Here is a 59,396-nt window from a genome sequence, read left to right on the forward strand (position 1 = left end):
AGTTACATTGGGGCAGTCCTGATATGTGGTCAGCTGTGGAATCAATGTAATGATGACTGCATGAGTGTTACACCAATTTCACTAAAGCAGTGCACAAATCCTGTGTGGAGAAGGCCTTAGGCATGTTTGAAATGCCCACCCTGGCTAGATGATTTAAATGCTTTAAACACAAGAACGGCAAAAGAAGATGAATCAATTTTCAGCACTTAATGTTTGGATTAATTGCAATTATAATTCATTGAAATAATTGGGATAATTATTAGTGACTCACTAAAATACTCTTGCAATTTCTGAATGCTGCTGAACAGTGAGGAGCAAATTGTTTACTGCCATAACTCCACTGAAGTCAGTGCTGTTTTGTGAGCAGAGAATTTGCCCCTGAACTCAATGAAGCTCTGAATACCATGAATCAAACCAGGCCTGTTTATTCACAGGTTAATCAGTGCTAAAGTTGTGTTGGTTGGAGTAATTTTTAAAATCAGGTTTTGTTTTTTTGTGTAGCAGAGAGGGGGTCATGTTTTCACTCCTATCTCACATACATCCTGCTGGGGACTATTTACATAGTTATATGCAATAGAGAAAAAAATAGCATTGTTCCTGTTTCCAAACTAATGCAAATCCTGTGGGGTTTATTTTTCAGATTTCTTTTTCCCAAGGGCGAATCCATGGATGGTGGCTCTGAGTGTGATTCTCCCAGTTTTCTTTGTTTGTTTCATTGGCCTCACTCTTTATCTATTTAAAATGAAAGGTAAGCATCATTGCAAATATTAGTGAAATTAACAAGAAATTTTCTTCTAATGAATGAAAAAAGGGAAGAATTAAATTTTATACTAGGCCAAGCAGGGGAAGCACCGACCTGCACTGCGCTCCCCCCAGCAGCACAGGGAAGGAAACATTACTAAGGTTCCCATTTGCTCCAGGAGGCAGTGATCTGCACCAGCCCTTTACAGGCACAGAATATTTCTCCCCCCAGAACTGCCTCATTTAAGCTAAATGGAGCATTTGGGGAAGGGGTGGAGGGAAGATTGATCCAAAACCTTCTCCACTCCTCACTCTTTTCTGACCATTTCCCACCCAGCTGTGCAGTTATTCCGTCCTCAGTCCCCATGGACTGTGGGAATTAGTTAATGTCTTTTTCCCTCCTCTGAGAAGTAAATATTTTGTACAGAGTTGAGTCCCCATAACGATTGTTGTGATTTTATTTTGGGAGCAGTTATCTGTGATTTCATTTAATGTTGAAAAGAAATTGGAATGAGACAAAGCCTGGCAAATTTCATCGCAATAGGTAATATTAAAAAAATATACACAGTAGAAAAGAGGGGTCTGAATAGACATGAGCTCTGAGCCTGAACCTGTGTTCTGACAATGATGAGAAACAATAAGTCAGAGATTAAGGGTATGTCTACACTACAGGATTATTCCGATTTTACAGAAACTGGTATTTGGATACAGATTGTATAAAGTCAAGTGCACGCAGCCACACTAAGCACATTAATTCAGGTGTGCATCCATGTACCGAGCCTAGTGTCGATTTCCAGAGCATTGCACTGTGGGTAGCTATCCTGTAGCTATCCCATAGTTCCCACAGTCTCCCCCACCCATTGGAATTCTGGGTTGAGATCCCAATGCATGATGAGGCAAAAACAGTGTCGTGGGTGATTCAGGGTAAATGTCGTCACTCGATCTTTCCTCTGTGAAAGCAATGGCAGACAATCATTTCGCACCCTTTTCCCTGGATTGCCCTTGCAGACGCCATAGCACAGCAACCATGGAGCCTGTTTAGCCTTTTTTTCACTCTTACCGTATGTGTACTGGATGCTGCTGACAAACGCGGTACTGCAGTGCTACACAGCAGCATTCACTTGCCTTTACAAGTTAGCAGAGACGGGTACCAGTCCTATTGTACCGTCTGCTGCTGTCATGGGTGCTCCTGGCTGGCCTCGGTGAGGTCTGCCAGGGGCACATGGACAAAAATGGGAATGACTCCTGAGGTCATTCCCTTCTTTACATTTTGTCTAAAGGTAGAGACAGTCCTGCCTAGAATATCAGGCAAGCCTACTAAAGAACCAGAGAGGCAAACAGCCATTCCGGGTCAGAGCCCCAGACATCCCCCAGAAATGATGAGCTGTGTGCAATTCTAGGGGGTGCCCCTGCAACAACCCCATCTGTTGCTTCCCTCCTCCCCCACCCCTCCTGGGCTACCATGGCAGTTATCCCCCCATTTGTGTGATGAAGTAATAAAGAATGCATGAATAAGAAACACTGACTTTATTGAAATAAAATGCGGGGAAGGCAGCCTCCAGCTGCTATGATATTCCAGGCATGACTGAATCTCCAGGAGACAAAGCTTAAAGAAGGGAATGACCGGGAGTCATTTCCATTTTTCCCAAGCCCCTGGCTCACCTCACGGAGGCCAGCCAGGAGCACTCACGGGACAACGATGACAGATACCAGTCCTATTGTACCATCTGCCATCAGGAAGGGAAGGCAATGGGATGCTGCTGTGTAACGCTGCAGCACCACGTCTGCCAGCAGCATCCAGTAGACATACAGTGACATTGAAAAAGGCGAGAAACGATTTTTTTTCCCCTTTTCTTTCACGGGAGGGATGACGACATATACCCTGAACCACCGGCGACAATGTTTTTGACCCTTCAGGCATTGGGAGCTCAGCCAAGAATGCAAATGGTTTTCGGAGACTGCGGGGACTGTGGGATAGCTTGAGTCCTCAGTCCCCCCTCCCTCCCTCCGTGTGCGTCCATTTGATTCTTAGGCTTTCCATTACACTTGTCACGCAGCACTGTGTTGAGTCCCTGCTGTGGCCTCTGTCTATCATAGCCTTGGAGATTTTTTCAAATGCTTTGGCATTTCGTCTTTTGGAACGGAGCTCTGATAGAACAGATTCATCTCTCCATACAGAGATCAACTTCAATATCTCCCGTACGCAGTGATGAGCTGCCAAAATATTAACAACAGGTTCCCTCCTCCTCACCTCACGAGGGGGGTCGTGCCCCCCAGGGGGTCGTGCCCCATCCAACCCCCCATGTTCTTTGATACACACCCCCGGGACCCATGACCCATCCCCCCCCTTCCCTGGCCCCTGACTGCCCCTTGCCGCCCCATCCAACCCCTCCTCTTATTTCTGATGGCCCCCCGGGACCCCTGCCCCATCCAACCACCCCTTCTCTGTCCCTGACTGCCCCCACCACCTCATCCAACCCCTGCTCCTTCCTGACTGCCCCCCGGGACCCTTGCCCCCATTCAATCCCCCTGTTCCCTGCCCTCTGACTGCCCCCTGACCCCTATCCACCCCCCCACACAACCCACCGAACACCTGCTCCTTACCCCCTTACCACACTGTTTGGGGCCAGGACCAGGTCTGCTCCACTGGGACCACGACCGGTGCCATGGGGCCCAACTCCCCGGGCTGGAGCCGCTCGGCCAGCACTGGGACTAGCGCCGCGGAGCCCAACTCTCCGGGCTGGGCCGGAGCCGCTTGGCCGGCACCGGGATCGGCACCGTGGGGCTCCGAGCTGGGCCGGGTCAGAGCCACTCGGCCGGGACCAGCCCAAGCCGGGGGTGCGTGGCCGGGACTGGGCTGGGGCGCTCGGCCGGGGCCAGGTGGAGCCGGACTGGGCCGCATGCGCCGTCCCCCCCGCCCGGCTTACCTGCCTGCTGCTTGTTTCAGGCATGGGAAGCAGGGGAGGGGGAGGAGAAGGAGGGCGGAGTGTTCAGGGGAGAGGGGGAGGTGAGCTGGGGCCGGGTGGACAGCTGCCCGAGCCTTTGTTAAATTTAAAAGCTTTTTAGAATCGGTTGTTCTGGAACAACCGGTTCTAAAAAGGCTTCTAAATTTAACAACCGGTTCCTGCGAACCGGCTGGAGCTCACCACTGCCCGTACGGTCCATGCTGGAACTCTTTTTTGATTCTGGGACTGCATGGTCACCCGTGCTGATCGGAGCTCCACACTGGGCAAACAGGAAATGAAATTCAAAAGTTCGCGGGGCTTTTCCTGTCTACCTGGCCAGTGTATCCGAGTTCAGATTTCTGTCCAGAGCAGTCACAATGGTGCACTGTGGGATAGCTCCCGGAGGCCAATACCGTCAAATTGCGGCCACACTAACCCTAATCTGAAATGGCAATACCAATTTCAGCGCTACTCCTTTCATCGAGGAGGATTATGGATATCGGTATTAAGAGCCCTTTATATCGATATAAAGGGCTGTGTTGTGTGGACGGGTGCAGGGTTCATTTGGTTTAACGCTGTTAAATTCGATATAAAGTCGTAGTGTAGACCAGGCCAGAGAAGGGAAAACTTTTTTCTCCTGGTGTTGAGAATATGAAACCCATCAAAGGCTCATGAATTGTATAATCACTGTGCAACTTTCGCGAAATGCAGACAACTGTATAACCGAAGGCAAAAATGCTCCTAATAAGAATTTATATTTATTTCTGTTTGTTTTTGATGGAACAGGATATAGAAATCTGTAAATATCATGCTCTCTCCTCCAACAAGTAAAACTTTTGTACAAATTTGTCTCCTCATAAGGGTATTTCTTTGTTTATTTATGAAATTTTTTGGGTGGAGTATTTTAACCAGAAAAAGATGAAAGCCCAGTTACTGCATCAGTTAGATCTTTGTCATTGACTTCAATGAGTGTAGGATCAAGCACTGAATGCACAAGTCCTATTGCTAAAACAATCATGCTGATAATTTGAGGGCCAGAAATTCCAGTCTGCACCCCCAGAGCTCCAAGCAAAGCCAATGGGAGTGTGAGAGATAATGCAAGGAATTGGGCTCTAATGGCTAGATTTTTAAAGGTATATGGTCAGCTAACTCTCACTGAAATCAGTGGGAGTTAGGGTCTGATCTTTCAAGACATTTAGGAGCCTAATTCTATAAGGAATTCAAAACTTCCAGAATTGTAAATAGTCAGTTACAGTTGGACACCTAACACTTGTGTCGCCACATGGTTAATAAAACATGAATGAAATGTTTGGTATTTAGGGGCCAGGCATTCATATCATGAAAACACTCCTTTAACTGAAAATATTCTTAAATAACTTGTATTTACATCTGTTTGCTTTATTTCGTTTCTATAGGGAAACATCTTGGAGAAATCAGTAAGTTCAATTTTTCTCCACATAGAACCTTTTCCATTAAGTTGTTTGCTGTTTTCTTATTTATGATGATCACGATTATTAAAGAGATCTCAATTTGAAAATCACATGAAATATCAGTGATAATGTATTGATAATGATTCAGTATGTGGGTTAGAAGAAAGCAGAAAGAAAATGTTCTTTGAAATGTATCTTCTCTGAGGGTGAAATCCACATGGTGCTGGAGGCACCATGACATGGGGGACCAGGAGGACTTTGTGCCCTCAAATGTCCTCTTGCCTCATCAGACAAGTAAATAATTTGGTCCAACGTGGATCTTGTGTGTAATTATATCTGAGGAGGAGTCGTTTATTTTTTCATTTAGTGTTAAAAGGAAATTGGGATGAGATTAAGTCTGATAAATTTCACTCCAAAAGGTAATATGAAAAGTTATACAGAGAAAAATGCTCCTAATAATAATTTATATTTATTTCTGCTTTTAGGGAAACGTGATACAGAAATCGGTAAGTGCCCTTTTCTCCAACAAGGAAAACTTTGTACAAATTTGTCTCCTCGTGTTTTATTTTTTAAATGAGAAAAACAGGAATGCCCTGATGCTGCACCACTACCATCAATTAGAGCTGTGCCTTTGATTTCAACGAGTGGAGGATCCAACACTAAATGCACAAGTCACATCACTAGCAGAATAATGTTGATAATTTTAGGGCCCAATATTACATTCCGTGCACACCTAACGCTCCCAGAAAAGTGAATGGGAACATGTAATCTGCAAGTAACCGGGAATGGGCTCTAAGGGCAGCTTTTTAAAGGTATTTGGACACTAATGCCAATTGAAATCAATGGGACTTAGAAACCTCAATACCTTTTAAAAATCTGGCCGTAATTCCCTAGGGAATTGAAAACTTTCAGAACTAAGTCCATGCAGATAATCAGTTATTTTTTGATGCTTTACTCTAGGGTAGACACAAAATGAGCCCAAACGTCTACACCCCAATTTTACAGGCCCCCACTCCATGTCTTGTGAGCCTAGTTAGCTGACATGGGTCAATTGGGGGTATTCAGTTACTGTGTAGCCACACCCTATAGGACATTGCAGGTGCTCCGCGCCCTGCTTATGGGTTGGAAAGAGACTCTTCTCCCCAGACCTCAGTTGTTTCCCTGCCAATAGCCTGGATCAATGGGTTTGTGAATGGGGGCTGTACAACTTCAATGGAATGAAGGGGAGAGTCTCATCTAGTTCTTCAAAATGTGTCCCTGCTTCTAAATCACTTTGCTCTTGCCTGGATTCATCTTAAACCAGCTGCTCTTCATCCCAGAGCCCTGGTGTTGCTGTATTTCTAAATCCTTGAAAATAGTCAGTTACTGTTGGACACTTAACTCTAGTGTGGACACATGGTTAGTAAAACATGAATGAAATGTTTGGTATTTAGGGGCCAGGTGTTCATATCATGAAAACACTCCTTTAAATCTCCATGAACTGAAAATATTCTTAAATAACTTGTATTTACATCTGTTTGCTTTATTTCCTTTCTTTAGGGAAACATCTTGGAGAAATCAGTAAGTTCAATTTTTCTCCACATAGAACCTTTTCCATTAAGTTGATTGCTGTTCTATTATTTATGATGATTATTATTAAAGAGAGATCAATTTGAAAATCACATGAAATATCAGTGATCATGTATTGATAAGTATTCAGTATGTGGGTAAGAGGAAATTAGAAAGAAAATGTTCTTTACAATGTATCTTCTCTGAGGGTGAAATCCACATGGTGCTGGAGGCACCATGACATGGGGGACGAGGAGGACTCTGTGCCCTCAAATGTCCTCTTGCCTCATCTGATGAGTAAATAATTTGGTCCAACATGGATCTTGTGTGTAATTATGTTTGAGGAGGAGGAGTTCATTTTTTCATTTAATTTTAAAAGGAAATTGGGATGAAATTAAGCCTGATAAATTCCCCACTGCCCACCCCCCTCCAGGTAATATGAAAAGTTATACACAATGTCCAACTTTCACAAAACTCAGACAACCGTATATCCAAGAGAAAAATGTTCCTAATCATAATTTATATTATTTCTGCTGGTTTTTTTAGGGAAACGTGATACAGAAATCGGTAAGTGTTGTGCTCTTTTCTCCAACAAGGAAAACTTCATACAAATTTGTCTCCTCATGTTTTATTTTTTTAAATGAGAAAAACATGAAAGCCCTGATGCTGCACCACTACCATCAATTAGAGCTGTGCCTTGGATTTCAATGCGTGTAGGATCCAACACTAACAGAATAATGTTGATAATTTTAGGGCCCAATATTACATTCCGTGCACACCGAACGCTCCCAGCAAAGTGAATGGGAACATGTAATCTGCAAGAAAGTGGGATGGGGCTCTAAGGGCAGCTTTTTAAAGGTATTTGGACACTGAATGCCCATTGAAATCAATGGGAGTTAGGAACCTAAATACCTTTAAAAAACTGGCCCTAATTCCCTAAGGAATTCAAAACTTTCAGAACTAAGTCCATGCAGATAATCAATTATTTTTTGATACTTTACTCTAGTGTAGGCACAAAATGAGCCCAAACGTCTACACCCCAATTTTACAGGCCCCCAGCCCATTTCTTGTGAGCCTAGTTAGCTGACATGGGTCAATTGGGGGAATTCAGTTGCTGTGTAGTCACATCCTATGGGACTTTGTAGGTGCTCCGTGCCCTGCCCATGTTTGTCAGAGGGTGGAGATGGATGGCAGGAGAGAGATCACTTGATCGTTACCTGTTAGGTTCACTCCCTCTGGGGCACCTGGCATTGGCCACTGTTGGTAGACAGGATACTGAGCTAGATGGACCTTTGGTCTGACCCAGTACGGCCGTTTTTATGTGCTTATGTTGGAAAGAGACTCTTCTCCCCAGATCTCAGATGTTTCCCTGCCCATATCCTGAATCAATGGGTTTGTGAGGGATAGGCAAGGCTGCATGATGCGGGGCTGGGGTTGATTCCATCCTTGAAGAGATGCACTTAATTAGCATTTGTTTCTGATTCTATGTTACCTAGATAATCTTCAAAGAGAACTTAGTAAGTGTTTCTATTTCTCGAATGCAGCCTTTTCCGTGGTGTTGAAACTATCTCTGAATCTATCGATCTCTCACCCTTCTGCCAGGTGGAGTCGGCAGCACATGGGCTGGGTTCAATGTCAAGAGTTCCTCTTAGCAATACAAACCAGAAAAAACTTGAGACCCCGCTCAATAATCTGGGAAAATGTAATTCCTGGATCTCTTTAAGGCTTATAGTGGCACAGCTGTACCACTGCAGCTGCCCTGCAATCGGGTCTCCCATGTGGCCACTCTGTGCCGACCTCCCACCAGCGTAATTAAACCGTCCCCAATGAGCGGCAATAGCTACGTCACTGTCCACACTGGTGCTTTTGTCAGTGAAACTAATGTTGGTCAGGGACGTACTTTTTTCACACCCTGACTGACAAAAGTTTTACTTACAAAAGTGCTGATGTAGACACAGGACAAGAGACAAAATGTCCCACTCACCTGCCCTGAGTCTGGGTGTAACAAAAGGAAAATTGTATTACAAGGCAAAAGGACCCAGCATTGTTCTGGGAAAACACCACGGCCATGATTCGAAAGCCTGTAACCCTGAGCGAACACCCACCCCACAGGACATTGGGCAATGTCCTTTGTCTCAGTTTCCCACCTTGCTGTGTGAAAATCCGATGAGTGAACAACCTGTAACACACCACTGCCCTCTCCCGCCACTGCAGCCCACTCACAGTTGGTTGCTCTTAATCAGGCAAGTTCAGAGGTGCCCTCACATGGCTTCACCTCCCACCCCTGAAAAGCACGTGTGTGGGGGGGAGGGGGGCATTGAGCAAGGCTCCACGTCTACAACTGGCCTGCTGCTGGTGCTGCTATCACTGTCACCACTGCCATAGATGCAGATAGCCCCGGAGCACCCACAGAGAAAATTAGCGGGTGCTCTGCACCCAGGGCCGGCTCCAGAGCCCAGCGCGCCAAGCGTGCGCGTGGGTCGGCATTTTACCGGGAGGGCGGCAGGCGGCTCCGGTGGACCTTCCGCAGTCATGCCTGCAAGAGGTCCCCCGCAGCCGCGGGACCGGGGACCGGCAGCGCGACCCGCGTGGCGTGCCGCCTTGCTTGGGGCGGCGGAATTCGTAGAGCCGCCCCTGTCTGCACCTAAAGCCAAGCTCCCCCCTCCCCCCAGCGCATTTCACCTACTGGCAGCCTCGCTGGCCAACTCTTCCCCCTCCCTCCCAATGCCTCCTGCCTGCTGCAAAACAGCTGTTTCAAGGCACTCAGGATGCTCTGGGAAGGAGGGGGAGAAGCAGAGATGTGGCACACCTCGGGGAGCAGGTGAGGAAGAGGCAAGGTGGGGCCTGGGACTTGGGGTAGGGGGTGGAATGAGGTGGGTCGGGGCAGAACAGTGGTGGGGATTTGGGGAAGGGGGTGGAATTGGAGGGCGGAGCAGGGATGGGAAGAGGTGGGGTAGGGGTGGAGACTCTCCATGGGGTCCAATCAGCTCGGGCTTTAAACACGGGGGAGGGAGGAGGGTCAAATGGTCCCTAGGGCTCTCACAGGGGAATTCATAGCGTCAGGCAGGAACACCTGTCCCCACCCCCTCTGATTTTCACTGGGTTTTGGCATCTCTATCCCCTGCTTAGCCAGGGAGCTTTAATTTAGGGTGTCACTGTGACATACCCAGGGTACAATCCAGACTAAGGGGTGGCTGTCTCACCCCCGCCCTGCAACCTGGGTGCCCCATACAATGCTCTGCCTCTGTAGCCTCCTACCTGGACATCTCACAAACAGCCTCCCCTGGGGCTGGATTCTTTAATTGATTTGCAGATTAAAACCAAGGCCTTAAACTGGCCTCAGAAGGGGACTGAGAGCCAGTGAAGGGACTGGAACATGGGCCTGATGTGTCACTGTGGCCTAAGCCCTGGAGAAGGCCGGCAGCTGCATTAGGTACCAGCTGGAGCCTTCACACTCAGCTGTGGATTCAGTGATCTGCAGTAACCCAGCCTGGCAGCGGCAGAGGCAGGGATCACTGTGGCCAGACCCTTGCCCACAGGAAGATGCAGAGTTTCCTAGTGAGCTGAGCTGTTTAGACACTGATGCTACCTGGTCACCTAGGCCTAGTGAAAGGTCACATAGGACCCGAGTCTTTGCACCTTGACTTTGGTGAATGGGGCTGTAGAAATTCAATGGAATGAAGGGAGGAGTCTCATCTAGTTCTTCAAAATGTGTCCCTGCTTCTGAATCACTTTGCTCTTGCCTGGGTTCAGCTTAAACAAGCTGCTCTTCATCCCAGAGCCCTGGTGTTGCTGCATTTGCTCAGCTGAGTTCTCATCCCTCTCTCTGTGTTTGGTTTCAGACTGGAGAAGAAACATCGTCTGCCCAGGTAACTACTGCTCCTATTGCATCGATATCCAAAGCTCCCCTGCCCTGAGATTTCCCATCTCTTTTTCTCATGCAGTTAACATTTTTCACTAGCTCTTTGGGGCAGGGACGGCTCTGGACTAAGGTGAAAAGACACAAAGGTTTGTGTGGCCAACAGTGTGATTTTGGGTGTCTGAGTTCGTTTGTGCACACTAGCAGCTCAGGGGATTCTCAGCGAGATGCTGTTAGAGGCCCTGATGGGGCTGGAGGCTCAGGGAGCAGGGCCGGCTCTAGGTTTTTTGCCACCCCAAGCAAAAAAAATTTTGGCTGCCCCCCACCCCAGCTCTGGGCTCTCCCCCGCCTAACCAGTGCCCCCCCCCTGCCGCCCCAGCCCTGGGCTGCCCCCCCAAACGTGACCACCTCGTTCACCACAGCAATCCCTGTTTACACTTGCAGTGGGGATCAAACCCTTTCTCCTATTTTTATTTCACTTCAGTATAAATCTCGCCCCCGCAAAACCCCATCTTTAGTGCTCCAAATGCACATGGAAGGCATAGGCACTAACCCTCAAACCTTGTACCTGGAAAGGGATGGGGATCTAGTAAAGAGGGTTCAGGCAGAGGATCGGCTGTGGGGGCACTTGGGAGCTCTACACTGGCAGAGAAGTGGGGTGTGATGTATTCGTGGAGGAGGAAAGGGTGTATCAGGAGGGTTGCAGAAGAAGAGGGGAAGTGGGGAGGTGCGGGAGGAGAGGGTTGGGGGAGGGTACAAGCAGGGCCGGTGCAACCATTTAGGCGACCTAGGCAGTCGCCTAGGGTGCTAAGATTTGGGGGGGGGGGATTTTCTTTGGGAGTGACCGCTGGGGCCGGCTCGTCAGCCGCCCCAGTCGCGCCAGCATTTAGGTGGAGGAGCTGGGGCAGGGAGCGTGGGAAGGCCGCCTGCAGCAAGTGTGGGGTGCACGCAGAGGAACTCCTCACCTGAGCTCACCCCTGCCCTGCCTCCTCCTCAAGCACGCCGTGGCTGCCACTTCTCCGTCTCCCAGGCTTGCGGCGCCTAAGCTGATTGGCGCCGCAAGCCTGGGAGGCGGGAGAAGTGAAGCAGCGACGGCGTGCTTGGGGTGCTCGTGCATGGAGCAGGGGTGAGCTGGGGTGGGGTGCCTCAGGGCGGAGGGTGAGGGATGGGGAGCTGCCGCAGGGGGGGCGCTTCAGGGCGGAGGGGGGGAGCTGCCACGGAGAGGGGGCTCAGGGCAGGGGCTCAGGGATGGGGAAGGCCGCAAGGTGGAAGTTTCGCCTAGGGTGTGAAACATCCTTGCACTGGCCCTGCCGCCAGAGTCCTGGGTGGCGGGTCAGTCAGCACTGCTGGGTTGGGTGAGGGAAACTATCCCTCAATTCTGTTTTTCTGAATTATTCTCAATTCAGTCCTGCTCCCATCCCTTTCAAAATTCCCCTTCATGCCTCAGGCCTCCCATTGAATTCTGGGGGAGACTGGCCAGCGACATGAATGGCAGCCGGACCAGGTCTTTGGTAGCAGGCTGGCAATGTGACTTCAGAGTGTCAGAAGGGAAAGGCTTATTTATTATTAATAATTATAAAAGTGATAGAAATTCTGCTAAGGAAAAAAGAGTCTGTTAAAATTGTAGCCGCTGACAGAGAAATGCTCACACGTGTATTTGGGGATTGTTTACTTTATGCTGAAATCTAGAACATATCTTTTCCCCAGTGTAACATTTTATACACATAAGGAGTCACTCAGTCACTCCCAGAAGACTGGACATTTTCAGACTGTCGGGTTTGGTTTGGGCCCCCCCGTGCCACCCCATCCCCCTTGGCGTGATGGTGCGTGTGAGGTCATGCTGCCTGGGGGATGCCATTTTTCAGAGATGGAGGGGGTGGAGTGATGTCCCCCATCCAGCACTGGACAAAATCACATCCATTTTAGACCTGGTGCTGGACAGTGGACAAACCTCTCAAACAGAGGCCTCTCTATTTTAATCCCAGACGAGTGCCTCCCTCTCTACAACACTAATTTCTGTTAATGTGCTTGTTCAGATGAGCTCTCATCTCTGATTCTGTGTTTCCAGGGCTGGGAAGTTCTGCGCCACCTGTACAAGAAGGTAACTGAAGTTCAGATTCTATCAATGTGCCAGTCTCAGTGGCTGTTAGAACGTTTTGCTTCTTTCCCCTGACTGTGGCCGTGGGAGGGGAGTTGGTTGCTCAGGGCAGAGCTCACAAGCATCCTGCATTTCACAGCACGGAAGGGGAGGGAGTTTGTGTAGCCATGGCCTGATGTACAGCAGTAAATCCAGACACTATTGTGTCTACTCCTCCTGCCCCTCCTCTGCCTTCATGTGCAGCGTGACCTGAAGAGCTTTCTGGGCACATTGCCCAGCCTGGCTGCACAGCCACTAACGTGTGCCAGCCCCTAGCACAGGGCCAAAGACACAGCTCCTTCTCCCGCAGCTCCCCCGGGCTGTCCCTGCTCACAGCCCCCTCCCTGCCTGAGGCCATGGGGGCCAGAGCCACGGGCTGTGGAACAGGAGCAAACTGAATTCTGGGTCTGTTAAATGCCCAGTAACTGAGGATTAACAATTCAGAGGTTGGAAACCGAGGAAATGACGTGCAAATGCTAAAATTCAGAGACCAGAGAGAGAAACACAGAGATTTCAAATGACAAAACAGGGAGGTGAGGAAATAAAATATGCCCAGTGACAAGAACCCTGGTGCTAGAGCCCAGGGAGAGCCCAGGGGGAAAGTCATGAGAGTGCAAAGAGGGAGACACATTGGGATTCGGAAGGGCCCAGAGGACTGAGGGATGGGGCAGCGTTTGGAAGGGTCTGGAGGGCCGGCAGTGCCTGGCAGGAACAGGACAGTGGGGAGAGCAGCAGGCTGTCAGCTGAATGGGGCTGGTGCAGAGGCTGTAGAAGTGGGGGAAGGTGGAAGGGCCTGGAGGTTTGGTGATGGTGGCTGCTTGGAGGGAACAGGCAGGTGAGTTGCTGTTTTCACACTCATAGCAAATTCTCTGTAACCTTTCACATCCTTCTGCCCTGGGCCTCCCCTGCCCCATCTCCTCCTCATCCAATATGATTTTCTCTCCCCTCTGGGATCCCTTCCTATCATGTCTCCATTCACCTCTCTGCTTGCTCTCCCTCCTTCCCCTCCCGCTCCTTCTCCCCCAACACTCCCCTTGCTCTCACGTAGGCTGAGGGCGCAGGGATGGGCAGCATCTGTTCTCCTCTCCCAGCGATGCTCTTTCTCATCTGGGAATAGGGGGTTTAAGATGGGAAACGGCAGGGAGAGGTGAGGCGGGTCAGTGAGCACTGAGCAGAGGGAGCTCAGTTTTTCACCACTATGTTGCCCCCCATCCCCCTGACATGTGGGGCTCTAGTCCCCTCCCTGGAGAGATGTGCAGCAGGACAGGAAAGAGCCTGAGTCCCAGACCTGTCTCAAGTGACCCTTTTGCTGCAGGGCCCATCTCTGCCAGGGTCGGACTCTCCCCTGCACTGTGCTGACATCTCAGAGCTGCTCCCTATTCCGAGCTGACCAGTAAATCCTGCAGGAAGGAGATTCAGAGTCACTCCCCAGCTGGGGCAGATTCTGTCACTGACACCGTCAAAGCCTACCCCAGGGCTGAGCTCTGCCCCTAACGCTCTGATTCTCTCTCTCCAGCAAATGTGACTCTGGATCCAGACACGGCTCATCCCCATCTCATCCTGTCTGAGGATGGGAAAAGTGTGAGTTGTGGAGACACACGGCAGGATCTGCCCGAGAACCCTGAGAGATTTGACTGTTGGACCTGTGTGCTACGGGCGGGTATGGAGGACCGGTAAGAAAAGGTGCAGTAACTACCAGCAAGAAAATGGAGCATTCTCTCCCTCTCTGACTCCTCCTCCTGGCTCCAGCAATATTGAGGGTCTGAGCCTGGCTCCCAGGGCCGGCTCCAGGCCCCAGCGCACCAAGAATGTGCTTGGGGCGGCATGCCACGGGGGGCGCTCTGCCGGTTGCCGGGAGGGCGGCAGGCAGCTCCCGTGGACCTCCCGCAGGCGTGCCTGCTGATGCTCCACCGCAGCCATGGGACCAGCGGACCCTCCGCAGGGATGCCTGCGGGAGGTCCACCGAAGCCACGGACCGGTGAGAGGCAGAGCGCCCCACGTGCTGTGCCGCCGTGCTCTGGGCAGTGAAATGGCTAGAGCCAGCCCTGCTGGCTCCACAAATGTTTGGGGCCGGGTCTTCCCCTGGCCCCACCGGCTGCCCCCCCCCGCACCTCCCCTGAGTGTGCTCTGGCCCCCCCTTTGCTGCCCCCATGCACCTCCCTGGGTCCCGGAGCAGAGTGTTTGTCTCTCCTGTCCCCTGCAGCTCCATGCTGCCTGCCTGCATTAACTGCTGCCACAGGGTCCTAGTGCCTCCTTCCACTCCTGCCAGGGCAGGCTGCCCTTCCCCCCTCAGACCCTTTCATTTTCCAGTGGGACCCTTCACCGGTACAGCTGCCCCCCCCCCGCCCACAGTCACTGCTCTTGCCCCATGCTGGGCAAGGGGCAGCCCCAGTGAGACTACAGTGAGGGGCAGCAGCAGGGGAGGAGGCGCACATGTGATAGCAGCCCCTCCCCCCCCCCGGCATGGCACCCACCACAGGGGAGGCGAGGGGGATTCCTGGACCTGAGAGGGGCCCTAGGAGCACGTACAGTGATGGGGGGGGTGAGAAGGAGGTACCTACCCCAGAGCTCGCTGCTGCCAGCAGGGAGAGGGCTGGGGGGAGTCCTTCTTTCTGGCTCCAATCCCAGGGCAGTCTGCCTGCCCCTTAAACTTATCCTCAGCCCTGCCCCACCCCAGAGCCCACCCCCCAGCCAGAGCCCTCATCCCCCCGCAGCCCAACCCTCTGTCCTGGCCCTGAACCTCGCCAACACCCCAAACCCCTCATCTCCAGCCCCAGCCAGAGCCCTCATTCCCCTGCATCCTAACCCTCTGCCTCAGCCCTGAGTCTCCTCCCACACCCCAAACCCCTCATCCCCAGCCACATCCCAAATCCACCCCCAGCCTCACCCCACAGCCCTCACCCCTGCACTCCCTCCCTCCACACCCCCTCTTATCCCGAAATTCCCTCCCAGAACTTACACCCCCTCCCTCCACACTCCCTCCCATCCCCAAACTCCCTCCCAGAGCCTGCATACCTCCTTCACCCCAGTCCCCTGCCCCAGCGCAGGGCCTGCACCCCAAACCTCCTTCCTCACCCAAACTCTCTCCCAGAGTCTTGGGCAGGTGGGGGGTGGAGTTTGGGGGGGCAGAGTTTAGGCAGGGGCAGGTTCTGGCACCATCAAAATTTCTACAAACCTACCACCCCTGCCAGAAAGAGCTGGTGCACCATACCGGGGTGGACCGGCTTCCTGAGGCAGCAATTTAAAGGCCTGGAGCCCAGGGCCCTTTAAATTGATGCCAGAGCCCTGGGGTAGTGGCTGTGGGGCTCGGGTGGCGATTTAAAGGGCCCAGGGCTCCTGCCGCTGCTACCACTCCGGGCCCTTTAAATCACTGCTGGAGTCCCACTGCCACTACCCCAGGGCTCCAGGTACAATTTAAAGGGCCCCCGGAGCCTGCCGGAGCCCTGGGGTAGCAGCAGCAGGGCTCTGGTGGCTATTGAAAGGGTTCAGGGCTCCCACTGCCTCTACCATCGTGGGCCCTTTAAACTGCCACTGGAGCCCTGGGCCCTTTAAATTGCCCCATTTAAATTGCCCCTGAACCCCAGGGCTCCCAGCCACCTCTGCAGCTGGGAGCTCAGGGGGTGATTTAAAGGGCTTAGGGCTTCCAGCTGCTGCTACCATAGCCCTAGCCCCGGGCCCTTTAAATCCTGATTTAAAGGGCTTGGGGATTTAAAGGCTCCGCCTCTTCTGGTGGAGGCCACGCCCCTCCTCAGGATTCTGGAGTACCGGCAAGTCCTTTAAGTTACTTTCACCCCTGGCGTAGCCCCACTGTGGGGAGATTTGGTAACATCCAGACATTCCCAGGGGAATTGGTGTTTCTGTGTAACAGCCAATGGACCTGACCCAAAGCCCATTGTTGGCAAAGGAAAGACTCCCACACACAAGGGGGGCTAAATGGTAGAATAATGGCAGTGCCCAGTGTGGCCATTTCACTACAGAATTAGAGAGTTGGAAAAAATTGGAAAGTTTTAGTGTAATTTAAGCAATATCTGTAGCGGTGGCAGCTCATGCTTGTTTCTTCCTAGCAGGGAACGATTCCAGGTTTTCTGTTCTGCAGCACGGCTCTTGCAGGCTGGCTGTGCTTTACTCTCTCCATTTACCTAAGTGCAGGCACTGAAAAAAAATATTCAGTTCTACAGTTTTAATTCATTTCACTTTCAATGTCCTGATGCTCCAATGTTTGGGTTTCAAACACTGCCCAGGACTCTTGGTCTAAGAACTATTTTCAGTCAGACACAGAGCCTGTAAAAATAAGTTTTAAGTACTGGAATGAGGGTACTGGGGATGCAGCACCCCCTGGCTTGAAGTGGTTTCGTGGCTGCATGATCTCTAGATTATTCTTGGACATGACATTTTTGGAGATCTTTCTATTTCATCATGAAATAAATTTTCACATTATGTGTTGTAGCTTGATCTTTCACCCTTAACATAAATGAGCTGATGCTGAGCTCCAGGGGTTAAGATGTTTCCCGGAATGAAATATCCTGTAATGTTTCCCTGCAGAAATGTAGAAACAGAAAATGTGGACGGACATTTTAGATGGAAATTGAAATAATTTAACTGTTTGCAATTACACATTGATTCTCCTGATCAGAATCTAGCATACTGTCATTGAAAGCAACATTTCCAGGGAAACTCTGATTTTGCTGAAGCCACACTTTCAGGTGAGAGACATTTCTGCGTGAAAAATGTCAACATGCTGTAATTATGGAGGGCCTTAGCTGCAGAGAAATTGAGATTTCTAATAGAGATTGTTCAAATTGTTCATGTTTTAAAGAAAACTATTTGGATTATTCAGTAGGTAAATATAATTTCCTCCATTCTCCTGTTTAGTTTCCATTAAGCCAGAACAGAAATTGCTTTGCACAGAGGCAACAATAAATAGCCTTTCACAGGGAGCATGTTACTTGCTGTTACTCTCCTGTTACTCACAGAGATCTGAGCATTGAAAACATCCCTGTGCAGGTTTATTGGTGAGTAACAATGGCACCTACCAGCAGTTCCTGGGTTTTCCTTCTCCCCACCGTAGTTAAACACCAATTTCTCATCTCCCTCTTTCTTCAAACTCCTCAAACAGCTCCACATTTGATCCTAAGAAGATAGAAATGGCTTCTGAATTTTCTGTATTTTGGGGCATTTACCTCACAAACAAAATTTATCAAGAGACGGGGGCTCTAGAGAGTCACAGGAACAGACCTGCAATCCACAAAGCTGAGTGAGGGGCCTGGACTCCCTGTTCAATTCCCCTCTGCTCAGCATCTCCCACTGACTGGTTTAGACAGCTCCCTGCCCAGCACGCTGGCTTCTGTCTCACCCATTCTAAGGCACTTACATCTCTCCAACGCTCAGGCTTTGAGGCTCACAGTGTCATTCCAGTGATTTTCTAGGCAGCTGCAATTTAGACACGGCGACTTTCAGCATTATAATACCTGAGTCCCTTCCTGGATCTCACTCTTTGTCTCCAACTCAGAAGGAGAGAGCAAAGTCCCCCAGCATGCAGCAGGTTCATGAGGCTGGGGGCTCTGCCTGCTTTCCTAGGCTCAGATGGCCCCCAGGACTCCTAAGGGAAGGGTGAGCTAGTGACAGGGCTGGCTTTATTAACTGCGGGGCTCAATTCGAATACCCGGCGGCGGTCCGGGGCTTCGGCAGCACTTTGGCGGCGGGGGGGGGGTCCACTCTGGGTCTTCCGTGGCACCGAAGGACCTCCCCGCCGCCAAAATGCTGCCAAAGACCACTGGAGCGGACCGCCACCGGGTGAGTTAAAAAAATAATTAAAAAGGTACCTAAGGCACGGGGCCCGATACGGGAAATTGGGCAAATCGGCCTAAAGCTGGCCCTGGCTAGTGAGGGGCACTGCAGTTAAGTTCATCATTTTGTGCTACATGATCTGAACTCTCTTGTGCTTTATCTGGTTAAGTGAAAGAGCAATGGTGTGTTAGACTTGTGCAAAGAGTCTCTCTCTCTCTGTGTGAAATGCTTCACAACTACTGCGTGCCTCCAGAGAGAGTTCAGCTGAAACAGGAAGGCTCTCACCTTGGCGTGGAGTTCTGGGAGATGGTGTGTTTAAGCACGTGGGAGTCTGGAGGGTCAGCTCTGCACCAGGAGGTTAGGCAGCGGGTTTCACACCTCAGATGGGGGAGAGTCCCAAAGAATGTGCCCTGGGACCCCAAGATTGGAGCAGTGGATGGGCTCTGTTCTGGTGCCAGAGTCTTGACTTCTCTGGGCATCCTGGGGCTCAGATGCTTGGATTCCCCTTACCACAGTCCGGTGGTACCTAACCAGATGTGAGATTCACACGCACACACCACTAAATAGAAACCTTCTCAAGGCCCAACATCCAAACACCTTAACTATGACCATGTGGGTTCTGGTGAATATTTCTACAGGTCTGAAATATTAAATTCAAACATGAATGGAGAGATGTCCCCCTCAGGGCTGTCACATCCCTTTGCCTTGGGCTAAGGGGGGTTCTTTCCTGGATGCTTCTCCCTGTTTCTGTATTTAGGGAGAGACTCTCCCTCCAGGGCTGCCACCTCCTGCTCCCTTTGCTTTGGGGTGGAAAGGTTTCTATTAATGGCTCTTCCTCAGCTGGGGAGAGGCTGCCTGCTGTCCCAGGTATTCCATCATTCCCTGTGGCCAGGATAGAGAGAGCAGCTGGTTGCTTTAACCAGATACCTGTGGCCAGGAGCTGCACAGGCTGGAAAGTGACACATCCCAGTAAACACCAAACTCTCCTCCTAGGGGAACAATATTCTCTGTAGCGGGGGAGTGGGGGGGGGCAGGCAGATTTCCTGCTTCCATATTTATAAATCATTCCCACTCTGAACTGACCTAACACACACACAGCCATTACAGACCCCTCCCACAGCTGGAGCACCCCAGATGCCCAAAGACTGACCAATAATTAGCACAGGACAGTGGGTGCCACTCCCCTCCCCACAACAACCTAGTTGAGCCACTGCCCTGCCCCAGCCAGGCCAATCCCCGGTCAACTCCCCCAAATCCTGCTGTAGCCTCTGCCTGCCCGTCCCCTGACAGCCTCTGTGTCCCCGTGCACTGCAACTGCCAGGGGAACCGGGTAGGAGCAGGTAAATCAATGCTGCCCCGCTGCAGCTACAGCTATTTCTCCTCCCACCCCCGCAACCCACAACCCCCCTGCAGCGAGCCAGGGGCAGCCAAGGGCTGGTGGTGGGTGCAGAAGGGGGGCGGGGTGCACTCGGCAGCCCCCCCCCTCAGCACATCAAGGTCCCTGCACCCGAGCCAGGCGCCCACAGCAGCCATGTGGCGCTGCAGGAGAAGCGAGGAACGGAGCCAACAGCAGCTGGGGGATCGCGAAAGCGAGACCAAAAATCGCGCAGGCGCAGTAACACCCCTTTAAAGCTTTTTTAAAGCCGATTGGGTAACCGGGAGCCAATCACGCTCTCGGGAGGGAAATTAAAAACAAACCAACAGAAATGGCAGAAGCCCCGCCCCCAGGGGCAGCCCCAGAACAGGCAACATTCGCTGCACGAGAGAAGCCGCGTGAGGCCGGCCAGGCTCTGCCTTGGCAGCTCCTGCAGCAGCCGCCGGGTGTTTCCCTTCCTGGGACTGACTCGGCTGCTGCTGAGCGGGGAGGAGCTCCCAGGAACATTGCAGCCTGCAGGCGTTTGTGTGACATGTGCCCCAGGGCCCTGTGGCTGGGGAGCATCCGCCTATTGCAGTGCCCTTGAGCGAGCAGAGTGTGTGTGTCTAAGGCCTGGTCTACACTAGGACTTTAAATCGAATTTAGCAGCGTTAATTCGAATTAACCGCTCAACCGTCCACACCAAGAAGCCGTTTAATTCGACCTAGAGGGCTCTTTAGTTCGAATTCGGTACTCCACCCCGACGAGGGGAGTAGCGCTAAATTCGACATGGCTATGTGTGGATGCAAATCGAACTTAGTAGCTCCGGGAGCTATCCCACAGTGCACCACTCTGTTGACGCTCTAGACAGCAGTCCAAGCTTGGATTCTCTGACCAGCCACACAGGAAACGACCCGGGAAAATTTGAATTCCTTTTCCTGTCTGGGCACTTTGAATCTGATGTCCTGGTTGGACATCGGGGCGAGCTCAGCAGCACCTTCAACGATGCAGAGCTCTCCAGCAGAGGAGTCCATGCAATCCCAGAATAGAAAGAGGTCCCCAGCATGGACAGACCGGGAAGTCCTGGATCTGATCGCTGTGTGGGGCGAGGAGTCTGTGCTTTCGGAGCTGCGCTCCAACAAACGGAATGCAAAGACCTATGAGAAGGTCTCCAAAGCCATGGCACTCAGAGGATACAGCCGGGATACAACGCAGTGCCGCGTGAAAATCAAGGACCTGAGACAAGGCTACCAAAAAGTCAGAGTGGCAAACGGACGCTCCGGAGCCCAGCCCCAGACATGCCGCTTCTACGAGGCACTGCATGCCATTCTCGGTGGGTCTGCCACCACTGCCCCACCAGTGACCGTGGACTCTGAGGATGGGATAGTGTCGACGGGCAGTTTCTCGGCGATGTTCGCCGATGGGGAAGATGAGGAAGGGTTTGTGGAGGACGACGCAGGCGACAGCGCTTACAATACCGCTTTCCCCGACAGCCAGGATCTCTTCATCACCCTCACAGAGATCCCCTACCAACCCTCCCCGGCCGTTAACCCGGACTCAGAATCAGGGGAAGGATCAGTCGGTAAGTGCTATAAACATGGAAACATTTATTTTTTAAAAAACATGAATAAAAACTATATAAAAACTATATAAAAACTTTTCCATATAAAACTATATAAAAAGAAGGTCCACACATATAGGGATGAAACAGAAATCCTCTTGGGACACTTCCACGAAGCTCTCGTAGAGGAGCTCGAAAAGCCTCCGCAGGAGGTTTCTGGGGAGAGGTGCCTTATTTGGTGTTCTGTGGAAGCACACTCTTCCGCGCCAGGCCATCCTAACGTACAGCGGAATCATTGCCTCCACCAGCATGGCAGCATACGGTCCTGGTCTGTGCAGGGATTCTAGCAGCATACTCTCTCTCTCTCTCCGAGTGACCCGCCTCAGGGTAATCTCGTTCGGCGAATGCTGCATCTAATTAGGGCAATTAGTGTACTGTTACTATTGTGAATGCTTGACTTTTACTTTGCATAGCAATGACCTTCGTTTAACAGCCACGTGTTGGAGGCCGCAGAGGAAAAGCATACAGTGATCTTTCCCGGGCACAGCCGCGAGGGGCTGGAACAGGGTCAGACTTTATGCTTTCCAGATTGCCTGCAGCAGGAGGGCACAGCTATCCATTAACTGTTAAGCAGCCTATAGTGTAGTGCTTACCAGGCCTGGCTGCTACACGGATTCAGCTGTACCGCCCCGCTTGTCCGATCTCCTGTGCAAGACCGCAGCCAATGAAAGCGTATTCCGAAATCTTGAACTTGTCCTGAGAGCTCGTGAGACTAGGTGCCCTGTATGGTCTTGTTCACAGAAACTGAGTAGACTGTGTTCAGTGTTCGCAAACATGTATCTCTTCAAGGAAATCACTTCCTTTTTCCCATCACACAGCTGCGGCTCTTTCACGAACTGCCCCGGCATCCCCCTCACAGAGGCTGGCGCAGATTAGGCGGGGAAAGAAAAAGACTAGGGACGACATGTTCTCGGAACTGATGGCCTGCTCCAGAGCCGAGGCGGCCGAGCAGAGACAGTGGAGGGAGACCCTATGTCAGCACCAGCGCTCACACAGCGAACGGGAGGACAGGTGGCGGCAGGAAGACCAGCAGGCGACTCAAACACTGCTTGGGCTAATGAGGGAGCAAACGGACACGCTCCGGCGCCTTGTAGATGTTCTGCAGGACCGTAGGCAGGAGGAGAGAGCCCCCCTGCACTGTATCTGCAACCGCCATCCCCCGCCACAAAGTCCTGTCCCCCCCTCACCCAAAATAACAAGGAGGGGCGCTAGGGGCCGTGAAAACTGTCAGTGCACCTCAGCAGAGCGCTCATGTACCACACAGCTCTCATGCCATAAATTTTGAGAAGTGCTTCCCTTCCTGGATCACCCAGTCCAAAATCCAAGTTTCATCCCCCCACTGTGTAGTTGAGTATTAAAAGTAGTTTGTTGTTATTCACTGTTCCCGTCACGTTTTTCTTGTCAGAAGACTTTGTGTGAAGGGGGGGAGGGGTTTTTTAATTGCATAGGACAGCCTCCATTACCAGGGTACAGACTTGGGGGCAGGATCAACAGCAGGACACACACAGACTGCAGTCACTAGGCACCAGGGTCAGTCTGTGAGGTGTATGCTGTCCCGGGTCAGTCTGTGAGGTGTATGCTGCCCCAGGGTCCTAGCGCCTGCCATCCACAAATGGCAAGGCAGGCTGCCCTTACCATGCCCTTCCACCCTAGCCACGAGCCTCTCCGATGCCCTGAGCCCCAGCAAGAGCCCTCATCCACGGACACATACTCACCCTTCCCACACACCCCTCACCCCTTCCTATGCCCCAACCCCCAGCCCAGAGCCTGCATCCAAACTCCGTCCCAAAGACGGCACCCCTCACCCCTTCCTGCAAACCCACCCCTTCCTGCACACCCACCTGCAACCATCCTCCCCCCAGAGACCGCTGTAGGAGCAGGAGCCTGTCATTCCTCTAGTGTAGAAGCGGTCTGTACATCAGTTCACACCGTACCCACCACAGTCTGCGTCCATGTTTCAACCCTAGAACAGGAATTCATAATTAAAGAAAACTTTGTTAATAATCAGTGTTCCATTAAATTTATTTTAAAACGTGTATTGGAAGGGGGGAAACCTGGAGAACGGGGTATGTAACCGCAGATCCAAGTCAACAGTCACTGAAACAGGCTCAGGTTCAAGTGCCTGTTGACAAATCAAGTGGACAGTCATAGGTTACCCTGCTCTCTGAGGAACCTAGCTTTCAAAGCCTCCCGGATGCACAGCGCTTCCCGCTGGGATCTTCTATCGGCACGGCTGTCTGGCTGAGCGTAATCAGCAGCCAGGCGATTTGCCTCAACCTCCCATCCCGCCATAAAGGTCTCCCCCTTGCTCTCACAGAGATTGTGGAGCACACAGCAAGCAGCAATAACAACGGGGATATTTTTTTCGCTGAGGTCTGAGCGAGTCAGTAAGCTCCGCCATCTCCCCTTGAGACATCCGAAAGCACACTCCACCACCATTCTGCACTTGCTCAGCCAGTAGTTGAATAGTTCCTTCTCAATGTCCAAGGCGCCTGTATAGGGCTTCATGAGCCAGGGCATTAGCGGGTAGGCTGGGTCCCCGAGGATCACTGTAGGCATCTGCACATCCCCAACCGTTATTTTGTGGTCGGGGAAGAAAATACCTGCCTGGAGGCGTTTAAACAGACCAGAGTTCCTGAACACACGCGCGTCATGAACCTTGCCTGGCCACCCGACGTAGATGTTGGTAAAACGTCCCCTATGGTCCACCAGTGCTTGCAGCACCATAGAAAAGTAGCCCTTTCGGTTAATGTAATGGCTGGCCTGGTGGGCTGGTCCCAGGATAGGGATGTGAGTCCCATCTATAGCCCCACCGCAGTTTGGGAATCCCATCGTGGCGAAGCCATCTCTGACGACCTGGACGTTTCCTAGAGTCACTACCTTTGAGAGCAGTTGCTCAACGATTGTGTGAGCTACTTGAATCACAGCAAGCCCTACGGTAGATTTGCCCACGCCAAAGTGGTTCGCTACTGACCGGTAGCTGTCTGGCGTTGCAAGTTTCCAGAGGGCTATGGCCACTCGCTTCTGCACAGTCAGGGCTGCTCGCATCAGGGTGTCCTGGCGCTTCAGGGCAGGAGACAGCAAGTCACAGAGTTCAAGGAAAGTGCCCTTACGCATCCTGAAGTTTCGCAGCCACTGTGATTCATCCCAGACCTGCAGCACTATGCGGTCCCACCAGTCCGTGCTTGTTTCCCGGGCCCAGAATCGCCGTTCCACACCATGAACTTGACCCATTGCCACCATGATCTCCACTGCGCGGCGTACCCTGCTTTGTGAGAGGTCTGCGCCACTCTGTGACTTCCTGTCCTCACCGCGCTGACGGAGCCTCCTCGCCCGATTTCTCAGCAGCTGACTGTGGAAGAGGTGGACGATGAGGTGCGAGGAGTTGACAACGGCCGTAAGTGCAGCGATGATCGCAGCAGGCTCCATGCTCGCAGTGCTGTGGCGTCCGAGCTGTAACCGACCAGAGAAGGGCGCGAACAGATTTCCCGCCGACGCTTTCAAGGAGAGAGGGCGGGAGTGACGGTTGAATGATGACAGTTACCCAAAACCACCCTCGACACATTTTTTCCCCCAGCAGGCATTGGGGGCTCTACCCAGCATCCAATGGGCAGCGGGGACTGCGGGAACTGTGGGATAGCTTCCCACAGTGCACCGCTTCGAAAGTCGATGCCGGCCCTGTTAATGTGGACTCAGAAATTCGAATTAGTGTATTTACTGTGGATACACAAATTCGACTTCATAAGATCGATTCCACAAATTCGAGTTAAGTAGATTCGAAATAGTCTTGTAGTGTAGACGTACCCTAAGGAAGAATAGTCAGGCTTGGCAGAATTCATTTTATATATATGTAAAATTAACAGATAGCATTGCAGCTAATTTTAAGCATTTTTTCAATGCTCGTTAAGGTAAATTTTCACAATTCCACAAAACACTGGGTATAGCATTTCCTTCCAATTGTTCTCAATTTTAGTTTTTACACTTGTGGGAAATTGGGGGAGGGGGAATACATCAATAGCAAGTCAGACCACAATGATTTAATGTCAGCAGAAACCGAGATTCAAAAAGTTGAAGCTTTATAACCATGAAAACACAGATGGTCACATCACCTGTCAAAAGATGCAGAGTCCACTGGCCTTCAGTCAAACTCGAATAAGTTCTCAAGCAGCCTTGTTCTTACTTTGGGTATCTGTAATTTTCATTTATTATCAATTGAAATATTTTTTCATTGGTTTGTGTGTAGACAGCAAAAGCAACGTTTGCCAACATTTATGAAGAAATAATTTCTTCATAAATTCTTCCAAGCCTGGTGGTGATAAACTCTCAGGCTAAAAGCTTGGTTAAACTGGAATCAGTGTTTTCAAGACCTGATTCTCGTTTACACTAACGCTGCTTGTCCCAGTGGAAAGGGGCTGCAGCATCACCAACTTTCATGATTTTATCATGAGTCTTGTGATATTTGGTGTGTTTGATGAAGCTCCAGCTCCTGGAAGCATGTGAGGAGGTGAGACTCTTGGCTTTTGTTTTCTAAACAAAGGAAGTATCTAGTTCTCTTTGTTGCAGAGAAACACTTAAAAATTTCACCGCAGTGCAGTGTAAAGCTCTAAGAAATCAAAAGGCAAATAAAATAATACTAAGTTACTATATTGTTATTATTAAACCTCATGATTGTGGGGGGCTGGGCTGCTTAAGATTTTTAAAGCACCGTGCCAGTGAGAATTCAGAGCGTAAATCTCTCAGTTACCCAAGGGAAGCCCCCTAAACGAGTGTCATTGTTGATCTAAAACAGCACAGTGAACAGAAAGGGGAACGGACACAGAGGACAAGCTATGGGAACACACAGAGCTGGGCTGTGGGCCCCAAGCTGGACATGAGCAGAGTCCCCCCAGGCCCAACAACAGCAATTCTGGACCCCAGGGCGGAACACTCAATGGGCCCCCGCTGGTGCCCACATGCACAAGCCGCGCCCACGTGGACCCATCTGACATTTGGGTGGTGCTGCACCTGTGCAGGCTGGTGCCCAGCGAGCTGCTGGGTGCGCTCTTCTGGCATGGCCAGGGCTTCCACATGCCCACTCGGCTGCCTTTGCCACCACCGATATCATCCCATCTGCCATAGGTGCTGAATTTTGGTTTTGCCGGTGGGTGCCCCCTCTCGGCTCTGCCCCCTTCCAGAAGGCCAAGCCCCGACTCCACCTCTTCCTCCCCCGCTCTGCCCCCTAGGTCCCCTCCGCCAAGTGCCTCCTGCCAACTCCTTTCTGTCCCTCCTGCTTTAAGGGTGAGGTGTGTGTGTTTGGCTCAGTCTTCCTGTCCAAAATGGCAATTTCCAGCATATTTGTACACACACTTCCTTCATATTCTAGTTATTGAATGTGTCTATCACTGGTATCATAGCAATCATTATTAAAATAACAATGAACTACAGCATTACATTACTATGAATTACAGTGTATTAAAATCATTACACTCAGCTACAAGCTGCCTTCACTGACACCCCTGTGTAAAGACACTGTGTTCACTCTGTGCCTCATCTTTCTCTGCTCCCCACCCCCTGGGAGCTCTGTCTAGTGCCCGCAGAGGAGGTTGCCCCTCCTCAGGTAGGAAGGGTGGCCTAGTGGTTCAAGCACAGGCCTGGGGCTCAGGTGTCCTCGGTTTGGTTCTCTGCTCTGCCACTGACTCCCTGCTTAGTATTTGGAAAGTCACTTCACCTCTGGATGCCCTAGATCCCACCTGCCACATGGAGATCCTGCCTCCTAGGCTGAATCCCTTCATGGCTGTGTGATGATGGGGGAAATGGAGATACCAAGGTGAGTAGTTTGGGCTCCATGCAGGGGGGCACAGGAGATGGAGGGGCTCAGGCCAGCTCCATGGGGGTGGGGCATCAGCCCATCTTCTGCCGGGGTCATGGGCTGCTCCCCCCCACCCCCCCAGTGTGGCTCCTGCTGTGGTCCAGGGCTTCTCCCACCCACCCTGAATGGCCTTTGTCATGGTCCGGGACTTCCCCTGCCCCCACCCAGCAGCCAGTGTCCAGGGCTGTTTCTCCTCACCCCTGCTCAGTGCAGCTCCTGCCAGGGTCGGGGGCTTTTCCTTCCCCTAATATGCCACTGCACCCATCCAGCATGTGCGCCTAGGAGCCCTGCAGCCTGCTGGGGCGATGTCAAAGGGCCTGGGGCTCCCAGCTGCTGCCACCACTACCAGGCACTGGCAGCTGCCACAACTGGAGGCCCCGGACGTCAGACGGTGGGTTCCTGTTTGTGGGTTGCTAAGCAAAGACACAGATTTAGGCACTTATCCATGAGAGGGGTGTGGCTTAGAACATCCCTTCCCCCCTTGTCGGCATTTCCCATTGGCCAACTTACATGGCTCCCTGCCTACTGAGGTGTCTGTGTTACCCACAGATTGGCATTGTCTAGGGAGTTTAGACCCCTGACTCACCTCCGAGGGTCACAATGTCGCTGTTCCTGTGATTTTCTCACTGCCTAAAAGTTACTCACTGTGATGCTCAGCATTGCAACACCCGAGTCCCTTCACGGATTGCCCCCTGTGCAACCGTTCACCGCTCCGCAGAGAACAGCTGAGCAATTCCTGATTGACATGTGTGAAAGTAGAATGAATTATATTGTAAAAATAAGAATGGATTAAAGAAATGTTGTATGTACCTTTAAGCAGAAATAAGAAATGTTGAAATACAGGTGCCAGGAAAAGAAACATTAGGCATAAACAATGGTGCTAATGGCAAAACATTAACAGAAGATGGGTAGTAGTTAGTAAGGAAATAAGATATGCATGCCTAGCCCAGGTAAACTTATCTGATTCTGCTTCCTTTGTTATCTTGTTAAGTTCTCATCCTTTTATCTGTATAAATAAGATAGTTTGTGTCTTGCATGGGGCTCACATTATCTGGGTGTTATTAGCAGAAGCGCTGTGCTAATAAAACAGAGTGGTCTGACAAACTGTGAGTCCTGAGTCTAACTTTGACAATTTGGAGGTTCCACCGAGATGGCAACCGTCTTTACTGGGGCTGTGTGATTCCTGACTGTTTTTGTAGGACGACCGTGGAAGCCGGCACCTGGGCATTTGGCCCGAGCGGTCCTCCACCAGAACGGAAAGGTGCACGACCACAGTGAAGTCTACGCCATTGAACCTGTTGGTTCCCACTCTGTTCTGGTAGGGATCCCGGGATCTGACATCAGGAATCTGGTCAGGTAATTATTTCTGTGTTTTGTCCGGACTGAGGACTGTCCTGTCTCTGTGTCTATCTGTCTTCCTGTGGAGTGTTTGAGTCTGGGTGCCATCTCTGTCCGGGGATCGGCCGACCAAGGGGTTCCTGTCCCTGCGGTCTGAGTAAGTGGAATCTGCACAATTGCAGCCGCACCGCACTTTGGGTAAAACCCCTGGTGTGAAAGCAAGGGCGATTGAGGCAGTAGCCTGTGGGCTCCTTTTGTGTGTTGCTCTGACGAACCCGAATTTCCTTCTTGTGCGATTGGTGTGTGAAGTCCTCCTGTACTGGTAACCAGACGTCTAAGTCGGAACAGTTCCCTAAACGAACTCCGGCTCATGTATGTATTTAGGATGGGTACAGACTCCTGTAAGAAGGGTCCGGACTCCTGTAAATTTCTGGAAAAATGGTCTAGGCTAACTCAGGGGGATCCCAAAACTCAGTGGCCACTGTTAAAATCTTGGAACAAAGACCGAGTGGACATCTTAAAGGACAAACTCGGCCAACCTAAAACTAAATTGGCTAAAGAAGAGGTTAATTGTTTCATTCAGTGGTGGGAAGAGGCAAATCGTAGCTGGACAAAATCAAAAACTCGCCTCTCTCAAATATTCAAATAATAAGTTAAAAGCTTTATTAAAAGCCTCCTCTCCCACCACCAGACCGAGCGCTCCCCTTTACCCCGTTCTCAAAAACCCACCCCGGATCGATCGAACCCCCTTAATACTCCCATCTCATTGTAAAAAGGACAAAAAGCAGGATCGGGCCCAGAAAAGCAGGCAAGCAACAGATAAAAAAAAACAAAAAAAACCCTGAAAAACAGGTTGGAAGCCCTAAGGGCATAGTGTAAGGAGTAAGAAAAGCAGTAAGTGCAGGCATGAACCCCTGGAACAATACTTAAAATGGTGAAATCTGAGGTGATAAAGGTGTTATTTTGGGAGATAAACGAGTGATTTAAGGAAAGAGAGTGAAAAGTTAACTCTACAAAGGCTGGAGAGAATTAAGCAGTTAAACTTTGTGAAAATGTTAAAAAGGACCATGTTAAAGAGAGAGAATTCTTGGTTTCTTTGCAGCCATTCTGAAGGGAAAATGGGCCCTTTTCCAAAAGAATGCCTGTAAATAATCCAAATATATATAGAGCTATGTAAAAACAAAGCAGTGCAAAGGAATGTTAAGGAAAAGAAAATGTGTATGTATCTAGTTGTCTGTGAAAATATGTAAAGTTCTAAGAATCTAAACCAGCACATCTGGTTTGTAAAACTCCTGTTTTGTAGGTGTAAGATAAATTAGTTTTGTTTTTGTTTTTAATGCCACTAAAAATTCATTTGACTCTTAATTCAAAGTTGCAAAACTGACAGACCTTTTTGCAAGACACAGGTAATTAGTGTTGTTTGGCTTTGGGATTTAGCATTTAACCCTTAAGGGGTAACTTGATTCTTTATAAAATTTAAAATGTTTTTTAAATAAAAACCAAGTCATGGCTGCAATAGGGCAGTCAAAATCAGAAGAATAGGGAGAGATTCTGGAGTCTTTTTGTTTGGTTGGTTGTTTTTTTTTTTTTTGGTAACAATAGCAGATAAGAGCTGTAGTGAAAGAATTAAAAAAAAAATATTTTAACAGTGCCCCTCTGAAGCAACAGCAGAGGTGAGGTGCACAAAACAAAAAGAAGCAATGTTAAAAACACTGAGCCTTAAAATGGCTCTGTGTAATCAGACTGTCACTTTTGATAAGGGTACATGAAAACTCTGTAAGAAAAAAGAAACAGTTACATCGTATGTAAAAATTGATATGGCTAATGTTTAAAAAAAAAAAAAAGTTGTAATATAGAAGGAATGTGCTTTTCCCCTAGGACATGTGCAGTGTATATTGTAAAAAGGGGTAAAAGAAATACAAATGAAATATGCTACTGAATTAAAATCCTATTAGGGCTCCAAAAAAAAGCCGCAATAGACTGTTTTCTTTTTCAGATCTCTGTGTGTTTTGTAAGCAGGAGTTGAAAGTGGAAAGAAATTAAAACTCTGGTGGAAGTTAATTGTGTCCCTTTTAAGACAAAGTCTCTGAGCTCTGCTAATGGCTTTGAATCCACAAGCCAAGCCTGTGTTAATGCAAATTACCTAACTGATAAAGGAAGGTAAAAACTGCCAGCACAAAAGAAATTGCCTAAATAAAAGACATGGTATAACAAGATCCCTTTAAGAGATTTGATGCTAAATGTTATTGTTAATATTAAACATTGAAATAAATTTACTGTTAGTAAGTACCCCTGTAACAACATATAGTGTGTATGATTTTTGAAAAAAACCTTGAAGGTAATATGGTAATAATGCTTCTCAGCTATTACCTGTGAATAAACTTAAAGGTTAACACAGCAGGAAAAACATTACAAACTTGGTCTGCTATATAAGAAGAAAAACTTTAGTTATTAAATTCATGAGGTGGTATACCTCAACAGTGGAATAATTTCCCCATAACTCTTAAAAAGTAGAACCCATTAAAACCTGGCCTGCCTATAGAACAAAAAAACCACAGGAAAATATGGGGGTAATTCCTCTGTTTTGCCTGCAATCAGCAAGGGTATTTGTAAAAGAAAGGAATATTTTAAGCAACAATCAATGCCACCCTGAAAGGGGTAGAAAAATGTTATTTTTGTCTTTCAGAAAATCAGAAAAAGCTAATACCAGCTACAGAACAACCTATTACAAAAACAAATAAGTTTAAAAAAAAACATACTGCAATAGCTATGAAATGTACTAAAATGCAGATATTTAGAACATAAGATGTTTTGGGTAATATCAGAAAATATTAAGGTTTTGATGCATCTGTTAAATCAAAGGAAAAGATTATTGTTTAATACCTATCAATATAACTGGATGCAGTATGTCTCCAGTACGGTAAGACAAAATTTGTTAAGTGAAGAAATTGTTGTTAAAATTGCACACCAACAGGCTCTGGAAACAAAAAAAATGAAAAGTTAGCCCACTCCACAGATTGCACCTGGGATCCTTCTGGCTACCTCAAACCTCAAGCCAGTGGGCTGGGGAGGAAGGGAAACTATTGGACACTAGAGGTTGTACCAAGTGAACTCCTCAAAAGTGGGTATGCTTATCCATGCCTGTTGCTCCAAAGCCCTGTAGTAAAGACACCTCACTAGGATCCTGTATGTGGGATAAAATTAATAATTAGGCCAAAGTATTGTATAACGGGCAATGTGTGTGTTAATTCTTGGAAAGAAGTGTTTTAAAAGAATAAAAGTGTTAGCAAACCACCAGTAGACAAATGTACATGTAATGTAAGTACTGTGTTTACCAATAATCACAGTTACTATTTGCCACAACCAAAAAGTCTCAGCTTACTGTAAGCACTGATTTAGCTGAGTTCTCTATCAGTCTTGGCATTGAATGGCAAACAGTTACCCATTATCTGTTTAAAAAGGTAACATAGTTCCTAAAAACAAACAAACAAAACAATGTGGGAAACAGAACCATTCATATTTTCTGGATGGTCTCCCACAACTACTGGCATACTAATGTTACTACCCCTAATTGTTTTTGGTTTTAAATTGTATGTGTTTAATTAAAATGTTTAAAATATGCTGGTAAATAAAACAAATGTATGCACAGCTAAAGCCACAGGCCCAAATCACCTCCCAGTATTTTACTACATAAGAAGTGACACTGGCGATTGATAATCTTAGTGTCAAAAGGGGGATATGTAGGAGCTGGACTTTATAATGTATAATTTGATTTCATCCTACCAGCCACCCTTTTTGAATAGCAGAAAGAAATGACCCTCTGGGACTATAAGATTCTGTTTTCCCATATGCATTACAAATTGGGCCCTCTCTAACTCTTTGTTTTAAGATTTAGGTAGTAAGAGACAGGATTCTCTATTGTGTCTATGTTAAGTAAATTAGAGAAACATTGAAGGCCTGGGTCTCAATGTAAATTGTCTTGGTTAATTGTAAAACTTAGCAAGGTTTAATTTGCAATGCCTTTTGCTCAATATAAAATACTACTGTTTGTATTCTCAATCTGTTTGTGTGAATGAGGAATGAATGCATCAGGAAAAGATAAGGTGTGTTGGCCATTGTTATAGCCAGAGTCAAGAAAAGAAGCAAAAGACTTAAAGAGTATCAAAGAATCATCAGGCACTGCTTACTACCCAAACTGCTGTTAAACTGTCTGGCATCCGCAGCATGAATACATGCTTTGCCGTGTAAGAATGCACCACCCCAGCGAACCAATCATCACCTCAGGACCACGCAGAGTCAATTTTGACTCCAGAAGATGACGTAGAGGAACAGCCTGCAATACCTTACAATCTACGTTCTCGTAAGGGTTGCCAGAAGCAGACAACTACCTAAAGCAAGGCCCAAGAAAAAGCAGTAGTGAGCCTAGCGCCTGCTGCCTGGTGGACATAAAACTGTGACTACAGTTCCCTCAGTTGAGGTTGTCAGAACCAGAAGGGCCCTGCCTCCAACATGTGGTGCCTGTTCCTCGGCTGTTGGTGTCTGAAGGTCGGGGGAGTCCACAATGACAATTCTTTTATCCAGCAGCAAGTGTGGATAGCTCAGACCCTTAATATTTCTAAATGCTGGGTCTGCAGCCACATCCCAGCCCACTGTCAAACTGATGTTCCTGTCCTGGCTATCCCACTCAATTCCCCAGACCTCACTGCAGGACCTCGTCCGTTTAATACAATATGGAACAGTAATGACAACTGGGAAGAGACTATTGGCAGTTCCTTTAACCCACTTGGGGGAGTAATACACCGGGCAAAAAGGCTCCTGAGGTTAAAAGAAGTAGTTAAAATAATGGCAAATAAAACTGGAGAAAGTTTTAAGAGCCCTGGCCAAAGAAACAGGGGCGGTCCGACAGGTGGCCCTCCAAAAACGTCAGGCATTGTACATAGTGCTGGCGGCCAAAGGAGGGACCTGTGCTCTCATTAAAAAAAAAAACAATGTTGTGTGTTTATACCTGACGATACCAATAAGGTAATAGATCACGCTAGCCACTTAGAACAAATCGCATATATTCCCCATAAAAAGCCAAGTTCTTTATGGAAGTGGCTAAGTATTCTGTGGTATAGGAAACTGGTTGTTTCAGGAAGCCCTGACTATCCTGTTTGAAATCCTAATAATTTTTGTATGTTTTCAGTTAGTCTCCTGTTGTACCCAAAATTGTGTAAGGCATGCTACTCAGGTAACTGCCCCAGAACAGAGTGCTAATATGATGATTTTGAATATTGCTGATGAACAAAGAGATAAAGAACGGTTAATATGTAAAACCCAGTAAAATTTTGGTCATGGCGTAAGCTTGACCAAAAGGAGGGATTGTGAAAGTAGAATGAATTATATTGTAAAAATAAGAATGGATTAAAGAAATGTTGTATGTACCTTTAAGCAGAAATAAGAAATGTTGAAATACAGGTGCCAGGAAAAGAAACATTAGGCATAAACAATGGTGCTAATGGCAAAACATTAACAGAAGATGGGTAGTAGTTAGTAAGAAAATAAGATATGCATGCCTAGCCCAGGTAAACTTATCTGATTCTGCTTCCTTTGTTATCTTGTTAAGTTCTCATCCTTTTATCTGTATAAATAAGATAGTTTGTGTCTTGCATGGGGCTCACATTATCTGGGTGTTATTAGCAGAAGCGCTGTGCTAATAAAACAGAGTGGTCTGACAAACTGTGAGTCCTGAGTCTAACTTTGACACATGGGTATGCACAGGACAGATGCAAGCACAGGCTGGTTAGTGGCACATCACAGTAAAACCCAAACTCTCTTCCTAGAGGTGCAATCAGTGCCGGCTCCAGCTTTTTTGCCACCCCAAGTGGTGAAAAAAAAGAAAAAGATAAAAGGAAGAACCCGATTGAGCTGCCACCAAAGAGGCAGACAGTGAATGAAGGACCCGCTACTGAATTGCCGCCAAACACTGAAGCGGGCAGATTGAGCCACTGCTGAAGTGCTGCTGCCGCCAATCTGGACGTGCCGCCCCGACAACTGACGCACTGACGCCCCTTTCTATTTGCGGCCCCAGGCACCTGCTTCCTTTGCTGGTGCCTGGAGCCAGCCCAGGGTGCAAAGTAAAAGGAGCTCAGAAGGAGCTTCAATAACTACAGCACGGCAAGGAGATCCCCAGCTACTGAGAACAGTTTTCTTTATGGCACTAAAATAGCACCAATGGCCAGGAATGAATATAGGGAATTAATGAGTTACAGTCTCACTTTCAGTAACATGTAATAAATTTCCCCATCCTGCTCACGTTCCCTTTCCTTCCATACTGTCCTTTTCTATTCATCATTGTTCTAGCCTCACTTTCCATCCGTCTTTATTTCCCTGTGTCTCTCCTCCCTGTCACAGATCATCCCCCTTGGCTGCTCTCTTCTTTCCCTGATCTTATCCCTTCCCCTCGTGCTGATCCCCGGCTGGGAGCCCCCAGTGAGATCTAAGGACACAGATCTGTACAAAACGCTCCAGGCTGCTGCTGCTTCTCCCCAGCCCCCCAAGCCCTGATTGATCAATGCTGGGTCCCTGCCACCCCCACCTCCGCCTGTCCCCTGCCCAGCTGTTAGTGCCACCCCCAGCCCAGCCCCAACCTCTGCCCCTCAGGGCCCCTCCTGTAGCCCCAGGGGTTCTTCCCCCTCCTCTCCCCATCCCTGAGGCTGCAGAGAGGGAGCGGGAGGTGCTTCCAACAGCCATAGAGATGAGGAGCCAGGGGCTGGGTAGACGGGAGTCCTCCAAGGTCATAGAGACTTGGGTCCATGAGGCTAGAGAGGTTGATTTTCGGTTTCTGCCTCTGCTGCCTGTCTCAGGGACACAGTCTGAGCTGGGATTTCCACACCCAGAGCCAGGGTCGGATTCTCTCCCCAGGGACGGAGCCCGGCGGGAAAGTGAAGATCGGGGCCTCGTCACCAGCATCGATAAATGTCACCTGCCCCCGGTCACAGTCCAGACAAACCCGGATCCTGCTGGGGGCCCGGCTCAGGGGCAGGGGGGTCTCAGGGGAGGTGAGAGCCTGGAAATGATCCCAGTCCCACTCCACAGCCCAGATCCCCCCCTCAGGGCTGAGGCTGATCCCTCCCTTCCTCCCCGCAGACTCTCTGGCCACCCCCACAGCCCAGCATTGCCCAGATCCCATTTCCAGCTCCACCTCCCAGCAATGTCTCCCCGAGGTGAATCCCTCACAGCCCAGCACACAGGGCTCAGTGTCAAATCTCTCAGGGGTGTCGGGCAGATCCTGCCGTGTGTCACCCCATCTCACACTTTTCCAGTCCTCAGACAGGACGAGGTGGGGATGAGCCGTGTCTGGATCCAGAGTCACATTCGCTGGGGAGAGAGAATCAGAGTGTTAGGGGCAGAGCTCAGCCCTGGGGGAGGGTTTGAAGTGTCAGTGACAGAATCTGCCCCAGCTGGGGAGTGACTCAATCTCCTTCCTGCAGGATTTACCCGTCAGCTCTGAATGGGGACCAGCTGTGAGATGTCAGCACAGTGCAGGGGAGAGTCACACCCAGTGATGAGCTGCCAAAATATTAACTGGTTCCCTCTGCCTCACCCCACAAGGGGGTCATGCCCCCCCCGGACTCCTGCCCCATCCAACCCTCCACGTTCCTTGACAGCCCCCTCCCCAGGACCCCTGCCCCATCCACCCCCTTCCCTGTCCCCTGATTGCCACCTGCCAGCCCATCCAACCCCTTCTCTCATTCCTGATGGCACCCCGGGACCCCTGCCCCACCCAACCACCCCTTCTCTCTGTCCCCTGACAGCCCCTGGAACCCCTACCCCTGACTGCCTCCCCCCCCCCCCTCCCACCCCAGCTCCTTCCTGACTGCCGCCCCCCGGCCCGTTGCCCCCTTTCAATCTCCGTTCCCTACCCTCTGACCGCCCCAACACTAATCCACCCCCCAAACACCATCCCCTCCCTACTCCCTGCCTCCTTACCACGCTGCCTGGAGGTGGGGGCCGGGCTGGGGCTGGGACCAGAGCCGCTCAGCCGGAGTGAAGGGCGCTCGGCCGGGACTGGGGCCAGGAGCTGGGCAGGAGCTGCGCCGCCCGGCCGAGGTCGCGACCGGACCCGGGAAGCGGGCAGGACCTGCGCCTTCCGGCCGAGGTCAGGGCCGGACCCGGGAGCCAGGCAGGAACCTCATGGCCGGACCCCGGCCGGAGCCACGCCGCCCAGCCGAGGTCGGGGACGGACCCCGGAGCCGGGCCGGAGCTGCGCCGCCCGGGGTTGGGGGCCAGGCTGGAGCCCTGCGGTGCCTGGAGGCCTCCTCCCGCTCGCACTCCTGCCCCCGTTCACCTGGGGGAAGCCGCTGCTTCCTTCTCAGACCTCTCAGGCTTCCCGCGTGAATAGCTGATTCACGGGAAGCTGGGGAAGGGGAGAAGCTGGAGGAGCATTCAGAAGAGGAGGCAGAGGCGGAGTTAGGTGAGCTGGGGCTGGGGGAAGGGCAGGAAGCTGCTAGAGCTTTTGTTAAATTTAAAAGCTCTTTTCGAACCGGTTGTCCCTGGCGGGACAACTGGTCTAAATGGGCTTCTAAATTTAACAACCGGTTCCCGCAAACCGGTGAGAACCGGCTCCAGCTCACCACTGGTCACACCCCTGGCAGAGATAGGCCATGCAGCAAAAGGGTCACTTGAGCCAGGTCTGGGACTCAGGCTCTTTCCTGTCCTGCTGCACATCTCTCCAGGGACGGGATTAGAGACCCACATGTCGGGGGGATGGGAGGCAACAGAGTGGTGAGAAACTGAGCTCCCTCTGCTCAGTGCTCACTGACCCGCCTCACCTCTCCCTCCAGATTCCCATTTTAAACCCCATATTCCCAGCTGAGAGAGATCATCGCTGGGGGGACAGAACAGATACATCCCAGCCCTGCACCCTCAGCCTACGTGAGAGCAAGGGGAGTATTGGGGGAGAAGGAGCGGGAGGGGAAGGAGGGAGAGCAAGCAGAGAGGTGAATGGAGACATGAAGGAAGGGATCCCAGAGGGGAGAGAAAACCATATTGGATGAGGAGGAGATGGGGCAGCGGAGACCCAGGGCAGCAGCACGTGGAAGGTTATAGAGAATTTGCTGAGTGTGTGAAAACAGCAACTCACCTGCCTGTTCCCTCCAAGCGGCCACCATCACCAAACCTCCAGATCCCTTCCACCTGCCCCCACTCCTACTGCCTCTGCACCAGCCCCATTCAGCTGACAGCCTGCTGCTCTCCCCACCCTCCTGTTCCTGCCAGGCACTGCCGGCCCTCCAGACGCTTCCAAACGCTGCCCCATCCCTCAGTCTTCTGGGCCCTTCCAAATCCCGATGTGTCCCCCTCTTTGCGCTCTCATGACTTTCCCCCTGGGCTCTTTCTGTGCTCTAGCACCAGGGTTCTCGTCACTGGGCACATTTTATTTCCCCACCTCCCTGTTTTGTCACTTGAAATATTTGTTTCTCTCTCTCTCTCTAATCTCTGAATTTTACCATTTATGTCATTTCCTCAGTTTCCAACCTCTGAATTGTTAATCCTCAGTTACTGGGCATTTAACAGACCCAGAATTCAGTTTGCTCCTGGTCCACAGCCCGTGGCTCTGTCCCCAAAGGCCTCAGGCAGGGAGGGGGCTGTGAGCAGGGACAGCCCTGGGGAGCTGGGGGTGGAAGGAGCTGTGTCTTTGGCCCTGTGCTAGGGGCTGGCACACGTCAGTGGCTGTGCAGCCAGGCTGGGCGGTGGGCCCAGGAAGCTCTGCAGGTCGCACTGCACGTGAAGGCAGAGGAGGGGCAGGAGGAGTAGACACAGTAGTGTCTGGATTTACTGCTGTACATCAGGCCATGGCTACACAACCTCCCTCCCCTCCCGTGCTATGAAATGCAGGATGCTTGTGAGCTCTGTCCTGAGCAACAAACTCCCCTCCCATGGCCACAGTCAGGGGAAAGCAGCAAAACGTTCTAACAGCCGCTGAGATTGGCACAATGATAGAATCTGAACTTCAGTTACCTTCCTGTACAGGTGGCGCAGAACTTCCCAGCCCTGGAAACACAGAATCAGAGATGAGAGCTCATCTGAACAAGCACATTAACAGAAATTAGTGTTGTAGAGAGGGAGGCCACTCGTCCGGGATTAAAATGGACAGGCCTCTGTTTGAGAGGTTTGTCCGCTGTCCAGCACAGATGTTAAAATGGATGTGATTTTGTCCAGTGCTGGATGGGGGACATCACTCTGCCCCCTCCATATCTGAAAAATGGTGTCCCCCATGTGGCATAACCTCAAACGCACCATCACGCCAAGGGGGATGGGGTGGCACCGGGGGGCCCAAACCAAATCCGACAGTCTGGAAATGTCAAGCATTCTGGGAACGACTGAGTGGGTCTTTATGTGTATAAAACGTTACACTGGGGAAAAGATACGTTCCAGAGTTCAGCATCAAGTAAACAGTCCCCAAATACACGTGTGAGCATTTCTCTGTCAGCGGCTACAATTTTAAGACTCTTTTTTCCTTAGCCAGTGACCCGTGTGTGCGCATTATGATACAATCTCCAGTTACAAGATCACACACTGTTTTTTGACACAGGACCCCTGCCTCAGTCTTTCACTGCCCAGGATGGATGCACAAGGGGTGAGGATTAAGGGTGTACAGGCAAACATAAAACCGGCATTTCCTACTCTCAAGTCTTCAACATTGCAGCCTGAATCATCATCTGTTCGTGGGGGTGTTGTGCAGTATTCTGTACTTGCATCATGTCCCCTCTCACTCCTCTCTTTTAAAGGTAAAAATTCCCAATTTTTTCAATCTTTCCTCATGCTGAGTCTCATTGCCTCTCTCTAAGCCCCCTTTTCTTCTTCGCTACCCTTTCTGAGATGGGGTGAGTGGTACCCAACACAGAACTCCAGATAAGGGCAAATCACTGATTTACAGAATGGCTGTATAATATTCCCATGTCATTCACCAGCTCATTTTTATGGATTCTCATATTTTGTTTGACCTTTTCCCCAGAGCTGCGTAGTGAGCAGAGGTTTTTGTCAAGCTGAACACAGTGAATTCCCGGTTGCATTACTGAGCTGCTGATGCACCTATTTTCAAACCCTGTAATGTGAATGAGTTGTTCATTTTTTTCCCTCCATGGTACGTTCATTTATCACCAGTGCACTTCATATCCCACCATGTTTCCCTTTCACACAGCTTGGGGTGGGGGTGGGGGAGTAGGTCCCTCTGAACGGCCTCACAGTCTTCACTGGACTTGACTAGCCAACCTGAGCTGTGGCCCCCTGGAAGAATCATCGTTCCTCCCAGGGACCACTCCTGAAATCCCCTGTGCATCCCTCTATTCCTCTCCCACTCCCTAACCTTTCCCCTCCCCATACCACTCCTCTCCTGCCCCATCTTCCCCAAGGAATTCCAGAGCCCACACTGGCTCCCTCTGGGCCTTTACTGGCTTCCCTGGCTCCTCATGCAGCTTGAATCCCGCTGTGTGTTTGGGGGGCTGCAGTCAGTGTGTGATGCAGGGCCGGTGCTACCATTTAGGCCAACTAGGCGGTTGGCCAGGGCGCCAACATTTGGGGGCGCCAAAAAGCCATGCCCCCAATATTTTAAAGCCTTTCAGTGGGCTGCCGGCGGTGTGCTGACCCAAGAGAACCCCTGGGCTGCCTGCCGGCGGCTCAGACTCCCTCTCCCTCCCAGCGCAGCAGCCACCCCATCCCATGTGATTCTTCTCATTGCCGGCAGGGGTGCCGGCGGCTGGGCAGAGCTCCACAGCTCTGCTTAGCGCATGTGGCAGGAGCCCGGCGACGGGCGCAACAGCAGGGCTTCTGGAGCAGAGGTGAGCTGGGGTGGGGAGGTGCCAGAGGGCTCCTGGGGGTGGGGAGCTGCCACGGGGGGGCGCCTCAGGGCGGGGGGAAGGTGCCACAGGGGGGCGGAGCTGCTGCAGGGCTTCGGGGGTGGGAGCGGCGCAAGGTGGCAGTTTCGCCTAGGGCGTGAAATTTCCTTGCACTGGCCCTGGTGTGATGGGGTCTCTATCTGTGTGTATGACCAATGGGTGTCTGTGTGCAGTGAATGTGCTAACCTCTGCTGACTGCCATGTACCTGTGCCACGGCTAGAGTAGTAGCAGCAGCAGCTTTCTGGGCACATGCAGCCCTGTTAGGGCTTCTGAAAATTGAAACCAGCAGCCTAGACATTAACCTGGCCTGGTCCAGCCCTTTGTCCACCCCTCCCTCCCTGAGCCTCCATCCCCATCAAGGGACTCTAACAGCATCTCACTGGGAATCCTCTGAGCTCCCAGTGTGCACAGAAGAACTCCTGAGGCACCCAAAATCACACTGTTGGCCACACAAACCTTTGTCTTTTCACCTTAGTACAGAGCTGTCCCTGCCCCAAAGAGCTAGTGCAAAATGTTAGCTGTATGAGAAAAAGGGACTGGAAGTTTCAGGGCAGGGGAGCTTTAGACAGCGATGCAATAGGGGCTGTAGCTACCTGGGCAGACGACATTTCTTCTCCAGTCTGAAACCAAACAGAGAGAGAGGGATGAGAACTCAGCTGAGCAAATACAGCAACACCAGAGCTCTGGGATGAATAGCAGCTGGCTTACACTGAACCCAGGCAAGAGCAAAGTGATTCAGAAGCAGGGACACATTTTGAAGAACTAGATGAGACTCTCCCCATCATTCCATTGAATTTCTACAGCCCCATTCACCAAAGTCAAGGTGCAAAGACTCAGGTCCTATGTCCTATGTCACCCTTCACTAGGCCTAGGTGACCAGGTAGCAGTAGTGTCTAAACATCCCAGCTCACTAGAAAACTCTGCATTTTCCTGTGGGTAACAGTCTGGCCACAGTGATCCCTGCCTCTGCCAGGCTGGATTACTGTAGATCACTGAATCCACAGCTGAGTGTGAAGGCTCCAGCTGGTACCTAATGCAGCTGCCAGCCTTCTCCAGGGCTTAGGCCACAGTGACACATCAGGCCCATGTTCCAGTCCCTTCACTGGCTCCCACAGTCCCCTTCTGAGGCCAGTTTAAGGCCTTGGTTTTAATCTGCAAATCAGCTGAAGAATCCAGCCCCAGTGGAGGCTGTTTGTGAGCCGTCCAGGTAGGAGGCTACAGAGGCAGAGCATTGTATAGAGCACCCAGGTTGCAGGGCGGGGGTGACACAGCCACCCCTTAGTCTGAATTGTACCCTGGGTATGTCACAGTGACACCCTAAATCAAAGCTCACGGGCTAAGCAGGGGATAGAGACACCAAAACCCAGTGAAAATCAGAGCGGGTGGGGACAGGTGTTCCTGCCTAACGCTATGAATTCCCCTTAGAGAGCCCTAGGTACCATTTGACCCACCCTCCCCTCTCCCATGTTTAAAGCCAGAGCTGATTTGACTCCATGGAGAGCCCTTGTTTCAGTTCAGTGATGGCAAGAGCTGAAACCGCTGATGAGCAGGTCTAGGGGCCAGGTCATAGACCTAGTGTGGGAACAGGGGTGCAGTGAACAACATGGAGATGCATCAGCAGCCATGGCCCGCTGGAATCCCTGGGAGGTTGTGGAACCTCAGAACGCACCCTTGCAGAAGTGGCCGTGGGGGGCCAGCAGCAGCCGTGAGAACAGCAGTGGAGGTGAGCGGTAACAGCCCCAGAAAAACCAGCGGCAGAGGCATCAGCCAGTGGAGGCAGAGACAGCACCAGCCGCCGCAGTGAGCCAGTTCCAGAGGCAGGAAAGGCATCGCTCGATGTCCCTCCCCCTTTTTCAGGGGGGGATGCAGTAAGCAGCCAGTGGCACATGTGCCGACTTCCCCTCTGGCCCGTGGGTGCTTGACACCCTGGTCCACCCCAGGCTCCGCCCCCCAATTCCACCCCCTTCCCCAAATCCCCACCTCTGTTCTGCCCCGACCCACCTCATTCCATCCCCTTCCCCATGTCCCAGGCCCCACCCCGCCTCTTCCTCACCTGCTCCTCAAGGTGTGCTGCATCTCTGTTCCTCCCCCTCCTTCCCTGAGTGCCTTGAAACCGCTGTTTTGCAGCAGGCACTGGGAGGGAGGGGGAAGAGTTGGTCAGCGAGGCCGCCAGTAGGTGAAATACCCTGCAGGGAGCTTGGCTGTGGGTGGGTGCAGAGCACCCGCTAATTTTCTCTGTGGGTGCTCCGGGCCTATCGGGACCGATGGCCAGTGCTGACAGTGACAGCAGCAGCAGCAAGCCAGTTGTAGATGTGGAGGCAACAGCGGACGCCTTGCTCAATGCTCCCCCCGTGCTTTTCAGGCATGGGAGGAGAAGCCATGCGAGGGCACCTCTGAACTCTGAGTCTTGGCTGATTGAGAGCAACCAACTGTGAGTGGGCTGCAGTGGCAGGAGAGGGGAGTGGTGTTACAGGTCGTTTGCTCATTGAATTTTCACAGGACAAGGTGGGAAACTGAGGCAAACAACATTGCCCAAAGTACGGTGGAGTGGCGGGTTGCTCAGGCTTACATGCTTTGGAAACACGGCCCTGGTGTTTTCCAAAAACAATGCTGGGGTCCCTTTGCCTTGTAATACAAGTTTTCTTTTGTTACACCCAGACTCAGGGCAGATGAGTGAGACGTTTTGTCTCTTATCTTGTGTCTACACCAGCACTTTTGTCAGTAAAACTTTTGTCAATTAAGGTGTGAAAAAAGCACGTCCCTGACTGACATAAGTTTCACTGACAAAAGCACAGGCATGGACAGTGCTGTGTTGGCGGGAGACACTCTCCCAGTGACGTAACTACTGCCGCTCGTTTGGGGTGGTTTAATTATGCTGGTGGGAGGTCGGTACAGAGCGGCCACACGGGACACCCGATTGCAGGGCAGCTGCAGTGGTACAGCTGTGGCACTATAAGCCTTAAAGAAACCCAGGAGTTACATTTCCCCAGATTATTGGGTGGGGTCTCAAGTGTTTTCTGGTTTGTGTTGCTAAGAGGAACCCTTGACATTGAACCCAGCCCGTGTTGCTGCCGACTCCACCTGGCAGAAGGGTGAGAGATCGAGAGATCCAGAGAGAGTTTCAACACCACGGAAAAGGCTGCATTCGAGAAACAGAAACACTTACCAAGTTCTCTTTGAAGATCATCTAGGTAACATAGAATCAGAAACAAACACACACTAATTAAGTGCATCTCTTCTAGGATGGAATCAACCCCAGCCTCCCATCACGCATCCTTGCCTGTCCCTCACAAACCCATTGATCCAGGCTATGGGCAAGGAAACCACTGAGGTCTGGGGAGAAGAGTCTCTTTCCAACATAAGAACATAAAAACGGCCGTACTGGGTCAGACCAAAGGTCCATCTAGCCCAGTATCCTGTCTACCGACAGTGGCCAATGCCAGGTGCCCCAGAGGGAGTGAATCTAACACTTGACCCATGTCAGCTAACTAGGCTCACAAGACATGGGCTGGGGGCCTGTAAAATTGAGGTGTAGACGTTTGGGCTCATTTTGTGCCTACACTAAAGTATCAAAAAATAATTGATTATCTGCATGGACTTAGTTCTGAAAGTTTTGAATTCCTTAAGGAATTAGGGCCAGATTTTTAAAGGTATTTAGGTTCCTAACTCCCATTGATTTCAATGGGCATTTGGTGTCCAAATACCTTTAAAAAGCTGCCCTTAGAGCCCAATCTCAGTTCCTTGCAGATTACATGTTCCCATTCACTTTGTTGGGAGCGTTCGATGTGCACGGACTGTAATATTGGGCCCTAAAATTATCAATATTATTCTGTTAGTGTTGGATCCTACACGTATTGAAATCTAAGGCACAGCTCTAATTGATGGTAGTGGTGCAGCATCAGGGCATTCCTGTTTTTCTCATTTAAAAAATAAAACACGAGGAGACAAATTTGTACAAAGTTTTCCTTGTTGGAGAAAAGGGCACAACACTTACCGATTTCTGTATCACGTTTCCCTAAAAACAGAAATAAATATAAATTATTATTAGGAGCATTTTTCTCTTGGATATATGGCTGTCTGAGTTTTGTGGAAGTTGGACATTGTGTCTAGCTGTTCATATTACCTGAGCGGGGCGAGAGGGGAATTTATCAGGCTTAATTTCATCCCAATTTCCTTTTAACATAAAATGAAAAAATGAACAACTCTTCCTCAAATATAATTACACACAAGATTCATGTTGGACCAAATTATTTACTGGTCAGATGAGGCAAGAGGACATTTGAGGGCACAGAGTCCTCCTGGTCCCCCATGTCATGGTGTCTCCAGCACCATGTGGATTTCACCCTCAGAGAAGATACATTTCAAAGAACATTTTCTTTCTGATTCCCTCTTACCCACATACTGAATTGTCATCAATACATTATCACTGATATTTCATGTGATTTTCAAATTGATCTCTCTTTAACAATCATCATCATAAATAATAAAACAGCAAATAACTTAATGGAAAAGGTTCTGTGTGGAGAAAAATTGAACTTACTGATTTCTCCAAGATGTTTCCCTAAAGAAATGAAATAAAGCAAACAGATGTCAATACAAGTTATTTAAGAATATTTTCATTTAATGCAGTTTTAAAGGAGACAGTATTTTCATGATATGAATGCCTAGCCTCTAGATAACTAACATTTCATTCATGTTTTACTAGCCATGTGGCCACATTAGAGTTAAGTGTCCAACAGTAACGGACTATTCTCAAGGATTTACAAAAGCAGCAACACCAGGCCTCTGGGATGAAGAGCAACTGGCTTAATCAGAACCCAGGCAAGAGCAAACTGATTGAGAAGCAGGGACACATTTTGAAGAACTAGATGAGACTCCCCCCTTCATTCCATTGAATTTGTACAGACCCATTCACCAAAGTCGAGGTGCAAAGACTCAGGTCCTATGTGATCCATCACTAGGCCCAAGTGACGAAGGTAGCATCAGTGTCTAAACAGCTCAGCTCACTAGGAAACTCTTCATCTTCCGATGGGCAAGATTCTGGCCACAGTGATCCCTGCCTCTGGCACCGCCAGGCTGGGTTACTGTAGATCACTGAATCCACAACTGAGTGTGAAGGCTCCAGCTGGTACCTAATGCAGCTGCTGGCCTTCTCCAGGGCTTAGGCCACAGTGACACATCAGACCCATGTTCCAGTCCCTTCACTGGCTCTCAGTCCCCTTCTGAGGCCAGTTTAAGGCCTTGGTTTTAATCTGAAAATCAGCTAAAGAATCCAGACCCAGTGGAGGCTGTTTGTGAGCCGTCCAGGTAGGAGGCAGAGCATTGTATACAGCACCCAGGTTGCAGGGTGGGGGTGACACAGCCACCCTTACTCTGGATTGTACCGTGGGTATGTCACAGTGACACCCTAAATTAAAGCTCACTGGCTAAGCAGGGGATAAAGCTGCCAAAACCCATTTGACCTTCCTCTCCTCTCCCCCATGTTTAAAGCCGGAGCTGATTAGACCTCATGGAGAGTCTTTGTTTCAATTCAGTGATTGCGAGAGCTGAAACCACTGATGAGCAGGCCTAGGGGCCAGGTCATAGACCTAGTTTGGGGACAGGACTGCAGTGAACATGGAGACGCAGCAGCAGTCACGGCCTGCTGGAATCCCTGGGTAGGACGCGGAACCTCAGAACGCACCATTGCAGAAGTGGCAGTGAGGGGCCAGCAGCAGCCGTGAGAACAGCAGTGGAGCTGCGCGGTGGCAGAGGTAACAGCACCAGAAAAACCAGCAGAACCAGAGGCAGAGGCATCAGCCAGTGGTGGCAGAGACAGCAACGGCACTGCTCGATGTCCCTCACCCCTTTGCAGGGATGGGAGGCAGTGAGCAGCCAATGGCAAAGGTGCCGACTTTCCCTCTGGCCGGTGGGTACTAGACCCCCTGCTCCACCCCAGGCCCCACCCCCACTCCACCCCTTCCCCCACCTCATTCCACCCCCTTCCTGAAGTCCCCAACCACACCCTGCCTCTTCCCCACCTCCTCCCACAAGCGTGCTGCTTCCCCGCTCCTCCCCAGAGCATCCTGAGTGCTGTGAAACAGCTGTTTTGTGGCAGGTGGGAGGCACTGGGAGGGAGGGGGAAGAGTTGGTCAGCGAGACTGCAAGTGGGCAAGATGCACTGGGGGGAGAGGGGAGCTTGGCTGTGGGTGGGTGCAGAGCACCCACTAATTTTTCCCTGTGGGTGCTCTGGGGCTGTTGGCACCTATGGCCAGTGGTGACAATGATAGCAGCAGCAAAACAGTTCCACAGGTGGAGGCAGCAGTGGACCCTTGCTCAATGCCCCTTCCCCCTCCACACACACACCCTTCAGGGATGGAAGGTGAAGCCATATGAGGGCACCTCTGAACTCTGGGTCTTGGCTGATTAAGAACAACCAACTGTGAGTGGAAATAACTGAGGTCTGGGGAGAAGAGTCCCTTTCCAACCCCCAGGCAGGGCACAGAGCACCTGCAAAATCCCTTAGGATGTGGCTACATAGCAACTGAATACCCCTAATTGATGCATGTCAGCTAACTAGGCTCACAAGACATGGGCTGAGGGCCTGTAAACTTGGGGTATAGATGTTTGGACTCATTTTGTGTCTACACTAGAGTAAAGTATCAAAAAAATAATTGATTATTGCATGGACTTAGTTCTGAAAGTTTTGAATTCCTTAAGGAATTAGGGGCAGATTTTTAAAAGTACTTAGGTTTCTAAGTCCCATTGATTTCAATTGGCATTAGATGTCCAAATACCTTTGAAAAGCTGTCCTTAGAGCCCATTCCCGCTTCCTTGCATATTACATGTTCCCATTCACTTTGCTGGGAGCGTTTGGAGTGCAAGTCACATCACTAAAATTATCAACATTCTTTTCGTGCTGTGACTTGTGCATTTAGTGTTGGATCCTACACTTGTTGAAATCCAAGGCACAGCTCTAATTGATGGTAGTGGTGCAGCATCAGGGCATTCATGTTTTTCTCATTTTAGAAAATAAAATACAAGGAGACAAATTTGTACAAAGTTTTCCTTGTTGGAGGAAAGGGCACAACAATTACTGATTTCTGTATCACGTTTCCCTAAAAACAGAAATAAATCATAAATAATTATTAGGAGTATTTTTCTCTTGGATATACGGTTGTCTAAGTTTTGTGAAAGTTGAACACTGTGTATAACCTTTCATATTACCTGTTGGGGTGAAATTTATCAGGTTTAATCTCATCCCAATTTCCTTTTAACATTAAATGAAAAAATGAACAACTCCTCTTCAAATATAATTACACACAAGATCCATGTTGGACCAAATTATTTACTGGTCAGATGAGGCAAGAGGACATTTGAGGGCACAGAGTCCTCCTGGTCCCCCATGTCATGGTGCCTCCAGCACCATGTGGATTTCACTCTCAGAGAAGATACATTGCAAAGAACATTTTCTTTCTGATTTCCTCTTACCCACATACTGAATCATTATCAATACATTATCACTGATATTTCATGTAATTTTCAAATTGATCTCTCTTTAACAATCATCATCATAAATAATAAAACAGCAAACAACTTAACGGAAAAGGTTCTATGCGGAGAAAAACTGAACTTACTGATTTCTCCAAGATGTTTCCCTAAAGAAACGAAAAAAAGCAAACAGATGTAAATACAAGTTATTGAAGAATATTTTCAGTTAATGGGAGATTTAAAGGAGTGTTTTCATGATATGAACGCCTGGCCCCTAAATACCAAACATTTCATTCATGTTTTACTAACGTTGTGGCCACACGAGCTAAGTGTCCAACTGTAACTGACTATTTAAAATTCTGGAAGGATTTATAATTCTGAAATTTTTGAATTCCTTATGGAATTAGGGTCTGATTTTTCAAGACATTTAGGGGCCTAACTCCCACTGATTTCAGTGAAAGTTAGCTGACCATATACCTTTAAAAATCTAGCCATTAGAGCCCAATTCTGCTTCCTTGTATTATCTCTCACATTCCCATTTTCTTTACTTGGAGCTCTGGGGGTGCAGACTGGAAATTCTGGCCCTCAAATTATCAGCATTATTGTGTTAGCGATATGACTTGTCTATTCAATGCTTCATCCTATACTCACTGAAGTCAATGACAAAGTTCTAACTGATGTTAGTGATGCAGCATCTGGGCTTTCATGTTTTTCTGGTTAAAAAACTCCACCCCCAAAAAAATCATAAATAAACCAAGAAATACCCTTATGAGGAGACAAATCTGTACAAAAGTTTTACTTGTTGGAGGAAAGAGCACGACATTTACAGATTTGGCCTAGTGTAAAATTTTGTTTTTTCGTTTATTAGAAGAAAATTCATGTTCATTTCACTAAAATCTTCCCCTGTGACGTTTACCTTTTATTTTAGATAGATAAAGAGTGAGGCCAATGAAACCAAACAAAACCAGGAGAATCACACTCAGAGCCACCATCCATGGATTCACCCTTGGGAAAAAGAAATCTGAAAAATAAACCCCACAGGATTTACATTAGTTTGGAAACAGGGACAACACTATTTTTTTTCTCTATTTCATGTAACTATGTAAATAGTCCCCAGCAGGACATATGTGAGATAGGAGTGAAAACATGACCCCCTCTCTGCTACACAAAAGACCAAAACCTGATTTTAAAAATTACTCCAACCAACGCAGCTTTAGCTCTGATTAACCTGTGAATGAACAGGCCTGGTATGATTCAAGGTATTCAGAGCTTCACTGAGTTCAGGGGCAAATTCTCTGCTCACAAAACAGCACTGACTTCAGTAGAGTTATGGCAGTAAACAATTTGCTCCTCACTGTTCAGCAGCATTCAGAAATTGCAAGAGTATTTTAGTGAGTCACTAATATTTTCCCCAATTATTTCAATGAATTATAAAATTGCAATTAAGCCAAACATTAAGTGCTGAAAATTGATTCATCTTCTTTTTCTGTTCTTGTGTCTAAAGCATTTAAATCATCTAGCCAGGGTGGGCATTTCAAACATGCCTAAGGCCTTCTCCACACAGGATCTGTGCACTGGTTTAGTGAAATTGGTGTAACACTCATGCAGTCATTGTTACATTGATTCCACAGCTGACCATGTAACAGGACTGCCCCAATTTAACTAAACTGGTTGACAAAACTTTAAATTGTAAATCAGTTGAATAGTGTCCTTTATCCATTTAGTATAAATCAGTAAGGAACTGACTTAAGCTAAAAACATAGGACACTCTGAAACTGAAATAAGAGCATTCAAACTAGGGGTTTCATCAATAATTCCATAGATAGTGCAGCTTTTGTGTGTAAACAAAGGCAAAGTGAGTTATGAGCACAACTCCCATTGAATGTCAGCGGAAACAAGCCCACATAATTTGGTGACATTTCACTTATTGAAAAGGTAGCAAACAAACCATAGTGTAAAAATTGCTACAGTCACAAAATCACTGTGGTGAAGTTAAGTTTTTAGGAACAAACTCTTTCAAGGTTTGGTAAATATTTCTTCTCAAAATCATATTCTTTTTTTAAGAAAGATTTTCAGTAGTATCAGAGTTAAGATTAAATTTACATGAAACCCAAAACTCTGGTAACTCTGAATCTTCCAAATTAAGGCAATCAGATTGCCTGAGTTGAGACCTGTTAAGGTACCAGTTTCTAAACTTCTTTGTTTTTATGTAGGTTGTAAAAAATGCACAACAGATGCTTCAGTTCTTTGTTTCCTATGTTTTGTTTTGTTTCTGCTGAAGGTGATTTCTGTGTGTGGGTTTAGCTGGTAACTGACCTGCTATATAAATGGTTGATTCCTTTTCTTGATTGAGAACGGTGTTCCTGATCCAACAGGACAGGTTCTGGTTTGAATGTTCTTTTATAATAATAGAATTTTCTGTTTCAAACAGGCCACTATCCCCCAGGGATTTTGCTTCAGAGAGTGATGGTAATTCTTGCCCACTGGGATCTCTCCATAGCACCTTGGGCTCTGGGTACCACCCAGCCGATTGACAAACCACCCGGATCCCTCCATCCTGGTGGCTCTCCACAGAGATGAGAGGATTGGAGCCCAAAGCTAGAAGAAAATTACATAAATGTGTGACAAATCAATGGGGTAACTTAACAGCTAAAAGGATGAGTGAGAGATTGTGGATCCCTTACTCCCACTGGAGATCACTTGCTCATGTAGAAGAGATAAATGAACACTGGAATTTCTGAATTCCCAATACCCATGGACACAGGAAAAGATGTGAACAAATATTTAAAATAATTTCACTGAATAAGTGAGAGATATTGTCCTCTCCACCCAAGAGCAATGGAGCATTGAACAAATTTGGAAATCTGGCCACTTCATTTAAATACCTAGTGTGATATGAATTTTTCAGAAAGCCAGTTTTTAGTATATTGGATAGACATTTTGTTTGTTCTATTTTTAAACAAATAAATAAATCCAACTGGCTCCATGGTTCCTATGTCAAAGCAGCAGGGGACAAATGCTCGGCCTCATCCACTAACAGAAAATACATAACTTCTCCCCCGCCGCCGCCACCTTTATGTGGCCTCAGCCAATCAGAAAGCTACAACTGATTTTGACTGTACTCCACCTAACTACCAGTAGTGACCACCCACATCAGAAGGCCTATAAACCTGGCAGTCCCACCTTAGCCTCGCCTCAAAATGACTGCAGAGAAATTGGAAGACCACAGGCTCTCCACACTTGAAAGGCTACAGCAGCACAGCTTCACCGCTGTGGTGCTTCAGTGGAGACACTGCTTACACCAACAGAGGACTTCTCCTGGCGTCATGCATGGGGACTTAGGTCAGATTAGTTTTGTCAGTCATGGGGTGTGTATTTTTCACACCCCTGAGTGACATAGTTAAGCTGACCTACTTTTCTAGTATAAACCAGGCCCATATTTGTCTAGACGTCTTTCCCCTCCTTTCTCTCCCTCCTTTTGAAGTCAGCCAAAACATCTTTTGGGCAAGGAAAACTCTTGACCATTCTGAAAAGGTCTTTAATAAAACATTGGGAAAGTATTCAGCATATTTTCCAAAGTGTATGAATGAGGTAATGTGCTGAAATCTAGTCACACTGTGTTACTCTAAAATAATTCACAAGTTGCTAGTCACAGTTGTTGCAGTAGAAAAGAACAAAAACTGCAGTCCAGACTAAGATAATACAGACAAGAGCAGCTGACCTGCTATCTTCAGTTCCACTGGGGCTTCTTCATAAAAAGAACCATCTTGAACAAAACAGTTGTATTGTCCTTCATCTGAGCGTCTGATATTAAGAATCTGCAAGGAAACATTCCCATCCGTGATGCCAGCTTTCAAAAGCTCTGTCCTTCCACGATAGTCTGGCATCTGGTTCCCGTATTGATCCTTCCCATGCTGATACAGGTGCACAAATGAAAGGAAATCAGATCGGAACCATCTCACCTCCATGTTCTCAGCGCTCATCCTGGGGGACAGGTGACAGGGTAACACAGTGGCCTCACCCACAACAGCAGTGACAGGGTGACCAGGACCGGTCACATTGAACTGGGCTGTGAAATACACCAAAGCAAAAAGAGAAGCAGCTCGGAGGGTTCAATAGGTTCAAAGTTTCCAAAAATTCAGCCTGGGGCAGACACCTGGCAATCAAATTTCCAGCCTCAACATTGAAAATTTGGCACAATGACAAACAAGTGAAAGGGGGGGAGGGGAGAGTTGCATTAAAAAAGTGACAGGCCAACTCAGGTATAGGTGTCACTGATAACTCCCCTTATATTAATTTGACATGCCACAGAGCCATTTCAGTGTCCCGTGAACAGACAGAGTGACCTGAGTATATACACTGTATACCTGAGCTCTGTGATCTGTCCCAGCATTCACTATATTTCTGATGTGATTCTCAGCTTTGGTTTTAATATGAGAAGGGTGAAAAGATGAAATCCTGACTCCACTGAAGTCAGAGATCACCTAGAATTTCACCCTAATGTTTTGGGACCCAGCTTCTTTGGAGACCACCACCTCTCACCTCGTATGAGGACAATTTTCATTGAGATCAGCTGAGGTTCTCGAGTTTTCCTCCTTTGCCCCCCTCCACCTGTTTTTAGTGAGACGAGGTCACTGCCAGGACATTTTCAGTACAGGGTCTTCAACCCTGGGACTCACTTGCCTTGGCCTCACTGACCCCAAATCACTTCAGCTTTAGGCCAGGTTTTCTTGGTGTTTGAGAAAGGACTGGGCCATAGAGGATGCAAGCATGTGAAATAGGATGCTCAGCACGACCAGAGGTGTGTAGAGCAGCCCACAGTGGAAATGCCAACATCAGGGAAGACTGCAAAAAGAAGAGAAGATTCTCCCAAAACTGGTGGTTTACACCATAGTTAGATTCACCAACCAGTCACAAACTGTGCTCCTGATCCCCCACACTGGTTATCTAGAAAAAAAAATCACACAGCCCCCTTTACTGCATTCCAGTCTCTGTCTCCCAATCAGTGAATAGGTTCAGTACAGTGAGAAGTTACTTAAATCTCTATTCACGTTATAAAAAATGTTATTTTAATTCCCCAAAGGACCAGACACATTACCAGAATACCAGTTTGAATCTTACCCAAAATACCATGCTGCCAGCCAATCCTTTAGTATCTAAATCTAAACGTTTTATTAGAAAAGAAAAGGAATGAAAAAGAAGAGAGTTGCTAAATGGTCAAAGCAGTCAGATACTTTCATATATATACACACACATATATACATACAGAAAGAGAGAGACACTTCAGAATCGATATATCAGGTTCTTAGCAGCACTGGTGAGTTTGCTAGCTTGCAAAGTCCCTCTGGAACACATCCGAAGCTTGGATGGGTCTATCAGTCCTTTGTTCAAAGCTTCAGTTTGTACGGAAGTTACTCCAGAGGTGAGAAGCAGGATTGTAGACAAAATGGAGAAGATGCAGCTGCCTTTTTATATCCTTTGCCATGTCGCATGGACATCAATGTCCCAAACACAAACTCACAGCACATGGGCATGAAAAGGTACTTCGAGTCCCCTGTTCATCGGCATGACCTGATAGGCGCCAACTCTGTGGGTGATCCGGGGCTGGGGCACCCACAGAGAAAAATTAGTGGGTGCTCTGCACCCACTGGCAGCCAAACTCCCCGTCCCACAACACCTCCTCCTCCGCCTACCTCCCAGCACTTGCTGCTGCCACACAGCCATAGCAAGCTCTCGGAGGGAGGGGGGAGGAGTGGGAAAGTGGCATGCTCAGGGGAGGAGGCAGGGAAGAGGCCGGTCCGGGGTCGGGATTTGGGGAAGGTGTCAGAATGGGAGCGGGGCAAGGACAGGGATGGGGCAGAGGGAGGAATCAAGCACTCACTGGCACCAGTAGAAGTTGGCACCTATGCATGTCCCTATATGTCCTGAAAAACAACAAGGAGTCCAGTGGCACCTTAAAGACTAAGATTTATTTTGGGCGTAAGCTTCTCCCAAATAAATATGTTAGTCTTTAAAGTGCCACCAGACTCCTCGTTGTTTTTGTGGATACAGACTAACACGGCTACCCCCAGATACTTGTCTACATCCTGCTGACTCATAGTCTCAGGATTCTCTCAAAGGTTCATTCTACAGCAGGCTGGATAGTGCTAATGCTGGTCTGTCGGGGGTGTCACAGCACAAGTTTGAGACACAAATATACCACACACATTTATATCTCACCATACAAAGATGATACAGACCTATAAACAAGCTTATCATATTTAGCAAACCAAGCCTTTTCCACTGATACCTTACAATAGAATCATAGAACTGGAAGGGACCTCGTGAGGTCATCAAGTCCAGCTCCCTGCACTCATGGCAGGACCAGCACCATCTAGACCACCCCTGACAGGTGATTTTTAATAGCAGGTTAGACAGTCTCCAATGATGGAGATTCCACAACCTCCCTAGGCAATTTATTTCAGTGTCTAACTACGCTGACAGTTGGGAAGTTTTTCCTAACGTCCAACCTAAATCTCTCTTGCTGCAGTTTAAGCCCACTGCTTCTTGTCCGATCATCAGAGGTTAAGGAGAATAATTTTTCTCCGTCCTCCTTATAACAAACTTTTAGGTATTTGAAAACTTATGTCCCCTCTCAGTCTTCTCTTTTCCAGACTAAACAAATCCAGTTCTTTCAATCTTCCCTCATAGGTCATGTTTTCCAGACCCCTAATCATCCTTGTTGCTCTTCTCTGGACTCTCTCCAATTTGTCCACATCTTTCCTGAAATGTGGCACCCAGAACTGGGCACAAGACTCCATTTGAGGCCTAATCAGCACACGGTAGAGCGGCATAATTACTTCTGATGGCATATCTTGGATAAGATTTATTGTGATTTTGTAATATCGGTATCAATGCCATTATAAATGGTAACCCATATTCCATACAGCCTCACACTCAGATACTATGCTGATATAAGTACCTAGATGGATAGAGAAATTGAGTTGCCTAATATGCAGCTGATGGAGAATTACTCCTCCAGAAGAGTTGGGGAGGAAGTGGAGACTTATTTACTGATATTGAGCCAATCTGAAATTTGCTGTAGGGTGGGTTTGGGTTTTTTTTTTGGTTGGTTGGTTTGGGTTTTTTTTTTTTTCAGTTTTGTACAAAGGAGTGGAATAGGCATGAATTATAAATCACTACAATGAAACAAATCATACAAGCAGCAGAAGGACCAGTGGGATTCCTACCTGATTCCAACTTGTGAATGTGATAAATAATGAAGAAAATGATCAAATTAGGCATAGAGGTGCTCACTGCAGAGCTAGGACAGAATGAAAGCAGCTTCATCTTCACTTGCATCCGAAGAAGTGGGTATTCACCCACGAAAGCTCATGCTGCAAAAATGTCTGTTAGTCTATAAGGTGCCACAGGATTCTTTGCTGCTTTTACAGAACCAGACTAACACGGCAACCCCTTCTGATACTTCATCTTCACTGTAACTTGATCTGGACAACAGGATAGGGAAGAGAAAAATACTTTACTAAAACATGTTTTGCATTCAAATCTGATTTGTTAGAAAAAGGAACTATTATCTGTAGTTAGTGAATTGAACTGATTGTTTCTTGTCACCGTGTCCTTCAAGATTTTAGAGCTGGTAGATCTCATCCTCTCACACTTTGTTCTTAATGACAGGTTCAAAGTGGAAAACAAACTTTCCTGATTTTTCAACTCCCAACTGGTTTCTCAATTTTGAATGGACGAGTCATTGAATTGAGCTAGTTGGGTACATTAAAATGAATAAAATATTTTCTCTGTACCTGCAGAACAGGCTATTGCTGTCAAAAGCTGGGTGAGCCCTTCAACAAATTCTGCTTCCAGGTGCTTAGCCAGTGACTGCCACCACTTCACTGATCTGATTTTCTTTAAAACTTTTGAAGCAAACATATACTGCTTGAATGTTATAAATATATGCCTTAGCACCAGTTGTCATAATTTTAATCCGAAAGATAAACCAGTATTTAATTTAAATTAAAAAAATCCAAGTGAAAGAAAAGCCTCTGATTTAATTTTTTAAATCATTTTTTAAAGATCAATTTTCATCCACCCTGAGTGTCTGACATTTCCTTCACATCCTTATTGCCAAAGAACTATAGCACTTTGATGAATGAAATTAATAGGTATGATACACTGGTTTGTGTAGATTGGATTAATTATTGCAGAAAACTGAAATTTGTTTGTGCCTTTCAGAAACAGAGCAGCAGCACTGACAAACCCAGGATTCAAAAGTCAGAGTAACCCCCACCCTAATGTGTTAGGTGTGTGTGGTATTGTCTGGTCTTGTGTTGTCTGCAGTGGCGCGGCACTTGAATAGTTTTTACAGTGGGGGTACTGAAAGCCAGTGAAAGTGCCACCCAAATGTTTACCTCATGCCCTTTACCCCTCCTCTCAGAGCTAGGGCTGGGAGCAGGGCTATATCTCCAGAAGGGTGGCGCACAGACAGGGGTAAAGGGACTGAGGCTGGGGCCACAGCTAGTGGTGGGCAGGAGTGGATCCCCACATGTGGGGCCAGGATCGGAGCTCTGGAACCAGGAGTGGAGCCCCACATAAAACCTGGGGACACTGCACCCCCCCCACACACACACAAACACACAGCTCTACTTCCCACGCCTATGATTGTCTAGTCTTTTAGCTTTGATTAGCTGTAAAACTGCATAATTGTTTAATTATGGGAACATATACAAGCTGTACATTTTTGTGGGGTGTTTTTTTTTGTGCTTTAGAATATTTGTTGCTTTATGAAAATCAATACAAAAAATCCTCCCCCCCTGCACACACATTTAAAAAAATAAAAACAAATTGGGTCAAAAAAGGTATGTGACTGACTTAAAAATCAATATTTTAAATATACATTTTGAGTTCCTATTTTTTGCCATTTGGTTTCTGAGCCTTGAGGGTACACTCAGTCTTATACTTTTCCCTGCAACTATAAAGGCTAGAAATTTATTTTTTTACTTTAAATGAAATCAAATATTATCACATACACTCAAAACTAGAACATTAGGGCTTTCAGAAAATTACCGAATACTGGGAGACAAAACAAAAATCACAAAAATCACAAATAACTATGAGAGTTGACAATACTGAACCTGGTCCAAAATACTTAAAACAAACTGAGTTTTCAATAGAGTATGGCTTTTAGAAATCTGTTTTTTAAAATTGATTTTTCCTATTATTTTAATGTTTTTAATTTTTCAACAAAATGATGCTAAATGAAAAAAATATTTCAAACTGATTCAGAATGAGAAACCCTAATCAAATGGAATAAAAACATTTTATTCACCCATCCCTTATCCTGTCTAAAAGAAGGAAAGGGTGAAAAAGGGAAAAATTAAAATCTAATATTTTGTGCAATAATACATGATTAAAAATTTTAAAATAAGCAAAATGATTTAAACAAAACAAACACATAATTTCACAACAATGCTGCCATTTTAAAATAGCTGCACTCCTATAGTTTTCTTCATGATATTGCCCCTTGAATGGCTTTTCACACAGGAGGAGATAATCTGTTACACAATGTATAAATGTCCCTTTTTTAATATAGCCTGAAGTCCCTACTCAGTGACACTCTTGAACACAGGATCAAGATTAGACTCATGTTTAATTCCCACTGAGGTCAGAAGGAGAAAAAGAGGCAGTTTTCTGTTTCGATTGATTCTGAGCATAATTTTAGTTTTTACAAGAACAAAAGGATTCACCCCGCCCCCTAGTCAAGAGGCAGAAAACTGCAATGATAGCACAGGCAGAAAACTAGACTGACAGCGACTGGGTTTGGTGCAGTAAATTTCCTGTATTCAAACTACAGGAAGTTACAAATCACCCCCAAGAACAGTGTTGGGCCCCCTGTTCTTGAGTAAAATTCAGCAAAACAAAGAAATGACTAATTCCACAAGCTGTAAAAGTCTCGTGTTACACTGCTATGAAAACAAACTGCAATTTATTTGACGGCAAATCACTGTGAGTGTAGCTGTTCTGTCAAGTTTCCGCAAAGAGAGGAACAAATGGTCACAGGATTATTTACTCCTTGTGTTTTGAACAATCTGTCCAAGCAATAAGTATCGGGTATCAGGCATTACAAACAGCCCTTCTGAAGCAAAATTCACCCACCTGGTTGGATCTTCTGGGAAGTTTAAAATCTCCCGGGTGTGGCCAGACTTCACCCCTTTGGTTGGGACAGTGACATGGTCATTGACTGGTCCCGTTTCTCACGCATGTTGCGCAGCTAATTCTGGCGATCAAAGAGACGCGGTTTTGTCTCGTGGCTTTTCCGTAGAACTGTGTTACAAGAAATCTGATTTTATTCCGAATCGATAAACCTGCGCTCGGCTCGCAGCGTTCGCCCGGGGAAAGTGAAAGTAACACTGTCCATTGCCTCATTGCAAACCCTGTCACGTGGGGAGGGTCGAGCCTTCTCTTAAAGAAACAGCCTCGGTCCTGCTGCACCGCGAGTGTGTGGGAAACAGGAACTTTATGTTAACAAACGGGGCTTTGGTGTTGTTGGGGGGTCGGGGCGCGTTGCCGTTTAGTTTATTAGATTCAGCAAAAGCAGGAAGAAGATTCTCTTTGAAATCATGTCTGGATTCAGCCTTGGCTCCAAGTGCTTGCGCTGTGAAACAGGTGATTTGTGCATCAAGCGCTGGGAGGGAGGAATGCTCAGGGAAGAGGTAGGGCCAGGGTGGGGATTTGGGGAAGGGGTCCAATGGGGGGCAGAGTTGGGGTGGAGACTTTGAGGAAGGGGTTGGAATGGGGGCAGGTGGCAGAAGTGGAGTCAGGACGGGGCTGATGGGGCGCAAGCACCCACCGGTGTACCTTAACTCTGTATTTCTTGGTTTTCAGAAATTTTAGCTTTGGAGCTGCACCGAGCTCTTCTTTAGGGCCGTGTTGCTGGTAAGCTCGTCTCTGTCCCCAGCAGAAGTTGATCCAATAAAAGATCTCACATAATCCACCTGTAATAGACCGGGGCCAACATGGCTGCCACAGCACATAAGAACATAAGAACATAAGAACATAAGAAAGGCCGTACCGGGTAAGACCAAAGGTCCATCTAGCCCAGTATCTGTCTACCGACAGTGGCCAATGCCAGGTGCCCCTGAGGGAGTGAACCTAACAGGCAATGATCAAGTGATCTCTCTCCTGCCATCCATCTCCATCCTCTGACGAACAGAGGCTAGGGACACCATTCTTACCCATCCTGGCTAATAGCCATTTATGGACTTAGCCACCATGAATTTATCCAGTCCCCTTTTAAACATTGTTATAGTCCTAGCCTTCACAACCTCCTCAGGTAAGGAGTTCCACAAGTTGACTGTGCGCTGCGTGAAGAAGAACTTCCTTTTATTTGTTTTAAACCTGCTGCCTATTAATTTCATTTGGTGACCCCTAGTTCTTGTATTATGGGA

At 48.4% G+C, this 59,396-nt stretch overlaps 2 protein-coding genes and 1 long non-coding RNA gene across 3 annotated transcripts; 1 reads left to right on the plus strand and 2 right to left on the minus strand.

Moving 5' to 3' along the window:
• Positions 1-10,386: 10,386 nt before the first annotated feature.
• On the plus strand, positions 10,387-14,288 carry LOC120394716. Its single transcript, XR_005592381.1, has 3 exons — positions 10,387-10,533; positions 12,592-12,624; positions 14,177-14,288. It is a non-coding gene; the product is annotated as an uncharacterized LOC120394716 (long non-coding RNA).
• Positions 14,289-16,889: 2,601 nt separating this feature from the next.
• On the minus strand, positions 16,890-42,373 carry LOC120394717 (RING finger protein 39-like). The gene is made up of 6 exons (XM_039518922.1): positions 42,235-42,373; positions 41,079-41,105; positions 38,608-38,640; positions 35,792-35,967; positions 17,694-17,790; positions 16,890-17,196 (listed from the first exon to the last, which is right to left on the minus strand). Exons 1-6 carry the CDS (start codon positions 42,371-42,373, stop codon positions 17,123-17,125), a joined length of 546 nt encoding a protein of 181 aa, XP_039374856.1. The 3' UTR covers positions 16,890-17,122.
• Positions 42,374-43,509: 1,136 nt separating this feature from the next.
• Positions 43,510-55,347, minus strand: LOC120394714 (butyrophilin subfamily 1 member A1-like). The gene is made up of 10 exons (XM_039518917.1): positions 55,185-55,347; positions 51,677-52,024; positions 50,272-50,553; positions 48,872-48,976; positions 48,102-48,122; positions 47,562-47,582; positions 45,026-45,046; positions 44,609-44,658; positions 44,480-44,500; positions 43,510-43,624 (listed from the first exon to the last, which is right to left on the minus strand). The coding sequence occupies exons 1-10, from the start codon at positions 55,294-55,296 to the stop codon at positions 43,607-43,609; spliced, it is 999 nt and encodes a 332-aa protein (XP_039374851.1). The 5' UTR covers positions 55,297-55,347; the 3' UTR covers positions 43,510-43,606.
• Between the last annotated feature and the right edge of the window lie 4,049 nt (positions 55,348-59,396).

Source organism: Mauremys reevesii, unplaced genomic scaffold (genome assembly GCF_016161935.1).
Source record: "Mauremys reevesii isolate NIE-2019 unplaced genomic scaffold, ASM1616193v1 Contig75, whole genome shotgun sequence".
NCBI classification, from domain to species: domain Eukaryota; kingdom Metazoa; phylum Chordata; order Testudines; family Geoemydidae; genus Mauremys; species Mauremys reevesii.

Coding starts and splice junctions, on each gene's coding strand:
- LOC120394717 (XM_039518922.1), bottom strand. CDS start 42,373: ATGTGCCACTGGCTGCTTACTGCATCCCCCCCTGAAAAAGGGGGAGGG. Junction 17,791..35,791: donor CGGGGAGACATTGCTGGGAG/GTGGAGCTGGAA, acceptor CTATCTTCTTAG/GATCAAATGTGGAGCTGTTT. Junction 17,197..17,693: donor GGAAAACCCAGGAACTGCTG/GTAGGTGCCATT, acceptor ACATTTCTGCAG/GGAAACATTACAGGATATTT.
- LOC120394714 (XM_039518917.1), bottom strand. CDS start 55,296: ATGCAAGTGAAGATGAAGCTGCTTTCATTCTGTCCTAGCTCTGCAGTG. Junction 48,977..50,271: donor ATCAACCATTTATATAGCAG/GTCAGTTACCAG, acceptor TTTATTTTTCAG/ATTTCTTTTTCCCAAGGGTG. Junction 47,583..48,101: donor GAAACATCTTGGAGAAATCA/GTAAGTTCAGTT, acceptor TTCTGTTTTTAG/GGAAACGTGATACAGAAATC.